This window comes from Quercus robur, chromosome 5 (genome assembly GCF_932294415.1).
Source record: "Quercus robur chromosome 5, dhQueRobu3.1, whole genome shotgun sequence".
In the NCBI taxonomy this organism is placed as follows: domain Eukaryota; kingdom Viridiplantae; phylum Streptophyta; class Magnoliopsida; order Fagales; family Fagaceae; genus Quercus; species Quercus robur.
Genome location: NC_065538.1, coordinates 62032629 through 62104717, shown reverse-complemented (window position 1 = coordinate 62104717; position 72089 = coordinate 62032629). Strand labels below are relative to the sequence as shown.

The following is a 72089-nucleotide window of genomic DNA, read 5'->3' as shown; positions in this document are numbered from 1 at the left end:
GATTTTATAAATGTCTCTAAGAGGAGACATGGTCACATTAATGCATGAAGCAAGAAATTCTTATCTTAATTACTACTTATATATGTGTGTCTGTTTCTACACAATGCTCAATTACAATGAGGAAGAAAGTGTGATCCGAAATTCATTTGCAACCTGTGTGTAGTACGTGGTATACATTTCTACATTTGTCCTTGACAAATTCAAAAAAGAAAAAAAAAAAATCGATAACTCTAGGAATTAATTGAATTTCCTGGCTTAAACTCTTTAGGTCTTGCACAATACTTTGAATTTCGACACGTAATAAACTGCATAGGATTTTTTTGTAGACTTTATTGGACTTATGAGATATAAGACATTTTAACCGTTCAACTAGTTTAATCCAAATGCAATACAAGAGATAGAAAGTGAGCAATTTAATTTAAGCACATGAAATCTTCAACTAAATGGCTAATAAAAATTGTCACAAGTTGGATTTGCCATTTTGGTAGAAGTGGGCTCATATCAATTATCATAATGGTGAACTTCAAATTCAAAGGTTGAACCAAACAAAAAATAATTTTCATTTTTTAAATTTGGAATTAGGTGCCAACTGACAAATAAGACATGAGAATATAATATTATTTATTATTTATATTATATAAGAGAATTGAGGGTAGCTTTTAACTTAGAGTATCTCAAATTTTTTATACAACCATCAGAAACTTTATCAATTGAGCTAACTGGAACCCACATGTATTTATTTATTCTTGAATCTTTATATTATCTGCAAATTTTTTGCACATACTCTAGCCTACCAAAAGAGAAATCTTAATTGGTTCCATTCCTAGCCCTCAGTGTGACAAGTTCATGGTTCCACAGTTCTACACCTGCTTTTAGCTAGGTTTAAAAAGCCACTGAAGCCTTTTATTAGGCCTGAAAAGTAAAAGCAAGATTGAGATCCAGCAATAGCAATACCGGGTGTGATAATGCCTCTCATCTCATCCTTCAATAAATAATTTTCACTTTCTAATTATTTACCGTTTTATCTTTTTTTCACTTTTTTTTTTAATAGAAGGGTTGAGATTAAAATTTATCTTTTAATATCAACCATCCAAAAATATTACACTCTATGTATTGCACGGAATCTTAATCCCATGAAAACAAATGGTGATCCTAGCACAAAATATTTTTCTTTTCATTTTGTTTTTTTTTTTAGAGAATTTCAATCTATGGCGTCCGCTTCTAATAATAGCTCTTTATTTTTCATTTTGTTTTACAATTGCTTAAATAGTACGTTATGAATCATAATGAGAGTAACACAATTTTTATTTGGGTACATCATTAATGCTGCTTTTATTATACACAAATCATATCGATAACCATAAGAAAATTTTTTAAACATATTGTGTCTACGGGCTCATATAAGAACAACTTTACAAAATATAGCATCCTCAGCTAGAAATGATAGTTGACAATGGAGTGGCCTTTATTCAAGGGCCTGTCTTGATCCAAAAAGGTAAAAACCACATTGCACTGAAAATCCTGGAACTATTAGATATTTTACTTTAACAGGTTTACAGTTGGACCTTAAAAAAATGGAAGGATCAGCTTTCAACGGGAATTACAAAACGTAATTTCTTGGGCCATTTGGGTAAACACTGTTAAAATGTTTTTTTTTTTTTTTTTTTTTTAAGTATTCTGGTACTTGATTATCGATTGGTTCATTTGTGATCCATGGAAAACCGAAATTGGTGTGATACGTGACCTACTTTTCCACGTAGGAATGGCTGATTGGCAAAAAGGCTTCAGTCATTTTAAGCAGAACATTAATCTTTAAAAAAAAAAATTCAGAATCATTCTTACTAGTTTATGCAAAAATCACCATTTATTTTAAAATTTAAAAAAAATACCTCTCTTTTTTTCTATTTTAGTTAACCATTTCTCAAAACAGTCATATGATCATCTATTACATAATCTGTTTCAATAATATATGAATTTTTTTAATTTTTTATATTGTCTTTTTTTGTAAATAATAACTGCTATCTACACTCTTCCTTTAGTCTCCACACACACACACCAAAAAAAAAAAATGAGGAAGCCATTTTGCATAAGTTACACGGACACACACACACACCAAAAAAAAAAAAAAAATGAGGAAGCCATTTTGCATAAGTTACGCGGACATGTATATTTGCTCAAACACCGTAGCAAAATCTCATTTTACACAACAAATACATAAACTAATGTGGGTTTTTTTTTTTTTTTTTTTTTTTTTTTTAAGAATGATTGTGCCAATTTTTAACCTTATGCTATCTTACGCAAATAATTGAAAATGCAGACGTTTTCGGTCCTCCAGGAAATGAAAATGCAGCCCAAAAAATCTGTCTCTTCTGGTCCTCCAAGAATCGAATGTACATTAACATTTTCGCCTTTTGGAAGACCCAAAAGTACAGAGTCTCAATTAAACTCACGTAGTAACTAATGGTAAGATCTGTTTCTTATCTCCCATGCAAGTTGAAAACTTTAGAATTTATTTTTGGGTTCTTGGAGGACTGAAAATGTACCCTTTTTTTTGTGTTCCAAACTTCCAAATACCATATATGACTGCAGCTTTTTGCTAATTACCATATTACTTCCTAGGTGGATTAATATGAAATTTATATTAATTTCACGTTCACAACCTCATTCCATGAGTTAGTGAAAAATGATTTACGTGGAAGACGTTATCAATTATCCAAAGCCGCTTATATAACACATCATACATTGATAACTCATTTGGGGAGGGCTAATTTTCATAATTAATGGTTTGAGTTCATAAATTGATCCACCTAGACAGATGATAATCAGCACTGGGGAGAAAAAATGAAAAATACAAACTGGGGGAGGGAAGAGTAAGATGAGTGTGACCTAAGCATTGTCATCTAAAGTTGCAGCATTGAGCCCGACCTCTCGCCAATTTGTCCCAAAGACAGATCATTTGCCTTGGGGATTGGTAATGTGCCGTGAAATAGTTTTCCATGCACCCATACTGACAAAATTTCCAGTTGTGTGAGTACTGGACCGCTCTCATGGAACTGTTAAACTGCTCAACCCACATTCCCATGCTCACATCCTCCATCTTGAAGAGCTGCAGCCAAAAAGAAACACTAGTTTTTAGTTACCAAATGCTGAAACGGGTTGTAGATTCCTATAAAGGAAGGCATAGTAGAGAAATAATATAACTAACCCTTAGCCTTCGATTGCCATGTCGCGAGATAACATAGTTAGCAATATCAATGGAAATTATATATCCAGGCCCATTGGCATATGGAGGATATGCTTCTTCTGGCCATTCCTGTTACATTACACAATTTCGTTAGATATAGGAACAATGCAAAGGGAATCAAACAGGTCTATCCAACCAAGAACACAAACTTCTTAACTTAGAAGAAAACAACAATAATAAGCTCAGGATAATATGAGAAGAAATTGTCTCTTCTTATTTCCAATCGTAGTTGCAAGCAAGCACAATGTATCAGATTTCCAGAAGTGTCTGATTGATGAAAGGAGCTCTCTAGTAGAAAAATCAAAAGCCCGAAAGGCAGAACTGAGTAGGGATAGATTTTTGATCCATAACAGGCAACAAGTCCAAATAACAAACATACCAGCCCACTAGCATACCTCATAGGTGACTGCCCATTTTCCATTTCTGAGAGGGCGATGCAAGAGATTGAGATTGCCCATATAAAGGGACTTATTCGGGGAGATGCCCTCAATTTCTTTTAGGACAGTGTCCACCCTAACAAACGTGTCATCATCACATTTCATGATGTACGCAGCTGTCAAATTCTGAACCTGCATGGAGAATGTTTGGGCTTTAAGGATATAACACAACTCAGCATGGGGAACACAACAGAAGCTCCAGGAAAGTGTTCAATGAAAGACAAACTAGATTATAATACAAAAACTCACCCCAAACTCACAGATAGCAATTGTTTTTAGAACAACAAGCTCATAACGATCCATAAAGGGCAAAATCACAATGTCGCCAAAGTAAGCAGCCTCCTTCTTCAGCACTGCATTCACCTCCTTCCTTGGATTCTTCATGTTGATTTTGTAAAGAGTAACAACACCAAATAAGCAAAAACCCAATCATAATACAATGGAAGACAATATTTTTCAAATGGAAAAATGAAAAAGAAACACATACATAAATAGCCAGTGAAGAATGTCCACAGGAATTAAAAATAGAAAGATAAAACAGACCCAGATATGCACAGCATATATCATATGAAACTTTGTTAGCTCATATGCATACATCATATATCAATGTATTAGTCCAAATCTCTGAATTCAAGAATCATAAGGACAAAAACAAACAAAACAAGCCCATCTATTGGATTGGAGTACATAAAACTTACATTGGTCCTCATATAATAACTAAACACATATCACAAGGAAATTGATTTCATGTCATATACTCATAGGGATGAAAAAGCGTCACATAATATCTCATAGTCATTAACCCAACCATTTAATTATTGCAACACAGTAACTGGGAATAACGTGATCCAAAGTTATTTGTACCAAGGTTGACAACACTGTCCTAAACACTACTGGCATCTCAGATGTCATCATCTTCAGTTGAAGTAAAAAATAAAAAATTAATAGCTTCTCTAGATACCATATAGCCTATTTAAGTCATTATGTTTAAAATTGACTCACAATAGCCTTGTATAAAAACTTGTGATACATGCAGAAGAATGTAAATATAGCTGAGCTAAAAATAGAGAGATAACCCTCTTTGGAAAGGAGATAAGATATTATATTTTATACCTGTATACAAGCAAAATATAATATTATATATACTCAAATCGAGCTCTATACTTACGAACTTGCTCACAAACACATAATTTTGTACATTCTTAAGACATTTAATAATCGCGTTTATACCTAAATTGAGCTTGGCTTGTTTGCTGAATAACATAACTAAACTTTTCCCAAGTCTAAACTGCTTATGGAAAGCTCAGGTCATTTACCACCCCAATATTGTATGCTTTTTCATTTTATTCTCTCTTTTTACCCCTCCCTCTTGGTTGTTTTGTAATACAACAGTGTTCACCATTCCATTGTAAATAAAATGGTAAAAAAATATTATAGGTAAGAAAATTTTCATTGAGAGAGACTACATGAAAATGTCACAAAGCAGCAGAAATAGAAAAAGAAAAATGAAGAAATACAAAATACTGTTCATAGAAACCTTGAGCACCATATATTTCTCGCTTTTCCTTCTTCCTTACAACCCAAGTCAAGCCCTTGCTCTTACCTATCAAAAATCCAACAACCTCAAGTATTTTATCAAATAGCCATCAAAATCTCATCAAACCCTATCCAATTTTAAGCCCTAACCCTTTATTCTACAAGTCTAAATCCTAGATCCAAAATCCTCTTGAGATATTAATCCACCACTAGCACACATAGATTCCCCAATTTATCTCAAATCTGGCATGTTCTTGATTGGTATCCTATATGTTCATCAACAGAACTTTTGCAACTAAAAACCACAAACAATTTACATAAGCATTCCACATTGTTCAACACTTTACTATGGACTTATGTTTCATTGAAAGTGTTATGGTTCGCTATTATCTATCATACTTTAATAGATAGCAACACTAGCATCAACATCTCTATGTTTCAAGCATTTCAATAATCAATATCACCATGTTCTATTCATTACACTCATGGATCCTGGAAAGTAATTCATCAGCCCAATTTCTTGACCCATAATTAAGGAGGGTAAAGATATATGCAGAAACCTTACCAATGCAACAAAGAATCGAACTACAACATTAGAAAACTTGATGGCAGAAGATTGCATCCACGTTTTTCTAACTGCCATGCGTTCTGCAAAGTGATTAGTAGCAGACAAAACTCCAATAAAGAGTTTAATCTTGCCCTCAGGTATAGGACGGGCTTTCCACTGATCCGACATTTCCAATACTCTTTGAGGTGAGAAACTCGGATGAGAAGTAGGGAGAGAAGTAACATAAATTGAGTGAACATCCATGTCTCCTTTAATTGCTAGTCCAGTTGCATCTTCAAGAGTAAACCCCTGAAGTTATAGCAAAACCATCAGCAAAGCATCTCCCACTGTGTCTTAATATCTTTAAATCAACAAGGCCAAAGAATACCCAGTGGAAATACAATCTTATAAAAAGTAAAAAACAACATCATAAATTAAATTGGAAAGGCCGACAAGGTAAAATGGAAGCCACTGTTAAAAATAAAATACATAGAAAGTGACTATAGAGCACAATGGCCCAAACTACACTGCAATATGACATACTCTAGATCTCAAAGGCAAGCATTCACCATTTCCATGGGACATGTACAAAACAGATATCATATGTAGTAAATGTCACAGGCTTTTCCACATTACTTACCGTCCTATACGGAAATGAAGTCACATGCCTACCCCCAACACTCATATGGTACCCATCAATGCCAGCACGCAGGGTCATTATAAACAGTTTGCCCTCCACAAAAGGAAATGGCCAGGTCACTTCAGGCTTCTGCTCACGTCCAATGAATCGCTTAAACCATGAAGTTGTCTTGGACTCTTTTGAGTCTACAATATCATTCCGCATCCATTTTTCACATCTCCCAAATCCATCAACTGCAAAATACATAGAAAAGAAAAACCTTACAGCTTAAATGGTACATAAAAAGTTGAGAGGATGGAGAGCAGAGAAAAGAAAACAAGTCATACCACATCATAAACAACTACATGCAAAATAAATAAATAAAAGTTTAGTTTCTTAGGAGCATAAAAATTCCCCATCCTTCACACAGTATGCATGTTATTGTTGCCCAGAACAATCAGGAAAGTTCGGGAGAGTTAAGGGGGAATTAGCAGCAGACAGGAATTTATTAAAATGAGAAAGACTCAAGGTGATGCAGTTCAATTATAGGGGCTAACAAAGGTTTTAAGCCTAGAATACCAAAGTTACAATCAAAACAGCAAGTTCGTGAGGCTGATTGCAATCGAGGCTAAAGAATCTCCTACATTGATTCAAAAAGTGAATATGTGGTTCTTAATAGAAACCTATATGTATATTATTGAATCATATTCACAAAAGCATGTCAACAAAGTTGATCAGCAATCAAAATACAGTGACTTCATATTTGAGCTGCTACAAAGCAAACTCAACATACTCAGCATAATAGGTGAACTTCAAACAAAGAAGGTCAGCTATAGCCTCAATTTTACGCACAAGCAAGAAACCAGATTAGCAAGACCATTTCAATGACACTGCCCAAATCAAGCTCTAACTATCCAAACTAGTACTTAAACCCATACACTAACACACACCAATACCTCTTTTTTTTATAGGTGGATAATAGGGAGGTGAAAGATGCCATTACCATTGGACTATCACTTAAACCCCCACTAACAGTCTAACACACAACAACACTATAGCTCTAGGTCAAGAATCTTATTAGCATAGAGGAAATTACAGCAGTTACTGATCTGGAATGTAAATACCAGAATTTGGCAGCTCAAGAGCCACTCAAATAAAGAAGAAAGTCTAACTAATATGCTAAGGTTTTTTGATAAGTAATAAGTTACACTAATATGCCAAAAAATCTATGCTCATGCTATGATTTAGTTGATAGTCTGGAGTCAAATTCTTCTAGATAAAGAGATAAGAAATAAATGCTATATTAGTTTCTCAATGTCTAATAATTTGAAAATTCAACCCTTAACAGATCAAAAAGATCATGAAGAATAGAGAGGTTCAGGGGAGAATGAAGCATTTAATTCTTATCTCTTTTTCTAGAAAGAAGTTGAAAATTCGACCCTTAACAATCAAATTCTTTTTCTTTTTCTTTTTTTTGATAAGTCCCGTAACAGTCAAATATAGAATCATATACATCACACTGCACAAGTTTATGTTTATGCATTTAAATATAGAACCATATACATCACGGTATTTCCAAAATGTGTTATGACATATTTTATCTCCACCTAAGAGAAAGGTCGAGAAAGTTAAAGCCTGATTTTCAGGAAACTTAATGATATGTTTGCATTACATAGTTCATGTTATAGATTATCTAACCAGATATGACCCTAATGCTAACCTATGCTACAGCCACAAAATGAAGTAACAGCCTAATGTCCATGAAGACCACAAAATTATGAAATATCAATATTTTTTCTGTTTTGCACATTTATTTGTTAATGGTCTAAGAATCAATAAGTTAAACATGTCATATGCTAAAACTTGAGAGGTCTACAATAAGTGTTTGGCCTTTTACCAGTACTGATAAATTGTTCAAGAAATTTTACAAACTTATCTTAAATGCTGCACACCTTGAGACATAAGGTATAAATTAAGTTGTGAAGAAAAGCATCTTAAAAATTAGAAAGAACTCTACATCAACACAAAAAAAAAAAACAAAAAAAAAAAGAGTAAGACTTTTCAAGGCATGAGTTTCAGATGAACTGAGCCTGATGGATGCGTCACAATTCTGTTCTCTTGAGCCTCACAACACAGTATGCCCAAGGCATGATCTCAAATTTTCTGAACCATTATTTTAAGAATGACTCAAACATCAAAGCATGAATATCTGCCAAAACTCAAGCCCTGTAGCTCAATTTATTGGCACTTCTTGGTGTTTCTAAATGCGACATGTTCAAATCCTCCCTCCCCCAATTATCAAATTATCAATAAATAAATCAAAGCATAAATATCAAGTCAAATGACCCACAACTCATTTCTCTTGAGCCTCTACTCACGGCAAAAAAAGTAGAGTTCTCATATTTTTGTCAGTCTTCATCCCTATTGTAGAATGGGAAGAGCTTATAAAAGAAAAATTAGAAGTCAAATCACTTTTGGGTTGAATCACACTTCCATCCCCAATAAGTATGGGGTCATGAATGAGATCTTGGGTTCAATGCCCACAGAGGTCACAAGTTACATACCAATTTTTTAAGAATAAGAATAAAATGAATATGTATTTAAAGCATAATAAATCTTACCAAGCATATCTTCATCATTCTGGGATGGTAAACCATCACATCTTTGAGCTTTTCCCCACTGCATTCTATAACAGGTGTTATGCTCAATGACTGGCCGCTTGCTCCAATCTCCTCTCAGTCGAGGATTCAAATGCAAAATCTTTGGTGGTTCCTCACCATCTACAGCCTTTAACCCCTGCAATTCAACCATGAACTGTGAAACCATAACCAAGGCATCACCTTTTCTCAACTTCGCAAGCTGGGGCACATACTCCTGATGTGCATAATGGGGAGTTCCCACCACCGTAATTGAAGAACCAGCAGCAAGCCCACAAGGTAGAAACATTAACCTGTCTCCCTTCAGCAAGTCTTCCCCACTCATTGATATCCATGAAGGACATGACTCGGGTTTCCCCTCAATTAAAGTGCTTTCTCCGGTCTCCTTGTCATCAACCTTATCCACTTCTTCCCATGCCTTTAAGCCTAACGTCCAAGCCTCATCCGCCATTCTCTCAAGCACTGATAAACCTGTAGTTCTATTCCTCCGCTTCATTATCTCACCCGTTATTCGACCATATCTGTGCTGCAGCGGCTTTATAGGTGGAGAACCATTTTTTCTCTCTTCCAATGGTTCCTTACTAGGCATCAAAGGGGCATCTTGGTTTCGGTTATCTTCTAATTTACGGTGAAATGCATCCTTAAAATAAATAGAGTTAAAGATTGGTTTGCTTAAATCTGCACCTTCGGACTCCTTTCCTATCGCCCCATCCATTCCAACATCAGTATCACCCCCACTCAACATTGCTGCAATCTCTAAAAACTCTGGAAACTTATAGGCTATAAAAACTAAGTATAAAACCCCTATTCCCAACAATAAATGGGACCATTTGAACTTTCTTGAACCAGGAGGCTCACTTTTCGGCCTCTTCATCTTTATTCAACCAAGAAATATATATATACACACACACCACAAAAAATACTTCACAATAACCAAAATTCTCTCAAACCCATTTCTCCAATTGACTAATGGAATCCAAAAACAAGCTCCAAACCCCACAAAAAGCACTCAAATTAGATAAACCAAAATCAACAAAATCTTCAACAAAAAAAAAAAAAAAAAAAAAAAAGCCCTTTTATCAAATGTACCAATACCGATCAATGAAATGCAATGTTGTGAAGCGAAACAGAGTGAGATTAAAGAACAAAAAAGCCTCAAACCTCCACGGATTTCAGAGTTCAACAAAGAAATCAGCCAATGTCAGAATTCAGCAGCAAATACCCACCAAGAAAGAAAGCAGCCTTCTTGAATTCCTCCACGTTCCAAAGAAACCAACCCAAGAAAATTGCAGAAGATCAAGTTGGTGAAAGATGTTGGGGACGGTGGAGAGGGACCCACTACCAAAAACCCTAATAAACACAGAGAGAGGAGAGAGAGAGAGAGAGAGAGAGAAATGGGAAAAGGGGAGAGAGAGCGTAGTGGGGGTAAGGTATGTGCACGCAACACCAAGTCCGCAAATCACAGTGTTGGAGAGGAGATGGAGGTAGGTAATAACTCCAAGAAATGTAAAAGCAGTTATTTTTTGGGGGATTTGAAATTCAATTTATATGATTTGGATTTACTTAAAAATAAAGCTAATAACTCACTAACTTGGTCTAATAATTCAATTTATATATGATTTGGCTTTGCTTAAAAATAAAATAAAAGCTAATAAATCACTAACTTGGTCTAATAATTAGGGTAAAGTTTAGTTCAATTTTAACCCCCTTTTTTGGGTGATAAATGATCATTGTTGATCAATTATTGATTGAATTTATTTGTATATCCCATCCAAAAAAAATGTATTGATTGTATTACCAAATAGCAAATATCAAGAAAATAAAATAAAATAAAAATTTTATTGTTAGAATCAATTTAGTCCCTTAGTAATAATTAGTCGCATCACACGCGTTTTGCACGTGCAATGAAATTTTTTTTTTTAAGTTTAATGTTATAATTTTCAATTTGAATTTGTCTATTGTTGGTAAGGTTACAAGAGAATGGATTTTTAAGAAACTAAAATTTTGAATTTTGAAAATGAGCAAATGTGTGTGAGATATATTTATATAGAGAGTGTGTACTAACTTTTAGAAAAAAAGTTTTTAGGGTAGTTTTTTGTTTTTAAATTTTGTTGAATTACAATTTTAACCCTATTTTTATTTTTTAGGAATAAAGATTATTTATTGATTGAATTACCAAATAGCAAATACCAAGAAAAAAAATAAAAAAAAATTATTCAACTTTCAAAATTAAGCTAATTCCTTTTTCTTTTCTTTTTTTACTAAATTAACCCAATTCCATATTTGAATCTAGACTCCATTTAAATTTGAATGAACTTAGTTAATGTGAGTCATGTGACAAATGGAGCACAAATTGAAAGGTTATTCTTTTTTCTTTCTTTCTTTTTGAGTAAGAATTGAAATTCTAAAAGAAAAAAAAAATGTAACAATCTCGAGCTCAAATTAATATGAACTATTATTTATATATGGCAAAAATATCACTTTGGAGTCACTGTCAATTTAGTCACTACTTTGAGTAATAGTCAATTCGGTCTATGTTATTCTCACATTATAGTCAACTTTCAATCAATTTTCGTTAGTAAGTTAACAATACGAACCAAATTGATTGCAAGTTGAAAAAATAACATGAACCAAATTAATTACTACAAAAATATAGGGAGAAAAAAGATATTTTTGCCTAAAAGTATTTGAATTTGAAAGTTTTTTTTTTCTTTTTTGAGTGAAAATTTGAATTTGAAACTTGAAAACTAAATTGAATCAATTAACAAACTGAATTACACTTTACCAAATAATTAGAATACCGAATTAATAATGACAATTATGGGTTTACATAACACATTCTCTTTTTTGTTTAAGAAACAAATACACACATAATGGAGAGAGAACGAGATTCTAACATAAAAGCACTTCTAAAACTTTACTCAAAAATTATGATAACTTTCAAGGAATAATGTGATAAGTTATACTATACATAACACATTCTCTTAAGCAATATGGGACAATTACTTTTATTTTTTATTTCTTTTATAGAAACAGTTAGGTGTTTACCTTTCCTAAATGTTATTTAATTTCTCAAAAATAAAGGCTATTTAAATTCATAAATACCTGTGTTAACCAACAAAAGAAAGGTGCTTCTCACCATACTAGTTACTAAAGCTTACTTAGCATCATTTCTATTTCTCCTCTTCTTTTTTTTTTTTTTTTTTTTTGGTTGGGTGCTTGAAAGCATCATTGCCATTAATTATATATTAAATTCCATCTTCATTCGTATTGGAAAAGTTTGTGACTTTAGTAAGTGGAGGGCTTGCTTATCATCTAATGTACTCTTTGAATACTAAAATAATAATAACAATAATTATAATGTAACCTTTGAATAAAAGTGTACTAAAATGATGTATATGATATGATTATTAAAGTTGGCTTTATTTTGTTCAAAGGATTTCTAAATTGCATAGAATATCATTTAAGTGTATTGCACATCTTATTTTAGTATAAAAATTTTCATTCACTAACAATCTTTTAACCTAATGATCAGTAATGACATCTTCCATTCTCTTCTATGGAGAGAGTTAGGTTGGAAACCTATACAACTCGTTAAAATATAACAAAGAGATTTGGATTGGAGATATATACCTCATACCCAAAAAATAGATATATTTCATTCTTTAAGTTTTTTTTTTTTCTTTTTTTTTTTTTTATGGGCCTCTGTGAGAGTGCCTTTTTCGGGATACTCAGGCCCAAGGATCCCGGGCCTGAATGAAAAGGAAAGGATTTGGTGGACCGGGCCTTGACTCACCGCAGCTAACGAGCTGTTTAAGAATCAAGTGAATGCAGAGAATACTCCTGACAATATACAGAAAAATGACAAACAAGGATATCGAAGAGTGCCAAAAATTAACAACGTAAGCTCAGAAGAAAAAAAAAAAAGATTAGCAAGACGATAAAAAAAAAAGTGCTGTGGGGATCCTGGGAATTATGAAACAGTATTTCATTAATACATTATCTGTTTGATTACAGAAAGCTCACTAGGACGTGATACAAGGTCCAATCAAGCTCAAAAATTGCAGTCTTGAATGGCTATTCCAGCCTTCAAAACTTGCAAAGTTTGATTCTCGTTGAATCCGAGTATGTGCAATAGTGGCCTTTACAGGATATCGGGAAGCAGTATTTGTTTTTCCCTTAGTATTTTCTTTCTGCACAGAATTTTCTGATAGTTTTTCCTAGAGAATTTCTTCTTTCTTGCGTTTCTTTCTTTTTTTCTCGCTGCTTTCTTCACAACCCATCCCCTCCTTTTATAATGGAGTTTTCTGGGCGTCCCGGGGAACCGTTGGTTCCCCTGTTTTGTTCTTTTGCAAACAGAGCATGTTCTGTCCCCATCGTCTCGGTAAGTCCTTTTTCCGTTTTCTCTCATTCTTTCCTTCTCTTGGTTCTGATTCCGTCGAAAGCTTCTGGTTGGTCATCTTCTTTGGGACGTGCTGAGGTATGCCCTTCTCGGCATCCCCATTTCTGGCGTCTTCCTCTTTTCCCTTTCTTTCTTATTTGGGCGGAATCCTGTTCTGCCATTTTTGAAAGTCATTTGTTACCATTCTTCTTCCCTGTCCTGGTTCCCCGAGGCCCTTTTTCTGTCTGTGCCATGAGAGGTCGCTCGCGTTTTTTGCTTTTATTTCTTGTTTTTTTCTTCTTCTGTCTTCTTTCTATCGATCTGTCCCAGTCTTCCTTTTTATTTGTGCTTGAAGGGATCTGCGTTTATTGAGGATCCTTGCTTCTTTATACTTTGCCGTGGTCTCTTTTTTGGATGCTTCTTTCTTTTCTGGGCTTCAGGATCCTCTGGGCCTTCCCATGGGTCATCCGTATCTATTGCTTTGGGCTTAGCCTGAATTTTTCCTTTTGGGCTTGACTTGTTCTTCTGTTTTGGGCTTATTTTATTATGACCCTTTTTTTTTTAGACCTCAACAGCCTCTAAGTAAATTATTGAATACTCACAAGTTTTTTTTTTTTTTTTTTGAGGGGAATACTCACAAGAGTTTGTTTTGAAAGAGATCTCATTATAGCATTTTTTTTCCCCTTTTTATTTATCTATCAAAACTTTGTCTATTTTTTTTTTTTTTTTGTTTGGGAAAATTATTGTTTAGTTAATTTATGATAAGTGGTTCGTTAGTCATGCAAACACAATTTATACCTACCATACTAAAATTTTGTCAATATATACATTAATTGCAATATGTTAGCATCAAATGTGGCAAATTTTTATTAGTATATGCATTAAGTGTAGTCCGCTTGCAGCATAGCACCACTAATATCACTTTATACCTTTAGCATTTTCCATCTTGATTTGGATTTTTTTCCCCTAGTAATGATAATCCCAAGACTTTAATGAGACATTTAAGCAATTAAGTGTAATTGATCAATTTCCATAAAAATAAATACAGATAAATAATTAAATATAAATACTGTACTTTTTTTTGTGCTCGAAGGAAAGATAAATACTGGACTTGAGTGAGTTCCCTTTAAAAGCAAAATGTTATGTACTATCGGATTCGGTGTGAGAGGGTACAGAGCTTTTTAAAATAATAATTTAAAGAAAAAAAAAAAAAAAAAAAAAGAGAGAAAGATTAGAAGCTACAGAGCACTTTAAGACTTTGTTTTTTGTTTCTTGTCTTTTTTGATAATGATTATGTTAAAGACTTTGTAAACTACTTACTCAAACCTGCCTTTATATTGGTTCATCAAAAACTTTATGGCTTTAGAGGCAAACAAATCAACATATTCTCATTCATTTTTAAAAAAAAGGAGAAGTAAACATTATCTCTCTCTTTTTAAAGTTTTTGCTACAATATAAAATCTAGAATAGCAGTGTGTGCTCTATTATATACAAAGTACACATAAACTTTATGGCTTTAGAGACAAACAAATCAACATATTCTCATTCATTTAATTTAATTTATTTTAAAGTAAACATTGTCTCTCTCTTTTTAAAGTTTTTGCTACAGTATAATTAAAAACATCTGATTCGTAATCTATAATTGACAGAAAAGTGAAAATCTGTTCCAATACTTTGTACTCTGACCTAGGATCACATATTTGGACCAAATGGGTTTGAGCTTTGAACTGAACCCTTCAGCAATTGCAAGAAGAAATTCCAAACGATGGGATTTTTTTTTTTTTAATAATTTTCTTAAAACTAAATCGATGTGAAGTTACAACTTGCAGCAGTTGAGAAAGAAATAAAACCCACGTATAAAAGAGGAATGATGCATTTTAGGCTAGTGGCTATTATTCACTTTTTGTTGCATAAGCAAGTAAGTTCTAATTAGCTCAATTGATAAAGTTTTTGATAATTAAATAAAGAGATCTCGGGTTCAATCTCTGTCTATATAAAAAATTGATTTGGTGTTTTGATCTAATAATAAAGAATAAAAATCACAGAATTTGTGTGTACTTTGTATGTAATAGAGCAGTGTGTAATAAAAACTGTTATTCTAGATCAATCAATAACAACCTACCACTTAATATTTATTGTGAAAATATTGTGTACATAGCATTTCTAATTTTGAAAGTCTAGCTTTCACTTACATGATTTTTATGCTAATGTCAAATTTCGTGTCAATCACAAGTCATTTTACTATTTAATTTATAAACTTATTTTTTATGTATAATTTTAAACTACAAAAACTTAAAATTTTAACATTTGATTGATATTATTGTTATTGACATTTGATCTTTTGGAAATCCCGCAAGCTTTTATAAGAAGAAAATGTAGTACAATAGTTGCTTTGTCAAAATTTACACTCAATAAAAATTATACCGAGTCAAGTTGTAGCAAAACTTTGTCCTACATATTATATATATACTCACCAAAGTATCAAGTTAGCTTAATTGCGAAAGCCTCTTATTGTCGAATAAGATATCTAAGGCTTGATCCCCACTTACACTAAAAATTAATTGGTAATGATAAAAACAATCATCATAGAGAAAACGTCATAAGTTTGAAATATTAATGTATCGTTCATCATAAAAAAAAATACTAATGTATCTAAACAGACACACACACACACACACACACATATATATATATATATATATATATATATATATATATATATATATCACTATCTAACCATGAGACACTTGAAAAATCTTATAAATCAATAGTATTATGGATGAAACTTGAAACTTTTAAATTTACGACACGTCCTTCAAGTTGATTAAGCCCACCATCCAGGTGTCCTTCGATGTAAGACAAATGACTTTACCTTGAGTTTCAATTATGACTTTATGATGGTGGATTGTTCATAAGGGTAAGTGTTTAACCATTTGATCAAATAAGTACACGAATAAATTCTTTTTGTTTAAAATAAAAGGAAGTAGTAGACATAACAAATAAAACAAAATATTTAGTATTCTCAAAAGAAAAAACAATATGTACGTTTTTAAACCCCTTAAAATATAAGTTGTTTAACTTAGTTATTTAGCCAAGTAATTACTTAGATAAATTATTCAGATCTAGGTTAACACAATCAAATCATATCATGTAAATAATGCGAAAATATAAAGAACACACGATATGATAACCTAAGAAAACCAAACCGATAAAAAACTTGGGGAGGATTTAACCTAGCCATCCTTAAGGTAAAACAGATCCAATATGAAAAAATTGAAGTTTTTACAATAGAACTTAGACCACTAACATCCTATTACTACCTCGTGTAAAAAACTTATTACCATGACCACGTGACAGCTCAGAGTCCACGGACTACTTTTTTCCTTGATCCACTGCAACCACAAGTACTCCCACTTGTGACTTTGAGAATCCACTTAAAGGTTTCAGATCTTCTTTAAATTATTTATGCAGCAACTGAAGCGATCACAAAGTTCTTGACATAATCTTGATCTTGATAACCCTAAGTGTGTATGAAGGTAAACACCTTTAAATCTCACAAGAGATTTAACACACAACACATCAACAACCACTAAAACGTAGCTATAGTTTTTCTTTTTATACTTGGAGTAAAATATAAAACCCTATACGTTAAACCGGGCTTAGGCTAAGTTGGAAATTCTAGAGAAAAAATAATCTGCACGAGGTTCGATTAATCGAGTCTAATTTTGGATCGATCAAGCCTTGCGGATTTAGACAAATAAATCCTGTAGTCACTCAATTCCAACTTTACAAATAAACACACTTTGAGCAACCTAAATCTAGACTCTAAATTTTGATCATGGTTTGCCAACACAATACAAATTGAAGTTCTAATACATTTAGTTCCTAAAGTCTTAACTCAATACATGCTATGGTGGAATTCTCTTAAGTAAGAGCGTATGTCTTAACTCAATACACCATACAAATCTTGGTCTAGTCGCTACTCAAGCGCCTAACTCGGGTCATTTATTCGCTTGGTACCTCAGGCGTCAAATTAAGGTCTCGCATCTAGCTAACCACAGGTTACATGGATCATGGACTATCCATGTATGGTCTAATTAAGATAAATATATTATAGACCACATCTTGGTTCCAACTAAGGCGAGATTTGTTTGTGTCAACCATCTATATATGCTACATAAGTATTAAATGATACAATGTTTCATCTCTGCTCACTACTCAAGTGCTAGAGGCAATCGCTCACGTGAGTGAGTCGGCTTAAGCCTGTCGACATACTTTTCATACCATAGAACTCATCATATGGTATATGTGTGTGTAAATATACATATTATTAACTAAATAACATCATATGCATCTAAAACAAAATATCCCAAAAGAGTACAATAAATGATAACTAAAAAACAATATATCATCATATTCTACGTAGCCCTAAACTCCTAACATGAGCCTGAAAAGCATCCCTTTCTATAGGCTTTGTTAGTGGATCAGCAATCATGAGGCTTGTAAGAATGTGTTTTAGAACCACTTTATTGTGAGCAACCATGTCTCGAATGTAATGATATCGTATGTCAATGTATTTGGTTTTACCATGATACTTAGAGTCTTTAGCATAAGCAAGTGCTGCCATGCTATCACAATGTACCGTAACAAGATATAAGGCATCCTTGGCAACCTTAAGATTCTGAAAGAACCTTCTTAACCAAACTGCTTCCTGAACAACTGCTGAACATGCTACATACTCAGCTTCCATAGTTGATAATGCTATACAAGGTTGTTTCTTGCTACTCCAAGTGATGGCGCCATTATTTAGCAAGAAAGCATATCCAGATGTAGATTTGCGTTCATCTAGGTCACTACCCCAATTAACATCACTATAGCCAATCGTACGTAAATCTGAACCCTGATAACAAATGATGTAGTCTACTGTCCCTTTAAGATGCCTTAATATCCTCTTGACAGCTTTCCAATGAGCAAATCCTGAATTAGACTGAAATCTATTGACTAATCTAATTGCATAACATATATCGGGCTAAGTACACATCATTGCATACATGAAGCTTCCAACTGCATTAGCATAAGAAACACGAGCTATCTTTTCTTTTTCATCTTGAGTCTTAGGACACATATCAAAGCTTAAGCTCTCATTTTTTGCAACAGGATTATCTATGGGTTTGCAATTATGCATTTGGAAACGCTCAAAAACTTTCTCAATGTAGGTTTGTTGTGATAAATCTAAAAGTTTCTTTGAGCGATCCCTAAGGATTTTAACCCCTAGAATATAATCTGCCTCACCCATGTCCTTCATCTTAAAGTTAGAGGACAGCCATCCTTTTGTGGCAATAATCATTTCCATGTCATTACAAGCCAATAATATGTCATTGACATACAATGATAAAATAATGAAACTTCCCTTAGATCGTTTTACATAGACACAGTGATCTTCTTCGATCATCGTAAACCTATTCGATAGAACGGCTCGATGAAATCTCAATTACCACTGTTTAGATGACTGCTTTAAACCATATATGGATCGCTTAAGTTTGCACACTTTGTGCTCTTGACCTTTGGTCACAAAGCCAATAGGTTGATCCATATATATTTCTTCATCTAGTTCTCCATTAAGAAAAGCTGTCTTAACGTCCATTTGGTATAATTCCAAATTCAAGTTTGCAACAATGGCCAGAATGAGCCAAACAAAGGCAAACCTCACAACCAGAGAAAAGGTTTCCTCGTAGTCAACACCTTTCTTTTGAGTGTATCATTTTGCCACTAATCGAGCTTTATACCTTTCTATTGACCCATCCGTTTTGCGTTTGATTTTAAGAACCCATTTGTTCCCAATTGCTTTTCATCCCAACGATAGGTCTACTAGATCCCAAACTTGACTAGTCCTCATAGACTCCATTTCATCATTCATTACTTTCATCCACTCATCACTAATAGAAGATGAGAGAGCCTTTTGCACAGTTTTTGGCTCATCATCATCCTGTGAAGCAATCATGAAAGCTTCCCCCTCAATCTCAAAACGACGACGAGGAACATTACTACGGTTACTTCTACGTGGTTGAGGTTGTTGTGGATCAACTTCTAATGGTGTGCTCCTACTAGGTCGTGAGTCGCTTCCACTATCTTTAGGAGTTTCAGGAATTTCTTCCTTGTCCTCTACTAGTCTACTTGGGGCGCCTACCTCTTGATCCATCATTTCATAAAGAGTTTCAACCTAACCTATGTTAGGGAATTCACTTTCAATGAAATCAACATCACGTGACTCCAATTCAGTCACACTTCCATCTGGTTGTTCACCTATCAACACATAGCCTTTGGAATGTTCAGAATATCTTATAAAGATACACTTCTTTTCTCTAGGTCCTAACTTTCCATATCTATAAGAAGTATTGTGAACACCTGTTAAACCTTATAGCCGTAAGTTATTCAAGTCAGGTTTCTTGCTAGTCCATAGTTCATAAGGTGTGGAAGATACTGATTTACAGGGCACTAGGTTAAGTATATAGGCTGCAATCAAAAGTGCATCCCCCTAATACGAAATTGGTAGGTTAGCTTGCGCCATCATTGACCTAACCATCTCTAGCAGTGTTCAATTTCTCCTTTCTGCCACACCATTTTGTTGCGGCATATAGGGCATCATTAACTGCCTTGCAAATCCTTTTTCATCACAGAGCTCCCTAAATTGTTCAAATAGATACTCACACCTATGATCAGTTCTAAAAGCCTTAATGCTCTTGTCTAATTGATTCTCAACCAATCTTATGTATCGTCTAAAGCAATCTAAAGCCTCAGACTTATGAGAAATCAAATAGACATGACCTTAACGTGTCTAGTCATCTATAAATGTGATGAAGTAGAAACCTCCATGCCTTGCCCTCACATTCATTGGACCACATATATCAGAGTGGATTAGTTGCAATGGAAAAGATGCCCTTGTGGCTTTTCCGAACGGTTTTCTTTTTGACTTTCCCACAAGACAATGTTCACATGTGGACAAAATGACCTTAGTGAGATTGCCCATAAGGCCTTCTCTAGCTAACCTAGTCATCCTTTCTTGCCCTATATGGCCAAGCCTAACATGCCATATAATCGAATTATCAAAAGCATTATCAGATGAAGTCAAAAAAACCGAACTATCATTATTATAATATTCAATATCCAAAATTAAAAAAACCATTTAAAATAAAACCACGACCATAATAAATTGTTCTCAAATGCAATAAAACATAATTATTCTAAAAAATAAATCGGAAACTAAGTTTTAACAAAGTAACTACGGAAAGTAAGTTCCTTCGGATCTCTGAAGCATACAATACGTCATGGCGTAATAGAGTGCGACCACCTCGCAACTCTAGCTTGTAGGTACCAATTCCAAGTACCTCCACGCTAGCTCCGTTTCCCACATTGATGTCTCTACTCCCAATAGGAATCCGATGATACTCCATAAATCCCACTCTATCTCTCGCTATATTTTCTATTGTTGTTGAGTCTACAGTCCACATAGGAGCAAAATTAGCAACAAGGACATGACTAGTTACAAAAACATGGTGAGATGTAGGATTAGGTGTTACCTTTTTTGGCTCAATGCAATCATAAGCAAAATGTCATTTCTTTCTACAATTATAACAAGTTAACTTAGACTTATCATTCTTTGCACGCTTTCCTCTAGTATTGCACTTAACAAACTTAGCCTTCTTAGGCGGTGGCCCATTAGGTCTCTCTTGTCTAGGAGCATATTCAGGTTGCTTGCATTTAGGCCTAGATGCCTTATGCGAGCTAGTCTCGACCATGTGCACAGAACTAATCGGCTTGGCTGCTTCAAGGCGCTAAGCTTCAAGTTCCAAGTGACAAGCCACATCATCAAATGTTTTGATGTTCTCATTATGTGTCAAGTTTTGACACATCGTCTCCCATGAGCTTGGTAGTGAACGAATCACTGTCTGGACTTATTGTTCTTTAGTAAGATTGTTTCCAGCTGATTTGAGCTCTCGAATCATGGAGGACATCACCCTGAGATGCTGCTTCATTGTGTGTTCAAAGCGCATCTTATATGAATCAAATTTCATTGTTAAGCCACGCAATCTAGTGGCTGATATCCCTCCATATCTTAGTTGTAGAGCTTTCCATATGTCTTGCGCAGTTGTATACTGCTCAAATTCACCAATCAAGTCATTGTGCATGCTGCTTAACATTGTAAAGCGCGCACACAAATCTTTCTTGCGCCAACTTTCATAGGCAGTAAGATCACGTTGGTGTTGCTCAGTGCTTCCCTCATCAGGTTTACTCAACGAATGAGTCAGAGTCTCTAGGACTTCTTGCTCATTCAGCACATACTGGATTTTGCAGTGCCAAATATTGTAATTTTCACCATCCAGTTTCTTTCCTTTATTGAGATCAACAACTATACCTTTGGAAGCCATTTCACTACAAAATTTCACAAATGGGACATTACACACACATTTCAAAAATTTTGACGTTCGATCTAAAATAAACTTAGATAATCAACACACGTTGCAAGATCGAAAATTCGCTAAGCTTCTTAATCATCTCTTGTGCCACTAGTATTTATTACTAAGCTTAATTTTAATCTATTCGTGCAAAATTATGTATGGGAGATAACACAACTCAACCATACTCCCACTATTTCATATTTGAATTCTAAACATTTACAAAATATATGTATTGAAAATAATTCATCAATATTATCAATTAACTATTAAGCCAAACATGTTGTTACAATTTAAACTCATGAGAACAATTCATATAGGCATCTCATTATTTCACTAAGAAATAATTATTTCTTTGTCGCGTTAAATATAATATTTAATGTTGTGTAAATATATATATATATATATATATATATATATTTAATACCATATATCACTAAGAAATAATAATGGAATTAAATAATTTACAAAATTAAATCAATTTCATATCATTGAAGCATATACCTTTTATGTTTCATGAGAAATAAATGCTAGGCTGAATAGTACGTTTCACCTAAAGAAACTCATTTATCAATAGGTTTAATATGCATAAAACAGAAAAATCTCACCAAAGACAAGGATCCCAAACGTGGCACATGAGCCTACTTTACAGTGCATGCTAATAGTAGTAGAGTAAATACATGTAATATAAACAACATATATTAATTTCAAGGCACGAAATGCTCAAAATCAAAACTTGCCATTGAAGGCCACGTAAGGTGCATAGATATTCATAACATATCTCAGAAGCATAAAACGCATTAAGAACTAATCATATATGTCTATGATATCGAGAACAACCTATAAAAGCTCAGATACCAATGTAAGAAACAGAGACTTGCAGCGGAATATAAACAATCGGTTTTTCGGCATACCTCTCTTGGCCTAAACTGACGATCACACAGGAGCTTCGAGATTGTTGTACGTTGTCTAGAGCCAACCTCCACACAGATCAGCTATTCAAACACGTTCTAAATTCCAGTTTGTATAACCCACGATAAAAAAAAAACGTTTCTTGATGGTGTTGCACACTACTAGAGTGATGCAAACATAACCCACAATCTAAGAGCCTCACAACACTTTGTAAACACTATGAAAAATGTAGAATTCGTTCACAATCACTCTTGGTGTTTATATACACATTACTCCATTAATATTGAGTGGGATAGTTGACTTAGTGGGGTAGAGTAATGGTCCAAACCATTACTCCATAACTCTTGGATGTTACAATTATCCTCAGGTATACAGGAGGACATGCCCACTTTGGGTGTCCATCCATATTTTTTTCAGTTTCTAACACCTGGGGAGGATTTAACCTAGCGATCCTCAAGGTAAAATAGATCCATTATGAAAGAATTGAAGTTTTTACAATAGAACTTAAACCACTAACATCCTATTACTACCTCGTATAGAAAACTTACTACCGCTACCTCGTGAAGAAAACTTACTATCACGACCACGTGACAGCTCCGAGTTCACGGACTACTTCTTTTCTTGATCCACTGCAACCACAATTACTCCTACTTGTGGCTTTGAGACTCCATTCAAAGGTTTTAGATCTTCTTTATATTCTTTATGCAGCAACTGAAGCGATCACGAAGTTATTGACATAATCTTGATCTTGATAACCCTAAGTATGTATGAAGGTAAACATTTCTAGATCTCACAAGAGATTTAACACACAGCACATCAACAACCACTAAAACGTAGATAGAGTTTTTCCTTTTATACTTGGAGTAAAATATAAAACCCTACACGTCAAACGGGGCTTGGACTGAGTTGGAAATTCTGCAGAAAAAATAATCTGCACGAGGTTCGATCGATCAAGTCTAATTTTCGATCTATCGAGCCTTGCAAATTTAGACATAAATTCTATAGTCACTCAATTCCAACTTTACAAATAAACACACTTTAAGTAGCCTAAATCTAGACTCTAAGTTTTTATCATGGTTTGCCAACACATTACAAATTGAAGTTCTAATACATTTAGTTTCTAAAGTCTTAGAACCTAAAATAGTAGATTAATCCCACATTATAAAATAAGTGTGAGTTAAAGAGGTTTAAAGTCTGTGCTGTGTATCCAAGAATTAGGTCATTTTAGATATACACTATAGTTAGTTTCTTTAAGACCTTCTTCCCTCTCCGCTGTATATTCGAGAGTTAAGACCTTTTGGATACACATCAATGTCAGTTTCTTTAAAATCTTCTTCCCTCTCCCTGTGTGTGTTAAAATAGTTAATATTTTTTTTTAAAAAAAATGGTCATCCACCTTCTTTTGTTATAGCTGATAGATACAATAGGCAATTTTGCAATTGAAAAGTTAAATTTTTATCTTTATAACAAGGCTCTTTATATATATGTTGGCTGGTTTTAAAATATATACCGAAGCAAGTGGAATGCAATTGGAGAATTGGTGTAACACTAAGAGCTGAAATCAACAAAGAAAATTGGTTTATCACCAAAAAAAAAAAAAAAAAAAAAAACTTTAATACATAATATCTTCAAAAAGGTGTTTTCAATAAAATCATTGCTAATTTTGGTATTGGAATACTCAGTGAACGTTTGGATAAAGCTAAATTTTTTTTTATTTGCATCCAGCGTTTGGCAATGGTCCGTGCACTATTCACGGGACCTACAAACCTCTTTTTTTAACAAAACTTTCATTAAAAATGAGTTTCACGACACTATTCACATATTTAAAAATTATTTTGTTATTGTGTTTTCAGTTTTCAATTTTCAGCAATAAGCGGTATCCAAACAGACCATTAGGTCAGCATCAAACTAATGTCACAAAAGCTGGAAACTTAAACCTTAGCTCTTCCTCCTTACATCCCATAAAAACTTTGTATCTGTGAAATAACTATTATGCTAAGGGTGCGCGGTTGTTTTGTATGTATTTTATTAACTTGTCGATCATTAAAAATATGGAAGAGTAAAAAAGTAATTTAAATTATGAATTCAAATTAAATCTAATAATAATTTATCATATATAATTTGTTGCGAAAGTGTTTAAACATATATGGGTAGACAAATAAGTAATTTAAGTTGTGAATTCAAATTACAACCAATAATAATTATAAAAATGTTATGAAAATGTGTAACTTGGCAACAGTCCCACTTTCAAAATTCCATTAGAGCATCCTTATCAGTTCATGTAAAATCCTCTAAAATACAAAAAGGTGCAAGATTTACACATTTTAGGCAAAAAAACACCCACATCAGTGGGTGTAAAGATGTGTAAAATATACACCCGGACGTGTATATGAACAGTAACCGTGTATATATACACGGTTACTGTTCAATGTGTAAATAATTTTTTATTCTTTTTTTCTCTCTCCTCCATCAAACTGCAACGAACTAACGCGACAAGGAAGAAGAATATCCCAGCGCCAGTGCCACCGCCACCACCAAACTACAACAAACCCAACCACCAAACCCAGCGCCACCACCAAACACCGCAACCAAGCACAGAAAAATATCCCAAAATCAATAGAAACTCAAAAATCAACCCAACCCAAAATCAACAAAAACCCAAAAATCAACCCAACTCAAAATCCATTAAAACTCACCGAGAAACCCAACCCAAAAACAATACACACCCACCGGAAAACCCAGCCCAACGGAGCCGGATCTGTCGCCCGAGTGAGCTGGATTGACTGGCGGCGAGCTGGGAGTAAGCTGGATCGACTGGGTAGGCGAGCTGAGAGTGGGTAAGGGAAAGAGAGAAACGGGCGAGCTGGGAGTGGAATCGACTGGTGGCTGAGGCAGCGACGGCGGCGAGCTGGATCGGCGAGCTGGGAGTGAGCTGGATCGACTGGGTAGGCGAGCTGGGAGTGGGTGAGGGAAAGAGAGAAACGGGCGAGCTGGGAGTGGAATTGACTGGTGGCTGAGGCAGCGACGGCGACGAGCTGGATCGGTTGGGTCGGCGAGCTGGGAGCAGGTGAGGGAAAGAGAGAAACGGGCGAGCAGAGAGAAACGGACGAGCTGAGTGGGTGAGGGAAAGAGAGAATGGGTGAGGAAAAGAGAGAAAAACGGTTTTAATACCTAATAATAATAAAATAATAAATAATATTATTTAATTAGAATAGATTTGTAAAATAGAAGAACTGATGTGGGTGTTTTAGAAATGTGATAATGTAAAATAGAAAAAAGTAACTTTTTTCGTGTAAAATAGATGATAAATTTGCATGAGCTTGTGTAGATGCTCTTAGATAAACCCCTAGACTTTTCTCAAAAAAAGAAAAATGAAAAAAAAGATAAACCCCAAGAAAGCTCAAAACCCAGTTCCAGCTTAAACCCCTGAAATCCCAAAATTCGGTTAAAAATCTTATCGTTAAGTTATAACCAAACTCACACATTCTCAGAAGCACAACTCTTAACGGCTCAACCATATAAACCCCTTTTTTCCTCCTTCACTTTCAACTCTGGAGCACTGCAAATCTTTCACCAAACAAACGGTGCTTTCCATGTCTCAACCCTTACTTGGTTTCATTCTCCTTTCTTTTCTTTTTTTTTTTTTTTCTTTTCTTTTTTGACTTAATGAAACCTTAAGAGTGATAAGAAAAAAAAGTAACAAAATTTAATGAAACTTTGTTGCATACAAAATTCACTTTGTGTGTGCGTGTTGTGGAATGGGGTTCTGTGATTTGTGAAAAAAGCTGATTGATTTGTTTGAATTTGGTCATTTCTACAGATACCCATGTGTTAAATTAGAAAGAATGGCATCTGTTTCTGCATTTTGGTTCTATCAAGGTTTGTTTTTTATTTTTCTTGTTACATACATGAATTTCTTATTTTTTTTTTTTATTATCTTAATTCTTAATTTAAATTTGAAAATGTTAATTCTGTTTATTTTATTTGGGTGTATGGTAGACAGAGGATTTCGAGGCGTAGCTTCTGCAGATGGCTTTGGGAAGCCATATTCGAATTATTTGAAGGTTTGTTTATCCATACCTTTTTTTTATGTGGGTGGATTTAGATTTTATGCTTGCAAATTTTGTGAGAATTATTGTTTTTTTTTTTTTTTTGATAAGTAAGATTTAAAAAAAAAATAATAATAAAAAAGTACTAGCTCAATTGAAAAGGATGAAGTAGCCTAAAAAAAAAAAAGGGTCCAAGATATCAACAAATTGTGAAATTTAATCGTTGGAAGAAATTAAAACATAACTCTTGCCATCGATTTTATTTATCACCCATTAAATAAAAAGGATAAAATAAAAAACAACTACTAGCATGTCTGATGTGATGCAGTTATCAGGTCTTTGTTTGATTGGTCTCGGGCTTGGGGTTTACGCGTTGTACTTTGATTTTTGATTTTCAGTCTTAAGTTAACCTTTCTAATTGATTTGGTTGATTTCTTTTTATGTACTTTGTGTTCATCATCGTGAACTTAAGAGTACTCTTTTTCCTCTATTAATAAAATCATTATTACTTAAAAAAAAAACTACTAATTAATAGTTAAATATACTCTGTCTGGCCACATTATGTTTCCTAATGGAGACATACTTTACAAATTGTACATAGTTCCTAGGGTTGCACCCCTTGTTGTGCTTTTTAATGAATTGGTTCACTTGAATATGATAAGTGACAACTATAAGGTTTGGAATTTGGCTAGATAGCTTGAAAACCACAAATTCAACAACGTCTTTCTTAATTCCTTGTGACTTATTGGTCCACAAATATAAACAAAAGTTGAATTGTAAATTGAACTATAACATGTTTCTTCTACTAATCACAATTCAAAATAAATAAAGCACAATTAAATCCAAAGCACGATTTGGGACAGACATTATATGCCGGACCGTTTCTTTATGGCCTATATCAGTCTTCATTAATATGTCAATTTTTTCTATCGATCAGACCTATGCAAAACAAATACATATCTTTATCTAATCTTAATGTGGAGCTGTATTCATCATTCCATTCCATAAGGAAGGGAGTCTAGCTTGGGATTTGATTTTCTCTATTTTGGGCAAAAAGTCTGCTTTCCAAGTGTTTCCTTCTTTCCTTTTTCCAAGATTTTTCTGTGTTTAAGAATTGCTGATAGAACAATAGTTAGAAATTCAGAATCACGCTTACTCAATATTATACTCTGCCTCTAAATAGCATTGAGAATCAAGACATGGGGTACTTGTAAAATATAGACATGGCAGGGAGTTGACGATAAACAAAAATGTAATTGGAAAAAGATATTGAAGAAACATCATGTTTTAGTTAATTCATCTAGAATAATATGCTCAAGAGTTATTATAATTGGTGTGAAGCAAACCACATGTGAAGATGTAAGAAATTTATCAAGTTTGTTTAGGGCTTCTATGGCTCTCTCTCTCTCTCTGTCTAGCCTAGTTTAAATCTTTCTATAATATTATATTGTTTTACTTATAGAAATTATAGTTTTGAAAAAGGGCCATATCTGACCCATATTATAGTTCCTGTATGTGTCCATTTTCTTTTTCAGAATTTGTTTATGAGTTATAGGATTTGTTCAGCGTGTATACATTGTATACTGGATCATATTCAATGAGTATGTATCAAAGGGTAGATGCCAAACTACAAAATATGTTTGTTTTATTTTGAAGATGCTTCATCCTCAAATCACTTAGCCTCATTTTAGTTTTTTCCTTTTGTCTTCTTTTATTGTTGTTGTTGGCACTAACTTGTTTAATGTTCTGTGAACTATCTAGTCATCATTTATAGGTTCATTTCCAGCAGGAACATTGAAAGTTAGACATTGCTTGAATAATTCACAGAGGACTCTTCAACGTCCTTGTATAAAGTGTGAGCAGAAAGATGAACCCTACAAAGAAGTATCTGTTGAGCGTCCACCCTACTATAGCTACTTGGACTCGACATCTGGGAAGATGGAACCAGCCTCTGGTGCTCGTGCAAGTATTCTAGGGGAGGAGTATTGGCCAGAAGGCACAGTTAGTCGAGTTAGGGCTGCCAGGGCTCCTGAACCAACTGGTGAATCATTAGGATCTCCATCTTATGGAAAAAATCCTGGCAGTAGGAGAAAAAAGTACAAAACATCGGTTGCTTCTTCTGAATCTTCCAGTGTGATTTTAGAATCAAGTAATCCACTGGAACATGAAAGTTCAGTGGACACAACAGAAGAGCCTAAAGATTCCTTGTCTGATTATGTTGTTTATGACACTAAACCTGTGCAAGAAGAAACTGGATTTGATCTAGACAAAAAACTTGGACGTCCTCATCCCTTTGTTGATCCAAAAGTGAAGAAGCCTATAGAGGATCCGCTTACTGGCGAAGAACTATGGTGGAACTGGAGAAAGCCAGAGAAAGAGCAATGGTCCAGGTGGCAAAGGAGGAGACCTGATTCTGAGACGGTTAGTGCAAACATTTTTAAAAAAAAATGATGCAACCTAAGTGCAATGCTTGATGTTGATTGTGATTGCATTGTCATGGGTCAAAAATTTAATAGAGAGAGAGAGAGAGAGAGACAGAGGGTTAGTGCAAGCATATCTAAATGACATGTGCTTTTGATATATACCCCAATGCTAGCTGGTGTGTATTTAATGAGATCAATATTTGGTTCTAAAGTATCTTGTACGTCATCTTCGAATGTTTTCTCATCATATGTTTTCTTAAAAACGTGTTTGATTGAGTATACTTAATAGAACCCTAGGAATGTTATCTTGTATCAATAATATGTGCTTGTTAAACTATGCTTAAATTAACCCTAGAGATCTTGTCATCTCAACTTATTTTTCTCAATGTTTTCATAATGTGTGCCTTAAGGGTGTACTTAACGTGACCAAAGGTCAGATGGCACTAAATTATGTAATGCATGTATACGCCCACATGTCATACATGTGAGATTTACCACCATGAGGGATCTATAGGTCAAACCAAAGAGTCAGAATGGCTAGACCATTTTTGAGCTTTGTGATTTAACGGTGTTTTATTAACTCTAATGTTAAAATCCATCCGTTGAATTGGTTTTCAAATTAGATAATCCCTTTTCTGGTACCCTTTCATTAGTGGGTTCTGCACTTTTATGCATTAGTTGCATGATGGATTATGTTCACATCAGCATTGTGCATTACTTGGTTGAAATGTGTCTGTCACACTTTATACAAAATCCAAGACATCCCTAGGACACAATAAGTGGCCTTTTATCTTGATTTAGACCTATAATAATTTTTGCAGGTTTTTCTCAAAGCAATGGCTGAGACTGGGCAAATAAAACTTTACGGTGAACATCCAACATTAACTGAGACTTCTCTTTATAGAGCTAGACGCCATCTTTTCAAGGAAGAAAGGTAAATCTGATCATTATTTAATTTTTTATACTTGAATTATTTTTTTTTCCATTTGCATCACCCCCCCCCCCCCCCCCCAAAAAAAAAAAAACACACACACACACACAATTCTCTATCGTTTCTATTCAAAGAGAGAGAATATGTACTATAATTCCTATCAAGCCAGGAACTAATTAAGGACGTATACTAATTGTGATCTCCAATTGTCTTTTTATTTAGAGATTAGGGTGTCCTAAAATCTATATGAATGGGCTAAAAGGCTCTAGATATTAGGATTTAATGATTAAGAAAGCTTGTTTGGGGATTATGGAGGGTTTGGAGTTAAAAAAACACAGGAAAAATAAGAACCAAAGGTGCCATCTAGGGGCTATCAGCTATATCCATGACTGTACCAACTGTTATGAGGTGGGAAGTAATGTGTTCTGGAAATTAAGTAAAAAGGGTGCTTTAGTGTTCGCTTGTACTATAGGGTGCTAAGAGGGTTTGACTCAGTAGAATTTCCATGGAAAGCAACATGGCATATGAAAGTTCCTTTGGGAATAGCTTTCTTTGTGTTCTATATCATGGGGCAAGATAATCACTAAAGACAATCTTATTAAATGGTGTAGGTCTCTAGGAAATTGTTGGTGTATGTGTGAGACATGGTGAGTATGTTGATCATTTGTTGTTATGTTGCTCGATAGCAAGGGAACTATTTGATGCAGGGCATTTCAAGAGCCTTTTTACATTTGCAGCCTTGACACAACCTGTAGCGACAGTAGCTAAGTCAGCAGCTAAGTTTCAGCTGCAGTAAGCTATTTCACTGCAGTAGCCACCCTAATCCTCTTGTAACTAATTAGTTAGTTAGTTGGATGATTCTTTAAGCATTGGACAATAGGATATAGAAACTGGTCAATCATCTAGAAGGCTGCCAATGCCAAACAACTGGTATAAGTACCAGAAAGGAAGCACTTTGTAAATCAGTTTTGGATATTGATTGAAATTAAGCCTTGAGAGCTTTTCTTTGAGAACTGTGTGGTCTTTGTAGAGGTGCCTAACCACCTATCAATTTTTCTAAGCATCTCACTTTCCATCTAGTTCTAAATCATATCAGCCCATCATTCTTCCCTGCATCACTATCAGTGTTTATATTAATAGTTTTTGGGGTGAGATGGGTGATTCCAAAGAAAGTACGTAAAGTGCTTCATTGCTAGCGTTGTGGTCCTAAAACTTTTAGGAATAGAATATGGAATGTGGTGTCATTGTGCTTGATATGGCATATCTGGAGAGACAAGAAGAGGAGGATATTTTAAGGCTAGCTATATTGATAAATTACCACTTGTCCCAAATGTTTAAATTGATAGAACATGGGGAATTTAATCATTTAACCATAATTGTAACACTCCCTTTCATGTTTGGAAACAAAGTTCAATATATGGAAAATTGAAGTTTTTTAAGTGGAAGGTAGAATGGAAACAAGGTTCAAACTCAAGACTATCTGCTATGATACCATGATAAATTACCACTTGTTCCAAAAACTTAAGCTAATAGAATGTAGATTTAATCATTTCACCGTTATTGTAATATACCTTATGGTACATAGTGGGCAATTGGTAAACATGTTTGAAAAACATTTGTGACTAAAGTGAGGATATTTACTTGGATGGTTGGCAAGACAAGGCAAATAGAACGAGTCATGAGAAGGTAGAGACAGACCTGCTTGAGGATAAGAAACATTCAAGTAGGACGGCTTGCCTGTGCACGATGAAGATCCATATATGTAGTTATATTAATTTATTACTTATTATTGTTGATCAATTGGCATAGAGGTTGGTATATCTATGATCAATTTGTAAAGTTTCCATGGAAGAGTATTAGGCAACCCAGAGTTCCTCAAAAGTTGCCTTCTTTGTTTGAACTGCATCCTTGGGGAGATTTAAGTTTTTAACAGCAGATAATTTGAGGATGGATGATATAATTTTGGTGAGTTGGTTTTGGGGCTATTTGGTGTTCATTGGGTGCTTCCTAGGGATGTTGTAGATTTATTAGCATGTTGGCAAGGCCGAGTTGGAAGACATAGAAACAACACAATTTGGAAGGCTATCCCTCACTGCTTGATGTGGTGCATATGGCATGAAAGAAATGCTAGAATTTTAAGGGGTGTTCACAGTCTATCTTAGAAGTAAAAATGCAGTTCTTCCAAACACTATTGGAGTGGATGATGGCAATAGGAGCATATCCTTTTGATAACTTATTAGAATTCAAGGGTCATTGTAATCTTAGAACTTAATGCATTATTCATCTCATATACCCCCTATATACTTGATGGATTTTTTTCAAATCAATAAAATTTATTACATTTAAAAACGTAATACATGCATCCAGTGGCTCCCATGACCTCACCTCCACCTTGTGCTCACAAGTGGAGGAGTCATTTGAGCTACAGCTCATGGGCATTTTGCACTACATACTTTTAGCAATAAAATGTTCTATTTCAAAACAATTGGACCCTTAAGAATAGAATGTTATGAAGCTTGCTTTCTTTACTTAAAATAAATGTTTTCTTTGTCCACTTCAAGATAAAAACCTTTTTAATTCGAAGTGCTTGAGGGCTTATTTTGAGTTGAGTTGTAAAATATGAAAGATTAGGGTTTAGAGAGAACAAAGAAGAGAAGAATGGAGAGAGAGAGAGAGAGAGAGAGAGTTAGTGTAAGGCTTAATCAATTAGTCCCTCACCTGAGCATATATTTATTTTAGAGTGATATAGCAAGATTTCAAGAATAGCCCTACACTTATAAAATAACAAACTAATATAAAAATAATAAGAGCAATTCTCACACCTTGCTTGCTCACCAGCAATGTGCCATACCGTTAACTAATGCTAACTTTCTTGTTATAATGTAAAAGAATCTAGCAAGTTTGGAATCTTTCTTTGCTTTTCTTTATTTTTCTAAGGTGGATAGGAATGAGGAAGATAAAGTTGTATGGGTAGCTACCTGGAGTGGTTCTTTTGAAGTGAAGCCATTCTATTCAATCTTATCTGATACAGGTAATCACCCCATCCCTTGGAAAAGTATTTGGAAGGTGAAAGCTCCTACTAAGGTAGCTTTTTTCATTTGGACAGCGGCGAAGGGGAGGATTCTAACTTCGGTTAATTTAAGGGAGAAATATTTGTGTTGTTAACAGGTGTTGTATTTGTAAAAATGATTGGGAATCAGTGGACCACCTGCTTATTCATTGTCCTTTTGCCTCTGATTTATGGTCCTTTGTATTTAGCTTGTTTGGTATTTCCTGGATTATGCCTAAACAAGTCGTTGAGTTGCTTGCTTGTTGGTTTAGAGGTGCTGGGCGACATAGGTCGGCATCTGTTTGGGATGTTATTCCACAGTTTATTATGTGGAACATATGGCGAGAATGAAACAACAGAATCTTCGAAGGGGAGGATTGTTCTATCATCGAGTTGAAGTGCATTTTCCTTCTGTCTTTGTTTGAATGGAGGACTGCTATGAGTGGTCTTGACATACCTGCTATTTTAGATTTTGTAGATTTATGTAATTTTGGGTAGACATTTGCTTTCCTTGTACACATCCTGTGTGCCAAGGAATTTGCTTCTTCTCTTGTTTTCTCATTTTTTCAATAAAGTTTTTATTTACTGATAAATAAATAAAAACACAATATACAACACACAATTTTCTTCTACCATAGGGGTATTTTCCCCCCCATTTCTACCTTCCTCTACATCATTAGTTAATCTCCTAGGCAGCAAATCTGTGATGTACTTGGGTTTGTTTTGGTTTTTAATAAAATTTTCTTTACTTATATTAAAAAAAAAAAAAAAAAAACTTATGCTCTCTTTCCTTCTCTCCATTTGTTGTACACATTAGAATTCGGGCAAGAGATGTATGTCAACTGAAATCGTAGTTCATACTCTTTCAACATGCCTGCTAAATGAACCCTGGTTTGAATGATACTTTAGGAGATGTAAGCATGGAAGTTCAACAAACCTAATTGCTGATGTATGAAGCTTAGTTATCTCTTAAAGTAAAAGGACATGTTTAACTTCTTATGTTTATATGTTAAATATTTGTGCAAAAATTTATGCAAGTATCTGTGCATTGGTATGATGCTTGATATAAAGAGTGATAAAAAGAAATGAATCCATTTCTACTTGCCCTCCTTTCTCTTTTTCGTTAATTTACAATTCCTGACTGCTTGGCCACCTGAAAGTTTTTGATCACAAACAATTGCAGTTGTATTGTAGTGTTATGAACAAAGATACTTTCTTGGTTTTGTAGGCTTCGAGCTGAACAAGAGAGACTAGACAGAATAGGTCCAATAGCATACTACTCTGAATGGGTAAAAGCATGGAAAAGGGACACATCACTTGAAGCTGTTCAGAAACATTTCGAAGAGACTGGTGAAGATGAAAACACCCAACTGATTGAGATGTTTTGCCATCAAACAGATCGAGAGTATCGCATAATGATGGGGACTGATGTGCGTATTCGTAGGGATCCTCTAGCAATGCGAATGCGGGAGGATCAAATAAAGCAAAGTATCTACTCCAAAGCTAATACTTTTGTGCGTTATTTCTATGTTTTCATTGTTTAATCAAATTGCTTGATCATCTTAATTTCCATATGAATAAGTACAAGTTCTACGATTTTGTGATTGGGTTTATTGTTATAATAAACATCTGTTTGCATGGATTCTTCTGTCTTTTTTTTCATTTTTAATCTCTTCTATATTGGTCGTGTAATTGACCTACAAATTTCATGTTCGTGCTTTTATCATGGTGCCTTATACAATGACAGTCACCATTGCCTATGCATATTTTGTGCCATTAACCATTCAAAACTGTCAGATTTGATTTTTAGTTACAATTATTCTGTTAAAGCAACAAAGCTGGAAATTTTCAATCCATTACTCTCTTGCCATATTTGTTTTATTATGTTCTGGTAATTGAGAACTCTGTTGGGGTTGCAGTATGGGGAGGAGATCCTGTCTACCCAACTGTGAACTACATTCAAGATCCTGATGAAGTGATTGATTTCAGAGGTCCAGATTTTCATGAACCCACGCCCAATATGCTGGATCACCTGAAGGAGGTAAACACTCGAAGTTCAAATTCACTCTCTCTCTCTCTCTCTCTCTCTCTCTAACACTACAGAGAGGCTTATTGTCAGGCAGCAAGTCATAATATTTCATCAATCTTGATGACATTCTAATCATACTCTTAATAAAATAAATTTTCAGTTGCTGAACTGGAAGGGAATAATTTTTTGTCTTCTTTGGGTGACAATGACACAGCTCAATGTTGGAGCATTCACCAGATAACTGGAATTTGTAATATATTGACCAGTCTATGGCTTACAGAGGGTCATGGATAGATTGATAGGTCCATGGACTAAACTTGACAAATTACTGACAACTTTAACTTTCTACCATCCAGTTACTTGATGGGTCCTGGTACTAAATTGATGGGATGCTTTCTTTTTGGGCTGTCCCAAAATAAATGATTGTTTACAAAAATGAAAGCATTAATCCATTTACTTGCTATATCATCCTTACATTTGAACCCACCTTTCTTGGTCCACCAAAGGCATTTTAGGAGATTTTTATGTTTATTTTGTTTCATTAAAATGTGTGCCATTTGCACAGTCTGTCTATTTTCAGACAGAGTGAGGATTAATTTTACTTTTCTTATTTCTGCCTTGAAGAAGTCAATGGGTAAAATAATTCTTTTCATCTGGTTATTATGTCTTTGGGCTTGAATCGCTTACTTGGGCTTAGATACTTACAATAATTACTTCTGCATTTGGGCAAATTATATGGGAAGTAAAGCTGAGATTTTCTAGCATGTACCACCTTCATTATATCCAAGTACCAAGTCAAAGCATAAGTGTGATGTAGTTTAAGAAATATCTGATGTTCCCTTAGATAATTAGAATGATAGAGAAAGATCAAAAAAATGGGATGGAGGGAATAAATGAAAACATAGGTGGCATTTTTTGTTTTTTGTTTTTTGTTTTTAAATAGAGTTTCCATCAAGGCCTTATTACTTATCAAAAAAAAAAAAAAAGAGTTTCCATCAAGGCCTGATATGGTTGTTCGATCGAGAGAGAGAGAGTATGTGTGTGTGTGTGTGTCAATAAATATAATATTTAAATATTTTCTACGGCACCTGTAGTTATTTGTCTTATTTTAAGTTCTAACGTTTTTCCTTCAATTTTACTAGCACGGCAAAATCATATCAAGGGAGGAGCTTGAAAAGATTTTAGCAAAAGAGAAGACTGAAGATCTCGAGGTTTGAAGCAATACATATGAACTTTACTTGTGTGTTGATTTTTGTTTTGTATTTCAAATTGGGTAGACTATATTTTCACTAAGATCAAAACTGTGAATATATATGTAGTATCTAGTGACATGTAATTTTATCGTTGTCCTTCAATTTGTTCTTTGCTTGTTTAGGCCTTGCTTTGTTCTGCTTTAAAATGAGCATTGGGAAGAAAAGTACATGTTCCATTTCTTTTCTATGTTAAGTTGTGTCATAAAATTGGCTAGTTAGAGGTTGACGTTGGAGAATGACTGATCATCACTGATGCAGGGAGCATAAATACATATTTATTTAAATTTAGGTTTTTTTTTTTTTTTTTTTAAAAAAAAAAAAAAAAAAAATTAGTAAGTCAATTGTATTTTTACTGTTGGTCCATTAGATTTTATTATAGGTTTTATTAGCTAATTAGGTTATTAGCGTTTTATTTAATTTCCTAGAGTCAAAGTTAATTTCATAATTTAATAATTGGGCATTTATCCAAGTCAACTAGGATTAGGTATTAGTCTTGGAAGTTGATGTACGTGTGCTATTGTACTCCAATGGGAATAGCCTGATTTGGTTAATGGAATTTCTCCAATGGCTTGATGTTGATTCTAATCAACCCAAGGTGCTGATTCCTAGGTTTTCTATCTCACTTGGTTGTAATTTTGTGTTGCTTCCCGTCCAACCAGCAACCACCATTGCAGGTCTGTCAGATTCTATTTCTCTCATTGAACTCATGTTTCAGGCCCCATCCATTGTCTCTCTCTACACAAAGGCAGTTCTCTATTTTTTTATTTTATAGATAACGTAATTTATTGAAGAATAAAAACAATGTATACAGGATATATACTAGAGACCACCATAATCATGGGGTAGAGAAGAAAAAGAAAAAGAACCCAATGAAGGCAGCCATGAAAACAGAGAATTAAGAAAAAAACATCTTCAGTTCTGGAATAGTTCTTTCTCTGTCCTAAAAATTGTTGCATTTCGTTTGCGACAAAGGCACCACATAAGGCAGTGAGGGACCGCTTCCCATATTCTTCTATTTTGATGAAGCCCAAAACAACCTCGCCAAGAAGAGAACATATCCAAAACTCTTAGCGGCATAACCCACTGAACCCCAAACATGCTGAAAACCATACTCCACAATTCTGTAGCTATAGGGCAGTGAAGCAGAAGGTGATCCAGACTCCCCAGAGTTCTTACACATAGCACCATTCTGTTACAATAATTTGTCTTTTCTGTAAATTATCCACAGTTCTCTATTTTTTTAAGGAACTCTCGAGTCACATGAAATCACATATCTAATCTGGAATTCAAGGAACTTAAAATTTTCTCAATTAATTGCTACTGTTCTCTATTCCAGCTTTTTTGTGGATGTAGTTCCTGGAATATGTGGTTCGTTTGCTATTTTCATTTTAAATCTCTTCAAGCTTCTTATGGTATTAACTATATGGGAGGAAGAGAGGTTGAGTAATATTCTTGATACGTTTAATGGAAATAGGATCTAGTAGTAGTCTAGTGCTTAGTTAACTTGTGTTTGTGTCCATTGTTGATAGTTTTTGAGGGTACATAGGATCCAATTTCTTAATCATTTGGTTTTCTAATTTGGCCGGTGAATTGATCTAGTGAGGGTGGTATTGTCTTTTTGATGAGAAAGACAAACAACAGAAAAAGGATGAGATATTAAAATGTAAGCCCCTAATTCTGATTACATTTTAAATTATTTTATGTTGAAACGAAGCCCTGGCACAACAGTTCTCTCTGTATCAGTCCTTTTCTTTTTCTTCCATTTTAGATATTGCATTGGGGAATTTCACTCACCCATGCGTACATTTTGGCAACCTAGTAGGGTAATGTTGCTACTTGACAGACAATCTGATTAAACCTGTTGTGTATCAAACTCTTTTTTAATTATATAGCGTAACCTTGTACTAATAAAAGTGTAATATGTTTAGGTGCATTTTTAAAGTCCATTTGGATTTTCACAATAATATAATGAGTTGTGGCCTTTAAAAAACCATCTAACATGGTCTTTGATCTAGTTGATTTTTACCTAAATAAATATATCATAAAGAAGGGTAGGCTTTTCTGGGAATTTTATTTTTATGGGGTGGGTGGGGTCGGGTGGGGGTGTCAACCACATTTACGAAATGGCCCAATGAGTGGACCATCCATACTAGTTATCTATGCTGTCAATTCCTCTTTACCATCTAGCACTTTTACCTTTTATCCCTCTTTTCATTTTGAAGAACATCTATAATGTGAAATTTCTTGCCTAACTTCAAAGTTGATACAATCATATATGAAATTGTTTTCTATTGATAAAGTTATCTATCCAAGAATCATTTGACCTGTGATGGATTTTGATACTTGAAATATTATATAAATTGTTTAAGTATGTTAATTATCAAAAAATTAAGAAATCTCACTATAAGGAAAAAATTTTGAACTTTATATAGCTTCTGACCTTAAATTGTTAATTGTTTGACTCTTGAATATTTGCAATACACACAGGTAACAGTTATGGATGACGCTATGGCACAAGCTGTTGACATTGGTGAAGATGATGTAAGTTTCATTTCTTCATCTTTTCTGATCCTTCTCATCCATCTTCAATTCATGCTGACGCCCTTGGTTTTGATCAGAATTCTAAGCCACTAATGGTTGTTCTTTAAGTAATGTCATTCCCTTTTGACTTATTTGCAATAGGATGGAGAGGATAGTGAAGTTGAGGTTGAGGTTGAGGAAGAAGGGGAGGAGAAAATTACACGCAATTGGAGTGTCTTGAAAAATACTCCTGAGCTGCGCAAAACCAAGGTGATTTTTTTTGAATTTCTGTCCATCCTTCATTCGATCCTGTTTCTGTTGCAGGCTTCCATAATTTATGGTTGATTTTCTGAGATAAATATTAATTCACAAATTTCATATATCTCGTTTTGGAAAAAGAAAAGGTACAGAAATATAATGAAGCTACAATTGCAAGAATGGAAAGGTGGGATCTCATATGCAGCAAGGAAAATATATCAGTTAAAATGAATGTGCATCTTCCCTAATACTTGCATGAACATGGTTAAATGTTATGTTGGATCCCTTATTGATAAAAAAGGTGTCAATAATTTTTATTTTTTGAACTAATACTATCCACCAGATAGCAGCAACAAGTTCTCTAAGAGAAAGGACGTAGAAATTGAAATTTTAGAGCACTAACTTGTGGAAGATACTCCGCCACTCATATTGCTCTTTGTTTAACAATTCTCTTTCATTTCAAGCTGTATAATCTGGTCTGTTTTTTTCCTTAAAACTTGAAGCACAAACCTAAGGAGGAACCCTTGTCTCTGGAAGAAGCCATAGATGATTCCGAAAACTTGACTGATTTTCTACTGGACTTTGAAGAAGACAACTGATTTTCTCAAGTCTCAGAAATAGAGAGTGAGGTTGAAAAGTACTCCAGAGCTTCACAAATTCAAGGTGATTTCTGAAATTTACAAGAAGTTGAATTTCTCTCAATAAAATTTTTTCTTTTTTATTTATTATTAAAAACAGAGAAAAACAATTTACTAATAATATTTTACGAATTATTCTACTGCTACATTTCACCAAATATATGCTTAGAGTGTTCAGTATTTCTCTTTGAGTAAGGTTGATGACTTGTTCTAAAGTCGTTATTGAGAATAAGGTTGATGAAAGACTTTAAAAAGGTAGTACTCAATGCACAATGCTATTTCTGCAGGATTTGGGAGAGTTTAATGAAAAGATTTTATTCAGATAATTTAAAATAACTTGATTGCAACCCCTTAAACATTATGAACCAAATAGAAACTTATTGTTTCAAAAACCAAGATAGCTGTCTGTCCTCAGAAATAAGAATTGTTTGTCCACGTGTATAGTAAAATATAACATAATATAATTTTCAAAAAAAAAAACCACTAGATAAGATCATTACTGATTATCCTTATGATCCCACTTAGTCCTAAAAAAACCGTTAATTATTATAGATTAATAATTTGCTCATTATGTCAAAATCATATTACCTTTTTATGTCACTGTCTTTGGATTCAAATGCCCCCGCCCACCCCCCCCCCCCCCCCCCCCCAACCACCACAAACACACACACACACACACACAGAATGAAAGAACTTTGAAGGTAGAACATGGGATTGGTTCGACCAACTTGGTCTTGAGTATTAAAATAAGCTTAGGGTGAGGGGCCTAGGACATTGCTTCAAGCTTCTCTAACTATTTCTACTTTTTTATGTTCTTTGGTTTTTATTTTCTCACAGCCAAGAGCAAGCTGCAAAGGTTTTCTTCTTTTGGACGAATGAAGTCTCAAGGGAAAGGAGAGGGGGATTGTAATCAATGACCTCCATTAGAATATGGGTTCAGCCGGTCAAGTCTGGGCTGTGATTTGTATTGTAGTAGCTCATGTCCTAGAAGTTTGTTAAAAAATGGTTAATGTCTTAATGGTATGCATGCAACCAATTTGGATGTACATACTCTTTTATGCTCATGGCTTGTACTAGTATACAGTACTTATAGTTTATGTTGGTTGTTTTTGGGGGTTTTAGAATAGCATATATCTATGTTACTATGTGTTAGGTTGATTAGAAGTTTGTTGAGTTCATAACTAGAGTGAAAGAGATGAGTACTCTGTCCCCACTTTTATATCATTTCAATCGTTTATGAAAGTGAAATTTGGTTCCAAATATTTGATACGATGCTGGGAGAACTTGTGAGGTCCTTTTTCTTAATGTTGTCACGGGTCAAGTGGTTGTTCAATGGTCTTTGAACTCAGATTCTTTTAGGAGTGAAGCCTAAAACTCTTGCCAATAGATCTCATGTTAGCTACTACTTGTGCACTTCGAGCCCAACATACACCAAGACACAGGAAGAAGTGATGGGAGTACACTGACTTGCTTTTAGCAAGGTCAAACAACTGTGAACCACAAGGCTTAATTAACATATTTGGCAAAACCAAATTAACATCTGTTGCAAGCCCAAACTAATAACATATTCAAAATTTTCAAATTAATGTGTCTAGCAATAAGTTGGAGTTAGTAAATTGAAATTAAGAAATGAGGCACAAGAGAGAGTGAGTTAGGAAGGGACAAGAAATTGCTGCAAATACTTTCTTGATGTATGTATGTCCCATCCTTATCCAAGGTTTTTTAAAACTTTGGTAATAGATTTTCACTTAAATTAATAATTTGAATGCACTTATGATGAGTTAAATTATGAAATTATGTCATAAAACCTGTAATACTTACGATAAGTCACATAGTGTAAGCACGTCGTGTATGACTTAGCTTTTATTCTTAATACAAAAAAATTATGGTAAACTATTAAAAAAAATGAAAATTCTTTTACATTTCTAAACACTTTTGGTAGTAGAATTTTAATTGAAGTAAAATTTTTCAAACTTTTTGGAACTTTGGCAATAGAGTTTCACTCAAAGAAACTATAGCCTAAGCCTAATTGAACTTTGCACTATAGTTGGAGGACCATATTAGTAACTTAATGCATTTATAGCATCACATGACATTAAGAAGGAAAAAAAAAATTGAACAAATTGATATTTAAAAAAATAAATAAAATAAAATAAACTAAAAGGGAGATGGCTTCCATTTTGTTCAACTACAACATATATGATAACTCTATTATGTAGTATAAAATTTAAATTCCGAGCATGGGCTTTATAAATGGACTATATCTGAAATTAAGCATTTGGTGTATTGATTTCTGAATAGGGTGGCCTTATGGTTATGGAAGCCCCATCTTATTCATTGTTTGGGTTAGGTTTATGGGCCTTTTCGGTATTTGTGTAGTAAGTTGGACCCGTGTCTGGCCTGGTTCTATCTGTTGTAGATTCAGGCTTTGAAGCCCAATATATAATATCCGAAAAAAGCCTTGAACAATGATAAACAACAGTATTATATAACTGCATATGAGATGAGATGGGCTCGGGAGTAATTCTGAGACCACAACATTTACCACACTCTTTTCTACAATGATCTCATGGAGTAGATTATGACAGACTGTTTGTTATTTTCACATAAATTCATTACTTTTTCTTTTTTTTTTCATCATTTACAATATGCCGCGTTGAAGTTGTGACAAAACGTGCCACAAAAGAGTGATTTTTTGTGTGGCCAATATGCAAGGCAGCTAGTGTGAGTGCCTAACAGATAGGCAAAACCGCAAAAGTACGTGGGAAACGATGACTTCTTGCAAGCTTAAATGAGACTCAAGAAAGTAGTGGGCTATAAATACTAGCTTTTTAAGTTCTTCATTTAAGATGCATGTGGGCACTTTCATAAATACTTAAAGTAGGTTAAAAATTTAGGAACTCGTTGAACTTCAATGCTCAACACTAGTAACTCTTTGAATTCATCTTGATCACCGACAACTTGTACTACTCTGTGATAATTTGGTCAAGTTTTGTGTCTCTGTAAAGTGACAGAGATTGTTTAGTTACTTGCAATTTGCAACAGCCCAATGGTGTCTTGATGGCTCCATTCAATTTATTTGAGCATTTTGCAATCATTTTAGTCACACTAAAGTTACGAAATTTAAGGCAATATCTCATATAGATTGTTTGCATAGTATATCCATGTCATAAATTTTAGCAGATTATTTGAAAAGAAAAAGTTTAAGAATTTCTTCTTCTTTTTTTGGAAACTTATTCAGATCATAACCACATGTTTGAAATTAATTTCTTAATTTTAATCCTTCACAGTTTATTCACAAATGACGATTTAATTACCTTGACAAAAGGAACTAAAAGTTTCAAATATACATAGTGGAGTTTGTAGCTTCAAAGTTGTGATTTAATTTGCCTACAAAATGTTGGATATCTTATCCTCGTAATAATTTTCAGTAACTATGGAGCAAGAGCTGTAATTTTGTTTTATTTTATATTTCTACAAGATTAAAGAAGTCTACGTTGACTGTAAGTGAATAATCTCTCTCTCATTATTACACGGTAAACTGAAGTTTAACTTTAAAGGCAGACCAATAAAAAAGTAATTTTCTTTTTAAAAATCAATTATTAGGAGTTTTGATTTTGATACCTTGAAATTTCGCAGCAAAAGTCTTAAAGAATCGTATATAAGAATTAAATTAGAGCAAGATTTTGGCGTTAAGTAGGATTTTCCTTATCTTAGCAGATTTTGCCTTTTTGAAAATTATAGCCCAGATTTTCTTTTTGGCCCTCAGTGACTTCCGGACCATATTAAATACTATAATATAACAAAGTAGTCCGGAGGTATTTCTTCCTCTCTCCCGTCTACCTTAATTTATTCCCCTCTGGCCTACACTATCTAAGTGATGCCTTTGCAAGATCATAAAAGCCGCTAGCTCTTTATACCATCTAGAGGCGTGATCTAGTTGTAAGAGTTTTTATATCGCTTTATATAATACTTGATTGAAGTTAAGTGGTTTGAGTAATAGTGCTTCAATGAATGTGTTGCGTACACGATTATAGCTAGCCCCATCAAGATCCCAATAATAAACGTGATATTATCCATTGACGTCACATAACGTGTGATTGATGAGCCTACATTGAAAATTTTATTATTTTTATTCAGCAAAAAAAACAAAGCTAGCTGTTTATATAAATAAATAAATATATATATATATATATATATATACACATATGTAAACATTATCCTATTTGTAAAATATTAAAATTATATAATAAATTTTCAATGCTCATTATTCCCTATAGAAGAATAAAAAATATGATAACAAAAAATAAATGCCTAAGATTATTAAAATATATCTACAGTTGTAGACCTATATTGACGTGCTTTGGAAGTGGACCCAACTCTCGATCATAATGCATAGATAGATTCTTTCTTGAACTTCAAATATTCTAATATATCATTGGGAAATCTACCTAAATTTTAATGGAACTTGCATCAGTTGCATGCAGAAATCAATTATCCCCAGAAGTATGGGTTTATCAGATCATTTTTGGGCCATCAATCTTGGTTCGAGTAGTGATTACTTTTAACTTGTTTTTTGTTTTTTGGGTCGTTCTTTTCAATGTATAATATACTTTATAGTCATGCGCAATGGTAGTTGATTATGGTTGAAGTTTACCTAATCATGTACCATTTTTACAGGTAAATTGAACCTATATGTATATACAATTGCCTAGCCTATTGGGGTTTCTCACATTGTCAATTAAAATTACCCTGAATCTTGCAATGCCCATGGACCACATGAGAGAGAGAGAGAGAGAGAGTTGAAAAGGAATTGGGTTAAGGACATTATGGTAGAGATTTGACAAGGAACATAATATGGTTAGTGGAGTTTTGTAGGTTCTTTTTCACTAACCCAGATGATATACAAATGATTAGAGAGGGTGGTCAGGAAGCAAACATAACAACTAAAAATTAGTAAAAAAATGAACTTTTGCAAACTATGTTGGTGTGGGTTTTTCTTTTTTTCTTTATTTTTTTTGGTTGGAAACTCTATATATGTACATATGTCACCCAGAACATGACCAAGGACAAGATCTAAGCACTGCTGGCTTGCTTTCTTGCTTTGCAATGCCCCCAACAAATACCTTTGAAAAATAGGGCAAAGCAAAAGGGAAAAACAGAAACATCTGGTCAACTTGTTTGATTCTATGTCTGTGTGTGTGTCTCTCTCTCTAACATTGTATGCTCTCTCAAGGTGTACCTGTTTGAGAAGGGACATTGTTAATGACTAAAACCCCTTTTTATATTGCTAATAATGATGATTAGTGGCCCTCCTTTCAACCTATCTTTGTCATTAATTATTCATGTTTATACACTGCTTACTAACATGATTAACAAATGGGCTCCACACAGTACTGATCCAAACTTCTATTACTGATTTTGTGTTGTTTTGTTCTTTAAAATCCATGTTGTTCCACTTTTGAATACAAAGGCAAATCTTGGTTTTTAGCTTCTTCTTGATCTTATATATAGAATTAGGATTATTTATCTGCACATATAACACATAAGTTCGACTGTGGCTTTGAAATTGTTCATAAAATAAACTATAAGTATTGTAGATTATGAATTTATTATTATGCGCCGCAAAACTCGACTAATTTGGATCACATCTAATTTGAGACGTGCACGCATTAGCACATGGTTTTGGATTTGTGAAAACCTGCTCATTTTTTCCATATTTCTAAACTTAAAGGTGTCAATTCTCACTAGCTTCCAATTTTGTATGCGCTCAAGTACGTAGTATCCAAACATTTTTTGAAACATTTTGACCAAAATTAAGTCCTCTATTTTATCATGCATGTTTAATAATTAATATAGTGATTTGAAATTTGTAATAATATAGTGGTTGATCGATCAGCTCCGATAAAAAATCCCTACATAGTGATGTGATATGCTCTAAATCACCTAACTTTATTGAATTTTGTATTTGTTCACAACCACAAAAGTATTGAAATAATCGGGCTGGATATTGATCTTCTAATATAAAAGAAATGACCAATATTGAGTCGGGTAAATTTGAGAATTCAATAATTTAGTGTGGGAATAAAGCAGTTTTAAACTTTAGAAAAACTTAGAACATCATATTTAACCAAACTTTTTCTGTTTTTTTTTTTTTGTTTTTTTGGCTTGACTAACCTAGCTAGGGTTTCTATAAACCATTTTATTTTAGACTCATCCCTATCGATGTTTTCTGAATAAATGGATACACACATATATTGTACTATAGTACAAAATAAAAAAAAATTAGGTCACTAAGAAAGATTTTGGAAAGTTAAATAATGGTAATAACGCGCACCCAACTTTTCTTCTGACTCCTAATTAACATTGTCAAGGAAATTAAGCTGAGTGAATTAGTGAAAAGCTAATTTGATATGCTCCTAGGGAGCCTGCATGCAGCTAGCTTAATTTGATACATAATTATGCTTTTCACTTTTTATGGTTGGCTGCTCTTAATTAGGATGTTTTCTTAAAGCATGGGATTAGGCACACTAATAGCAAAAAACATGCAATAATTAAAGCTTGCTTTAACCTGTTTAACTAAAAATATAGAAGAAAAAAAAAAAGATTCCCTACGTAATAATGGTATGAATGTCAATATATGTATTGTGCATTTTGTTCTCGTGAGTGAGTGTTTGTGTATTTTGCTTAATTCTATAGTGTAATTTGTTGACTTGGTTCAATTGTTCTATTTGTGATTGGAGAGAATATGGGTGCGGTGTGTGTGTTGAGATAACCATGCTGACAAAGCATGCAATAAAACAACTAGTTGGGTTTTTGGCTATGTTTGAATTTTCTCAAAAGCTTTTATTTTTAGTTTGAGCATGAGATAATGTCTAAATGTCTAGCTCAGCATGTATAACCCTACCCAATTAGACCGATGCTGCATGTGCACAGTTAGAAAAGGACCAAGTGTTCATGTTTTGAATCTCCAAATTTGGAATAAATAGATCATGATCATCCTAGTTAAGATTAGAACTTTTCAAGTTCGGTATATATGCTTAGTTTAATCAAATCCTTTTAGTAAGGACTCAAGACATGCCCACCCTATGCCCCTATATCTTATTAAAATATATATAACCTAATAGGTATGTCTGTTTTTTCATTTAAATTTGAATGGAATGCTAAAGAGTTTCTTTTCAACATGAACATGATATGTGTACAAAATTGGCCACATATGAGTCTTTGTACTCGGTGATGATATTGTTGTTGCAAGTGCTCGATTGCCATTGAATAATAGGTACCCCATCCCATGTGTATTTTGTCCATGGAGTGAGGCAAATAGATGCATTGCCCAACAAAAACTGTTTGCAAAACTAAAACTTTACTAGTCAAAAAGGATAAACAAATTAAGTGACCACTTATTGATCAAGCAAAGCTATTATATTAAGAGGAATTTTGTTAATTGTTTAAATCTTGAAATCTAACAATGTTTATATTCATTTTGAAACCCAAAATTTTGAATTTTGCATATGATACAGATTTTTTTTTTTTGGATAATACAATAGTTGGGAGGACGTTCTTTGACACTCGATATAAGTTATTTCGGTGATTTCAAATGGAAAATGAAAAGTCCTAGTAGATAGGATACAATACAAGGTAACAAAGAGAACGCAAAAAAATTATATATACTGAAAATAGAAGACAATTTCGTTAACCCACAATATTAGTAAGTACCTCATTTTTATTACTAACTGGATTAAATTCACTGCCAGTTTCTTGATCTATTGGAGAAGCAAAATTATTATAAAATGTACACTATGGATTCAAATTCTATAACCAGAAGAAATGGAGAACAAAAAGGTACAAATTAAACCTTTTATTGGGATAAGCATCTCCTTAATTCTGAAGACTACCCGAACAAAAGCTCAATCAAATATAGCTAGATCCACAACATCTCACATCTCTTTTTTTGCGTGAGCTTAGGACTTACGCCAATAAGAGCATCTCCAATCATCCACCCAAAATTGTAGTCAAATTTTAGTGTTTTTTTTAATTTTAATTTTCTATTTTAGTCCACTTTTTAATGAATTTAATTCAATTTGTTAAGGTGAATTTCTGTTATGATACTAACTTTATTAAGAACCAAAATTCTTTGTTCCACTTTGGGTATTTATCTTTTTACTTTATCAATCGGGTTTTTGCGCATTTTTCCCTTATAAAGTAGCCAACATTTAAAGTGAAAAAAAAAAGTTTCAAATGCATGAAATATTGTATAAATCCTTGGAATTTCATACCCTTGCATTGATGCATTAAATCTTATACCTCCTGTTTCTCAATAAATTAAAAAAAAAAAAAAAAAAAAATCTTATACCTCTTTTTTACAAAGAAGATGAGTATTGTTAACGCTAGCTGTTGGATATATATTCGAACTTGAAATTTCAGAATTGACATCATAGAATGTAAGAATAAAATTTTAAAATGACTTAGTTATTTATTATTGATATTTTAAAATTATTTCTGGTGTAACCAACTTTAATGAAGTTTTGATCGATTTTCTTATCGATTTAATGTAAATATCAAGATGAAAAACAATTGATTGTCATTTTCTTCTACTTGGTAAAAAGGGAGATTTACAAAATTTTAAAATGACTCAGTAGTTTATATTATTGGAATTCTTAAATGATTGTTGGTTTAACCAACTTTAATAAAGTTTTAACTAATTCACTTTCTTATTCTGTTTAATATAAATATCAAGATGAAAAAAAAAAAAAAAAAATTTTGATTCACAATTTTGTTAGGTCTACCATTGATTTTGTATGGTTCTTCTATAGCAATCAATCTATTGATGATAGTTTTAGTCATTATCTTACAACTATTTTTAAGTTACTAATGCAACTACTTTTAATTTATAGATGCAATACCGTCGGCGCCATGCATCCTTTCCTTGGTAGTTAGTATTCTCTTGACCTTCTCTCCCTCAATACAGCCGACCTATGTCCCCTAGATTTGCAATATGTTAAGTAGCTTGTTTGATTCAACTTTCTTCAATGCAAGTTCAGGAAACTGAAACTCTAGTCAAAGTTCTTGTTGTAAAATAATTAACTCACCCTTCTCTCTAGGATTAGTGCAACACTTTAGAGACATCGATGCCTTTTACTCCATGACATCCCTGCTTCTGTCCCGTGCAGGACGTACGGTAAGAGTTGGCCTCCTTGAAAGTCCTAGATCATTTGGTATTTGGGTTCTCGCTTGTTTGGAACTAAGGAATTTTGTGCCCAACCTCAATTTCACCCCAAACTTTTAAGGAAAATGACACTTCACTCTTTTGAGATTTGAGAATATCAACATATTAGTGATTCTGTTGATAACAATAACATAATATTCTAAATTTTGAAAAGATTTTCTTGAACAAAACCCTAACCACAGTTTGGTGACAGATTAATAATATTTATATAAAAAAATAAACTTCCACCAACAATAGTTAGAGTTTAGTCAAGAATTTTTTTTTTTTTTTTTTTTAAATTTAGAATATCCCGTCACTTTTATTAATATAGAGACTGATATGCTGATTTCCTCAAACATCAATGGAAGAAAGTGTTATTTTCCTTAAAATTTAGAATAGTGCATCATTTCCCCAAACCATAAGAAAAAGAAATTTAATTTACCAAAAAATAAAAAAGACTAAAATACAAAACTCACTCTCTAAGTTTCTTCAGAATTCATTTCAGCCTTCTAATTTTGTTTTTGTTCATTTAAGTTCTCTAAGTTTTAGATTTATTTAATTAAGATCTTTCTATTAATTTTTGTTAAAAAATTTTGAAAAAAGAAATTAAAAAATATTTTTTAATCATTAATTGAACTATTTTTAATTTGAAAAAAAATTTAAAAATTTGAAAAATTAACCACAATATATAACATAATTAAAAAATAAACTTAAAAATTACAGTATTAAAATAAATTTTGATAAAATATTAAAAAGTGAATTTTGCATTTTAGCAAACCAGTCGACCTCTCAAAAAAAAAAAAAAAAATGATATTTGGCGCCGGATTTATGGAACGCGCCTCTGAAAAGCTGATGACATGGGGGGCTCCATCCATAGCACAAGATAGATATCGGCTGGCTCGAAAGGGTATACGATCTGACGCCACTACCCCCACCTGTCCCGTCAAAAAGGGGACGACGAAATCTAGATTGAGAAATTGCATAGGTCCCACAAATCCAAGCAATGAGCTGTTGCTTTTTTGACATATTTTGCTTTTTTTTCACTGTCACACTCTCTCTCTCTCTCTCTCTGTGATAGAAAGAGAAAGAGAGAGAAAAAAAATAAAGTGAGCAAAGAGAAAATATGGGTGAAAGAGAGAGAAAAGAGAAGAGAGAATGTACGAAAACGAAAGCCTAGCTAGCTAGCTGTTGATGATTCATGCAAATACTTAAATTAAAAGTGCGTCTATATGGAGGTGTGACATTATCTTCCACCCACCTTTTTTTTTTTTTTTTTTTTTTTTGTTTTCATTCTAAATAATTAGACACACATATTGTTCAATGTAAAGCTTTTTGCCCCGTCCATTTTTGTGTATTACGTGGTTGCCATGGTCGGTGATAATTCTTCAATGGAGATTGATATATATATCTTCACCAAACCCCAGCTCTTGTTTTTGTTCGACTTGCCGACTCTCCCTTCTAATAATAATAATTCATTTTTATATATAAGAAAGGAAAATTTTAAACCAATTAATATGTGTTTGTGTGTGTTTTCTATTATTAAAGCTTTATTTGGTAGAAACTATATAGAGGGTAAAAAAATAGAGGAAAAAGAGACAAGTTTTAAGTTATATGGTAGGGAAGATGATTACATGGGTACGAGTTGAAAAGGTTAAAACATTCCAAAAAATAGAGTTGAAAAAGTGTTAAACATTCTTGTATCAAATGGATAATTATTCTTTCTTATACTTTGTGTTTAATTGCTTGCTTTCAATAATTTAGAGAGAGTGTTACAGTTGTTAAAGTGTGCATGGCATTATTTAATTATCTCGTCTTTTTCCTCCAAATGTAGAAACATTGTCTGTCCCTTTTTTGGGAATGCATCATTAGCATTAGGGCAATTGACAAGCATATTGACTTTCTTTTTGGGTGGTAAGTACTCTTAAAATAGTTGATATACTGAAGAAACAAATTGATAACCCTAGCAGATATGAGTCTAATGGACATTAAAAATTCAGTACGATTTGTTTGATATTGAAATTTTTAATTTTATTGAAGTTCTTAGTATAGATAATGTTAATAATCTTATAAATCAATGAAATAATTTGGTATTTCCAATTAAAACATCTGGAATTTGAATCTTCCATCTCTCATCTAAAAATTTATTTATATCGAAGTTATAATTAGTATATATAGATATAGATGAAGTTTGCTTTTCAATTTATATATAACATTACCAAATAACACAGTTAACTACTTGTTCAATTAGTATATATAGATATAGATGAAGTTTGCTTTTCAATTTATATATAACATTACCAAATAACACAGTTAACTACTTGTTCATTGGCTCTATTTTTAGATAGTTATAATATGTTACTAATAATCCCGCAACTCAAATCATTTTTCCTTCTAAACTCCTAAATATATTATGCATAGATAGGTGCAAATTAACTGCTAGCTCATTGACTTAGAGTTCAACAACAAATTTAATATTTTTTCAAAAAGAAACATACTCATAGAGCTACAAATGCACCTATAATCAGACAGAAAGTTCCTATGCCTGTAATGAACACATGCAGAGATTCAATGCTGTAGTTAATCCATGATTAAAAATTTAAAAAGTCTCAATGTAAAGGTACTTGGCTTTTTAAGCGTTCTTGTTCTTCATCTCTTCTTCTCTCTCTCTTATTATTTTGCTAATTCAAAATTTCAAACTCTCTTATTTATTATTAGTATAGGAAGATCAAATAATTCCATGAGTACACAAGGCTTCTGTTTAAGATATTTTGAGAGGAAACTCATCCTCATTTTCCTACTATTATCTAGGATTTTGTTCTTTATAATAAAAAATAAAAAATAAAAAATAGATGGATTTATTATAACCCCAGAAAATTAGATTGATGCTATAATTATATCATCAATCATTATGGTAAGGACCCACTATTTGTTAGGTTCTGTTCGACTTGTAGGACACCTTCCTTGAATTTGTGACATTGGCCCATACAAGAAACAGGTCATCTGGAAAACTCATGGGACCTACTAAAACTCCATATCCAGTTGTTTTGTTTTATATTTTTTGAAAGACTTTTATTTGATTCAAAAGAGAACTGAAAAATAACTTAAATACTTCAGATTATGATCCAGTTGGTGTAGCTGAATGGGTCGGTGATCTTATATAATTGTTGTACGTAATATAAAATCTTTGATAAGATTTTTCTCGTACCGACGTGATTGTTAGAACATGGTTAAGCATGAAGCAGATATATCATATATAATTATGGCTACTATATAATTAAATTTCTGATGCTGATTGACTACTAAACTTGTTTCCAAGTATATGTTTTATATAGCTTTAAGCAACCATGAAACAAGTAGACCACAGATTTTATTTATTTATTTATTTTTAAATTTAGTGTTAGAATCACTCTAATTATATTAAATTTTAATTATTATAAATTTATGGGTTTGTACTCAAACTGATCACTATAGTCAAATTTTTCCAAAATTTGTGCCTGAATATTGTGGAGGAAGGCTGATTAGTCAAAATAAACAAACTTAATATGTATGATATATCACATTTGGTTCTATTTGATGTAGGCACCTAATTAATAAGGTAAGAAAACTTTTGACTACTGCAATAGTATAGTTGAATTCTTAATTAACAAGCTCATTCTCTACAAGACAGAGGTCCTTTTTTATTTGCTCGATCCCAACAAATAATAAATAAAATAAAAGGGACAAGAACAACAAAAAAGGAAAACTTGTGTGAATAACTTACATTGGTTTCATTGGATATTAAAAGCTAAACATGCTTTCATTAATATAATGATTAGGGCTTGAAAGAGACATTATTATCCTCCACTTTAACTTTTGGTCTTCGGCTACAATCTTAACCATTGGTTTTAAATGATAGTGATCCGGTCTAAAGGTTTTGCATTTTTAGTCTATTGGTGTATATTGTCTCCCATTAGAGTTCTTTCTGGTTTTATTTATATACACAAGTTAATTAATGTGCTAGCTACATATATTCTTAGAAATCATATCATCATCAAGTTGGAGTATCAGCTGTCTATGTTAAACATTTACGTTTTTTATCTATAAAATGCTCTCGGAGTGAATGCTATCTTTTGTAAGGTTATTGGTGGGTCAGAATTTTGATCCAAAGAATCCTACCCTACAGGAAGTCACTAAAGAAAGATTTGGTTGCGGAATTCCATGAAGTTTGATCAATTTGAATTATCATGAGGAAAAAAAAATTTTACTTTTTTTTTTAGATATGGAAAAAAATTCATATAATTGGACTTTTGAGATTTGGATGTTCTATAATGAGAATCTTGCACTTTTATTAAGAAAAAGATAAAAACAAGAAAAAAAAAGTTTGGCTATAATTATAGCCAATGACTACAACTTCACTAAATATATTTTTATTGAATATGAATTTTGATAAATCCACCATTGGATAACATTTTCTTTTTGTATCCTCCATGCTTGCAAAATTTCTAGAAGATCAAAGATTAATAATTATAACATCAATTAAATGTTTAAATTTGAAGTTTTTATAGTCTAAAATTACGGATAAAAAATAAATTTTTGGATCGAATAGTAAATAATATCTGATTAGCACAAAATTTGACATGCATGTTAAGAACATAAAGAACATGTAATCCAACAATTAAATTTTCAAAATATATAGTCATGTTAAATTTTTCAATAGGAGTTCTAGCCACTAGCTACAACCAAGTTTGTAGTCAAACTTTATCTTAAAAACAATACATCTTGAGTAATAGCTAACTCAATCATAATTGAAAGTAAATTATAAAATAATTTATGGTAACATAAAAATTGCACAACAAAGTATATAATTTTTTTGGGGGTATCAAATTTATAATAATAAAGCAAAATCCAAGTTATCTCATAGGTAGCCATTGTCATAGCTCGATTTTCAACTTCTGCTGATGATCTTGAGACTGTGGGTTGTTTCTTGGACTTCCAAAAGACCAATGACTCTCCCAAGCAAATGCAATAGCTTATAGTTGATCTTATTGAATCAACACAAGTTGCCCAATCTGCATCTGTAAAACCTTTTCTATGCAAATCTGAATTTGATAAGAAGAAAATTCTATGTCATGGACATGCCTTTATATATTGCAATACCCTATGATATGTGAAGAAGTGTGAATTCGTCAATTGAGCTCTTCGTCAAATGCAGATGGGCAACTAGGAATCAGTAGCTATGGAGTCCCGCAAAAAGAATAAACAGACTTCGAATACATCGGTGCAGTGTGTGCCAAGGAGTCTCCAATGGGCTAGTTAGAAAGATGAAAGCTCAATCATACAAAGAGTCACTATTTGGCTCAAAAGTGTTTGTGTATATCTTGCGTACTTTTATGTGATTCTTTGTGCCTTTTTATAGGTCTCTACCCCTTAGGATAGGAGTAATTGCAAATCTTTATGATTTTAGATCCGTTGGTAATGAATGCTGGGGCATTATAGACTTCAATGATCTTTTGCCCATTGGTCTACCGGTTATGCTTTTGCTTATCTAGCATGTAAATTGTTACTCGTGTCATTTATGGAAAAGTCATTTAATTTCTGTTGTAGTCGTCCATTACATGGATGATTGTGGCTTTTCTCCTCTTCATTATGCATCCAAGTGAGGTTTCCTTGGTTTTGCCATGAATTGGCTTAGTTTATGGACAAGAAAGGTTACATATGGCCTTGTAATAGTCAAATATTACAGTCTTCCCACCAATCTTCTGTAAATGGTTGGCTCAACTAAGAACTCACGTTGATCCTTGTTGAATTTAACAACCATTGTAACCTGCATCCCCTAATATTTCTAAGGCATACTTCCTTCGACAAAGAGTAATGTCTTTAGCAGACCTTGCTATATCAAGCCCAATGAAGTACTTTAAGCTTCCTAAATTTGAGCTTGAATCTCTAGTCTAGGAACTTTTTTAATTCTTGAACCCCTTGCTCATCATTATTTGCTATAAGAATCTCATCCCATTGAGTAATTGATCCCAAAGTACTTGCAAATCAGTGGAAAAAAATTAGTTGCTGAGGAATCCCCTAAGAAACACTTAAGATTTCCTTTTGCAATTAAGAAATCCTTATTCCATTGGCTTGTGAAAACCTTTCCTTAAGGACCTTCCACACTTCGAAGGTTGTGTTTCGATAGATTACACTTGCTGTAATCTGAGGAGAAACACAGTTCAAGATCCATGAAGAAATTGTGTTATTACACTTGGACCAAGCTTGTTTCAAAGTTGCCTCGGTTGCCAATGAGATTTTAATGGTGCCATCGACTAACCCTAACTTGTTCTTAGCCTTCAATGCCATTTTCATTAATCTAGTCCAAGTAGGATAATTTTCCCCAATTAAGGGTCAAGAAACAAGAATTTCTTTAGGATTAGAGGGATCCTTTATAGGATTCACTGCAATATTTAAGGTTATGTTTGTGGTTGACATTAATGGGGGTTGAGACATTGATACAAGCTTTGATACCATATCAAATTTATAAAAATATGAGAAAATTTCCTCTAATTGATTGAATTAAAATTGTACTTACATCTATGTTTATATACAAAAAAGAACAGAGTCTCTCTCTGTTACAAGCAACTAACTAACTAATCAACAATATATATGTATTTCTCTGTCACATGCTCATCACATGTCATACTTTAGAGGATGCCATAGTATTAATCGAATGGCCAATCGAACATAAATGGAAACCGTTTGTAACTTTGTATCTTATATTCAGTTTGATTAATACGTATTCTTAAGATATTTATTAATAGGCTATTTTTAAAAAAAATTATATTTTGTGAGAAATATAAAAAATTATTAAAAAATAAATTACTTGTTTTATAACTAAATTTCTAAAAAATTTTGTTAAACCGATACATTTAGGACCTGTATTAAATTTTTTAATATATTTTAGGACATTTTGAAATTTACATCATCCATCAGTTTCAGTCGACAACTCAACGTGATTGAGACTGAGTAATTGTAACGGTACTTCCAGAGTTTAAAAAATTAAAAAAGAAAAAAGGCCTACTCAATTGTACTTTTATTTATTTATTTTGATGAATACTCAACTGCACATTTGCACCCTAATGACACAAATGCCATCAATTTCAGGGCCATTCTTATCTGATTGCATTATAGAAAGTACAGTACTAACAAAAAGTGTATGAATTTTCAGATTTCAGCTACTTAAAAAATGTATGAATTTATAGTTATAGATGCTTCATTCATTCACACAATGGCGGATACTATGAAAGCCCTGCCCTTGTCCAAACGACCTACTTCACAGGTCATATAAAACAGGATACAAGTTGGGTTTGGATAATGTATGCATTTAGAGTACACATTAATCATTATTTATATGGGAATGATTGTTGATGTGGTTATTCCTGACCAATGAGATAATATTATCTATACAAATGCATGTGTGAGCTTCCTAATCAGTATAATAAAAAATAAAAATTATTATATGATGTCACATTTGCATAAATAATAGCATTTTATTGGTTGGAAGGTTAGAGATGACCATGTCAGCAACTCTCCTGATGGACCTAATAATTTCTTCAAAAAGTTGTCAAAAAAGTGAGTAATTTTTTCATATTTTCATGATAAGTTTCTTAAAACGATTTACTATTGTATACCCTAAAGGCACGCATTAGTAAAATCCTCTCTCTTTCTCTTTCCTAGGCGTCACAGGCATGCAAACACTAAACCTTTTTTTTTTTTTTTTGATAAAGAACACTGAACCTTGTTTGAAACTTCTTGATGCGGGGGTCAGTGGACAGGTAAATAAATTAAAGGCCAAAATATTATTTTGGTTTATATATTTTGTGGTCACTGTCAGTCTGTTCAATATATTTTGGTAACAGTTAATTTAGTCTATATTATTTTAACTTGTAGTAATTTGGTTCACATCAACAACTCATTAACGAAAATTGACTGCAAATTGAAAATAACTTGGATTAAATTAACTACTACCAAAATTATTATAGGGACCAAATTGATAGTGATAGCAAAATGTAAAAACCAAAATAATATTTTAGTCTAAATTAAACAAGTTAATTACAAAATTCACCTTAATTTATAATATTTTCATTTTGTACCTAATATTATGAAATCTTTCAATTATCATTCCAATTGTAATAAATCTTGTAAACAACACCAGACCGTCTATTTTATGGTTACTTGTGGAGACGGGAGGGTTTGGGAAAATTGGAGAGGAGGATGTGGACATTGGAGATGAAATTCAGATTTGAAACTTCCCTCCTATGGTGATTGAGAAAGACATTGACATTGAGGGGAGGGTTTGGGGTGACCGATGGATTGGTGGAGAGAGAAAGAGAGGGATTTGACTGGGTGGGTGCTAGGTGTGTACTAACCCTACTAGGTGGGTGCTAGGCGAAGAGAGAGAGAGAGAGAGAGTGTGTGTGTGTGTGTACAAATGGCAATCTATGTGGCATGAAAATTATATTTTAGGCGAAAAGTACCTTTTAGTCCCTACATTTTCAGGAGATTCCCATTTTAGTCCCTACATTTTATTTTTACCGCTTTTAGTCCCTATCCTGAAAAACGCTTTCCGTTTTGGTCTCTACCGTTACATCAGAAATAGAGAAAGCTGACGTGGCAAATGGCAGGAATAAATAATACTAAATTAATATTCATGTGGCCTAAATTAATAATAAAAAATGTTTTTTTTACATTAAAAAATGCCACGTTAGCACCTAAATTAAAAAAAAAATATTTATTAATTTTAACTAAATATAAAAAATTAAAAACAGAATTAAAAACTAAAAATCATATGAATTGAGATCTAAGTGTGTCTTGAACAAGAACAACAACAACACAAACCCAGAAATTAAAAAAAATAAAAATAAAAATCTAGTTGGGTCTAAGATGTGAAAGAACAAGTGGAGCTCCCCTTAAAAAAAAAAAAAAAAGAACCTTTCCTCTCCCCAGTCATTTCGGGTTAAGAAGATGTGAAAGCGCCTCTCTCTCTATAAGAACGGTACATTCCGAGGCGTGAAGTGGGAGAGAAGGGGTTTCATAATTGAGGTTTTGAATAAGACGACCTTTTCATTTTTTTTTCTTTTTCATATTGAAAAGTAATAAGAATGAGAGGTGTTAAGCTTTTTATCATCCTGGCGTTGAGCTATTTTTCCGCAGGACCTCCCCTACAGTATCATCACCACAGTAGAGTTTAACCACCAAGTTCGGGATGAATTGGTGTGGTTCCTCTACGCCTAGGACACCAGAATATCGAACCATGAACGAATAAAGGGATGAGAGAAAAGCATATTGGATAAATCAAGGTAGAAAGACCGTGAATCAAGGTCACAGGGGAGCCATCAAATCAATAACAACAGCTAGCAACCATCAAACATGGAGGATAAGAACAAAAATAAGAATAAAGAGGACATCAACTGGGTAAACCTTAAACCTATCTTCCATTTTTCTATCTTCAATCTCTGTGATGTTTGCATTTTCACTTAGTTCACGGTCAATCCGTGATTTACTTAGCCTCCACACCGTCGACCAATTGTTCACGCGCCACTTAGGACCTCCTAAGAACCAGATCGAAGTTGGAGGTTGATGAGAATGCAAATTGTCATATTTTTCTCCCTTAATATTTAGTATTTTATATTTATTTGGTGCCTAAATGTACTAATTATTCTTATATTTTGATTTAGGATGCAAATGGAGGCGTTAAGTGCAAAACGTAGCTAATTGGGTGATTCTGGACAGCTTTGACATCGCTTCGTAATTTGGGCCTAATTCTCTCATCCAAGCTCCAATTAAGATGATTCAAGATGCTATGGAACGCCAAGACAAAGCTCTACAACTTTCATGTTTTGATTTTTGAGAGATACGGGCTGCATCAAGGTCGAAATCGAGCTTGAAGTTGCTGCACCTGCACTGCTGACGTTCTAGAATGTTCCTTTACCTGCAATTCTAATATGCAGATCTGATGGGTTTATTTTCAGAAGCTTCTAGATTTGGTGTACGAAATTTCCAACTGAAAAATACCACTTTCCTAGTTATATTAGGACTTTTTTAATACCACTTTTTTATATTAGTTAGATTTGGATATTATTATTGAAAATATTTTTAGGAGATTTTGTAGGCTTAGGAAAGGGGGAATTAACGTGTAAAAGGGGGAGGAGAAATCAGAATTGGACACACATGCCTCTCTCTCCCCTCTTCTCTGATTTTTTTCCTTTGAGTTTTCATCATGACCCTACTTGGCTAAACTTTTATACTTGGTCGAAGGAAATTGAAGCCTCGGAATCAATAAAACTGTGAGATCTAATTTGTTTTTATTGTTCAATTTATGCTTTGAATATCAGATGTTCTTCTGTGTCTATTTTCATGATTGTCTCGTTTAATTACTAGGAGGCCTGCTAGTTTATTATTCGTTGCAATCTACTGCTAGGTTAGATATCAAATCCGTAATTATTTGATCTCTCTAACTTGTGAAGCAACCAAGATTTAATGATTTACTGCGTCAGAAATTATTAGATCTCAGGAAGAATGCTCGACTGAATTAAATGCAACTGTTTGTGTTTGTGTTGTTTAGTTTCATTGATCTTTCTAATTCTTAAGGCTGCTACTAGATTAAACTTTTAGCGCTTGTCTTGGGTTGTTTAGTAGTTAGAGTTTATTAGATCGCTTGTTTTCTAATTAACTACGACTAAGGAGAGATAGGAAAATAGTTCTAACGGTGAATATTCAAAGTGTGAATTGATATATACTTGCATCGATAATCAGTTGTAAAATTCCAATGGTGGATGTTGACTTAAACCAAGATTTGTTCTTTTGATTAATTTCGACACTTTAATTTGAATTGTTCCCTAGTTGTTTTTTTTTTTTTCTTAAAATTGTTTTCATTATACTCCACCCCCCCCCCTCCTTGTTCACGTAGCATAAAATTAGGCTAGATACTCTCCGTGGGAACGATCCTTACTCGCACTACTACATATATTTTTAGGAGTATAGGTTTTATTTTTGGTTATCTGCGACAGCACACCAGAGATTTAAGAGAGATTCATTTTGAGAGATGGGTCTTGGATTTTCGGGTTTAGGCCGAGAGAGAGAGAGAGATTGAGATCGAGGATGGAGAAGAGAAGTTGAGGCTATCACCAAGATGGTGGTGGCTAGCGTTGAGCGGTGAGGACCATTGAGGTTCGATCGGGCACTGGTTCCAAGAGCGTGAGATTTAGAGTGAGAAATAGATTTAGAGAGTTGTTGGTGATGATCGGAGGGAAGAGTTTGAGTGGCTCCGGCCATGGGGTTTCAAAATGAAGGCTTGGGTTTTGGGATTGAGAACTAAGAGGTAGAGAAATGGGAAGGGATAGCTTCGGTGAGAAAGAGAAGTAGGGTCTGAGATGTGAAGTTTACAATTTGTTAACACTGTTTTTTTTTTTTTTTTTATAATTTCTGGGTTTGTGTTCTTGTTCAAAACACACTTAGATCTCAATTCATATGATTTTTAGTTTTTCATTCTTTTTATTTAGTTAAAATTAATAAATTTTTTTTTTTTTAATTTAGATTCTGACGTGGCATTTTTTATTGCCAAAAAACATTATTTATTATCAATTTAAGCCACGTGGACATTAATTTAGTATTATTTATTCCTGCTGTTTGTCACGTCAGCTTTTTTTGTTTCTAATGTAACGGCAGGGACCAAAACGGGAAGCGTTTTTCAGGATAGGGACTAAAAGCGGTAAAAATAAAATGTAAGGACTAAAATGAGAATTGCCTGAAAATGTAAGGACTAAAAGGTGTTTTTCGCCTATATTTTATTTTGATTGTTAGTCATGTTTTCCTTTCATTATTTAATGACATTGACTTTTGTGACACAATACCAAAAAGTTAGGAACTAAGCTAACATATTGATAATGTTGAAGACAAATTGACACGCAATCTAAGATGGAAACCAAATAGTTAATTTACCCAAAATTTAATAATAGTTGACATTTTTATTTCAAGTCTGGAAATATTATTCCCTATAAAATAATTTCAAAGAGAATGTTTGAATTTAATTTCTAAGTTTGATTTGGTAAATAGATTAGCATTAGTGATGGTAAAAAAATTAATTAAATCTTCCCAATATGTTCAAATTTGCATTCGAGGTCAAACAGGGCAAAGTAATTAAAGCAAGAAACAATTTTGGTTATGTGATTGAATGTTTGCTTAATTTATTTTCGCATGCCCTCACATGCTTGAATTCACATAATATTTGTTTTTCTTTCTTGCTTTCTTCTAAATTATACATATTTTACATGCTTTGATGACTTATTTTTCCTTTCATAGTTAGAGTTTTTGAGTTATCTTACCATAGTTAGAGTTTTAGGGTTTTTAGGGTTAGGATTTGTGTGATTAGTTAAGCTTCGCTAGTGACGCTCATTTAGCTATAATCCAATATTACAAGTGAAGGTTGGATAGTCCTAGATGCCTAACATCTTCTTAAGAACATACCTTAGTTTTGGACTTAGTCCATGTAGTTCCCTTGCACATGGGGTTAAGTGATTCCTATATCTATAACTAGGTGGCGACTCCTTTCTCTACCTTTACCTATGAGACTCGCAACATATTCCCAAGCCCATGACTAGGATGGGTCCATACCGAACAACTTGACCTCTCTTCACAATTATCTATAAATGGAAACTCTTATTGAAACCAATGGAGACTTGAGCCGGGCCACTTATTGTCTCCAAGCCATATATTAAACATTCAAGTCACAAATTTTAAAGTGTTAACCTCATTCATTAAGGGGAATTCTAGGTCCAAACGTGCAAGTGAGCATTAGAAAATTGATTGAGTAATTGAATTCGTCATTTTTCATCCACTTAAAGTTTCGAGAGAAGTGATAGTTTATTACTTTATCTTGTAATCAAATTGACACATGCTGCAAATACGTGAAGCGATCGAACCATAACATGATGGAGCCATATACTAAATTTATTCCACCAAAGAAATAATGAATTGATTGTGTAATTTGGTATGTGTTGCAACTTTCAACCCTTGAAAAAGACACAAAAATCCTCCAAGGGTCATGATTTTCAATGTAAAGATACATGCACATCTATAAATCCGAAGGGGGGGGGGGGGGGGGATTATTTAGGTCATTCAAATTATGCCTTCCTCTAAAACAATAGTATCGCATGTGATCATTAATTACCTCAATAGGGCTACCATCCCTCTCTAAGACTAGCACATGGAACTTTCATTGACATTTTCATTCCTGCAATTAAAGTGAAACAATGGGGCATGAGCACATTGAATAATTGAAAAGACTAAGATCCCTCAATTAAAATTGAAGAAGACAGGCCATGTACCCCTACCCCATAGAAAATGTGTCGCGCAACAAAAAGATTTACCAACAGTATTACCATAATTTCATGAGACATAAGCTTTGGCTTTTAACCAAAATTGGAATGATGTTTGCTTGATTTGAAATTTGAAGATGAGAGACTTTAAATGCATCAATCTTTCAACCAGGAAATGCTTACATGTGCTTTGCCAACTTCCAAAACAATCGGGAGTTTCTTTGGACATGGATGTTTCAACTTGTGGTTATTAACTTATTATCATTCACATGGAACGTGATGATGAGTGGAATGTTTGCGGTTGATTGCAAATTGTCTGTTAAGTTTTGACAAGGTGAGCCGTGTTCATTTCTCCATTGTTCTCTTTCTCAAATGTTATTTACTCTTATCTAAAAACTGTTCATGTTTTCAGAAAATCGAGTTCCAATTTATAGAAGGAACTAGAATAAATTTTTGTTCCCTAATATGAAAAATAAAAATATGTGTATATATCCGTACACACACATACATACATGCCTACTCCTATGTACATTTTGCAAATTCAAATTTTAAGTACAAAAAAATATATATTTCATTCTATAATATATTTATATTTTAACTTACCCATAATTAAAACCACATCTCCAGCATCCTTGATATTGTAATTAAATAGCGAGATCCAAGCTAGTTTGTATCACCCTCAAAAAAAAAAAAAAGCCAGTTTGTATGATTATGTATTAAGAACAGGCTTTAATTATATTCAACCTTAAAATAAACTACCTAATTTGCACTTAAAAAACTGGGGAAACAAAACCCTATTTTTTAACCTCGCAAGAAGAATAGAGTTGGAGAGTTTTGTAACCCTATTATGTATTTTTCTTTGTTGCAAAATTTTCAGGAGAGTTTACCTAAAAATTCATAGGTTATCCATAAGGATCTTCAACTTGGAATATAAATATTTACCCATAAACATAATAAACAAATTCATAATTATTCTAACAATTTTGAGAAAAAAAGTTATAATCTCTTAGGTCAAAGCAATAAAGTTCGCCAATTTTATTCATCACCTAACTTGTAGCACTCAAAATATAGGATTGCAATTTTATTAATTTTCGAAATGAAAAATTGCAAATAATTTTGTAACTTGATGATACTTCTAAGAAAAAAGGATCTCTAGAATTAAAACGAAAATAATACAAGAAGAAGAGGAAAAAAACATGAAGGGTACGAATTGAGGATTGAAGGAGATAGTGACATAATATCTACTTTTTTGTATATATATAAATTCTGAACCTCGTTTTGTAATGCAGTGGACTTATAGTGTATAGACACGTGGGGCGGTGGGAAAATATATATATTGCGTATGCAGTGTTGTTTTTACACCGTACCACTGAGAGCGTCTGAGAGTGATTAAATATTGGAGGAAGCAGTAGTTCACGTCAAGTCCCATCTACCAGTTAGTGGGACCTACCCTCTTCTTTTGTTGCCCAATGGATTCGTCCTTTTGCCCTCTCCCTCCAGTACACATCGTCTACTCTCCGTATAGGATCTCATTTCTCCAGATTTGCTCCTTCACCTCGTTCCAATACAATTTCTTTGCCCCTCCTTCACTCCTTATTTACATTCACCTCTTTCTTCATTTTTTTTTTTTTTTTTTAATTATAAAATTTAGATACAATGTTCTACGCCTCGTTTGTTTTACTTCTAATATTTCAGTAAAATATTTTACAAAAATTGACAATGACTTCTACTTCCCTTATCTAGTGGCTAGGTCACTTATCCACCTGGTTGGATAGCTAGTGTTTGTTGACCGGTTGTTAGAGACCACTTCGACAACCATTGTCGGTGGGTTGGTGGTCGAATATGGCGACCGATATCTGAAGACATTGTTTTGACCGTGATTACTGGTGGTCAAATTTGCCATTCTATCGACCGATGTTGGTAGTTCGATAACTAGACCTCTAGTACCATTAACTTGGGTGGCTGAACCATCAGTTTTTGTGGTTTGCTTGAAAAGTTCAACATATCATTTCGAATATGTGAAAATATTTTACTTTAAAACAAACGGAGTGTTAAATGCACTCCTTAATCGGATCCAAATACAAATGGTGTTTTCTTTTCCCATAAAGTGAGAATTTTGGTAGTCACCACGAGATAATAAACCATATTATGCAAGCATTAGGGACTAGTTTTGGCTTAGGGGAGATTTAGGTGATTACAGAAACCTCTAATGAAAGGCTGAAGTAGAAAGCATAGGCTGGCCTATAAGGCCACCTCTTAAAAACGTACATCCCTATGGCCTATGGGCAAACAATGCTCGGATGGACAAGGTCGCTTAACTTCATAAATTTAGGTATTTAATGCCTTCAACGAATACGAGACAGATTGTAAGGTTTCAAGATAGATAAGATGGACTCAACTAGGAAAGGTTCGTCCTATGTAGGAGGAATGATTGATTGACCTAAGTATTGGAGAAGCTTAGGTTAGTATCACTCTAGGGCCACCTGTGTTTTTGAATCCATTTTTTTAGAGTTTTTAGTTTAAGTATTGTCAGAATACACTTATTTCTGCAACTTTTATTAACTTATTTCTGCAAAAATAGTTGTAACAAGTATTGTCAGAATACATTCATCTGAAAAAGAATATAACGTTTTTATATAATCAATAATCGTTATGTTTCAAGCTTAAATATCATTATAATTATTTTCATTTTGATATTATTTTCATTGTATTATGTTATCCTTCAAATTCCTTTTTGATGAATTCTCATTGATTTATGAGATATTCATATAAATTGTATGTTATATTTTTATATTCCCTATAACATATTTAATAGAAGATCTTATGTGAGACTCAATTTCTTTTTCTTTTTCCTTTTCTTTTATTCTTCTATGAATTTATTAAATTATTCAAATTCAGATTGACATTCTCTAGTAGACATTTCTAATTAAAAAATATTGTTAAAAAAAACACTACCTGCAACATAAAAATATGATAGGATAAGAATAAAATTAATTTTAAAAGTTAGAATAATACAATGTAATTGTCAAATGTACTATTAAAACTTCACTTAATAACATAATTACCTAGTAGTCTTAATTCACCAAAGCATAAACTGAACCAAATATCATGGTTCATGTATGAAATTTAACAAAAAAGAGATGAAAATGTATTTTTTTTAAATGAGTTTTATTTTGCCTTAAGTAAATTGATACATGGTTAAAGAAAGTCGAAATCTAATTTTCAAACTTGATTTTGGAGAGAGAGAGAGAAAGATTGTTTGGGTCGTTGTCAATGAAAGATTATCTGATTTTGATGATTCAATATGCATATAATTTTTTTTTTTGTAAAACAATTTGGGATTTTGATTGATTTGAAATTTTTTCTCTAAAAAAAATTAATTTGGATTTCTATTCTTCCACAATTTTGGAAGCCCTTTTGGAGCAAGAAATCTTTCTCTTATGCTTTTTTTTTTTTCTTTCCTTAATAAAACTAATGGTTAATTCAAAAAATATGAGGCTTTTTTTTTTCTTTTCTTTTTAGAGTCCTAGGCAATGACTTAAGTGGTTTTCCTCACTCCCAAGTCCTAACTTGGGTTTTTGTTGATGTTGATGAACTAGTTCCCTAATAAAATTACTTGTATTTACCCAAAATAAAATAAAATACAGCATGATTAAATGGAAAAAACGTAGACTTTTATGGAGAGGTGGAGAAGGCCATTGGACACTTTATTTTTTTGATAGAATTTGGGACACTTTTAACCTTTAAATTTTTTTCACCATCTTCATAATTCAATCATAATGAAACGTGTCTGCATCTGATTATGTCCTATTAACCAGACACAAGCAGTGTCCAAGCTAAATGAGTGGTCATTATTAGATCTCCATTCTCCTACATTTTTCAAAGTTTCCGCGCACTGGCATCATTAATTGAGAGCCCTACCTGTGGCAGAGGATTCAGGTTTTTCCTTTTTTTTTTTCAGTACAAAATTAAATGAGTCACCATCCAACACAATATTTAGTGACAGTGAGTACTCCACGTATAGTAAGTAGAATATCCTCCAAAGTCTAACATTATGCTTTTTCTTCACTTCACTATTTTGCATGGGCCAAGTTTTGTGTCTATGTGCAACGAATTTCTAGATGGAAGGAAAATCATAGCATGATTTCAAAGTACAATATGAAACTAATTATTTGGGAATGATTTATAGTTTAAATTTATAAACGATTGAAACTTGTAAGAGAGGAGGGTGGCAATCTCTACACGACTAGAGCAGCACAGAGAAAACGGAGCACTAACGTGCTCACTAGTAGGGGTTAAGAAGACTCAAAGACTTGGCCGCTAAACCATCCGGGGCATTGGTAGTGTTAGTTGGGGCAGGGGCACTTAGGCCCTCAAAATATTTTCTTCAAAGCTGCTTGGATTGGACTTGGGATAAGTTAGCTAACCATCAAATCATTTGCAAATGATTGTAAAAGCACTAGGAATATGTTACTGTGCATCTATGTGCATGACATTATAATAAGATAGGCACAAAGTCACCTAGCATAAGTTTAGCTTGTCCTATTATGATATTAGCATAAAGAAAAAAAAGAAGCTAAATTGAATAAATAAATGAAAAACAAAGATGAAATAATTTTTTTTTTAACCATAATTTTCAAAGAATACTTTGCAGGCAAAAAGAGATCTAGATGTTTTTGAGAGCGTGGAATGTCTCTTAAAGAGCAAGAAGGATTTTGGGTCAACCTCCACAAATAATTGCAGGTGTTTTAATTGTTAAAAAAAGTACACAATTAGTACAATATGGATGTTGAAACTGATCATTAAATAGTGAAATTACACCTGATAGAGAGAGAGATCTAGGACCCGTAAATTAATTCAAAGCTCCTCTCTTTTAAAAAAGATTGTCACTTGTTTGTTAAAAGTTTCCCTTAATTGTCATTATTGCTTACACATGCATCATCTGCTTGCTTTATTTTTTTTACTCAACTGTGCGATAGGCCAGAATGGCTGTGTTAGAGGACTAAAAGTTACTGTTTAAGCTAACACAACACTTCTCATGTCACAAGTTAGAAGATATATTAACATCCTAATTTGTGGGTGAACTTAACACCAACCCTTGTCCTGCGTGTATTAGCCCAAAAGGTCCTACCTTTAGGATAACCTGTCCCAAGTAATTTTGCATCATGATTGTTTGTGTTTGACATTATTTGAACTTGTTTATGATTGTTTGGACTCTTATGTGTTTAAAATAAACCCAAGATCATTACTTAAATTACAAAATCAAAAATCATAAAGATAAATATAAAAGATACAAAAACATGATAATAAAAAACACAATAAAATGTAACCAAATAAATAAATAAATGAAGAGTTTAAAAGGTCCAATACGAACTTGGTCAAGAGATGAAAAGGAAAGATTGTAGAAAGTTTCTACACTGTCGTCAAATTTTTGGGATCCACAAGAAGAGAGCCAACATTTTGAAATTTCAAGTATAGTCTGGGATCATACCAAGGATCCAACCAAGAAATACACTATCACTTAGTAAACACCTTGGTCAAGCCACATTTTGAACTTAGTTGCAGAAATATCAATCTTGATCAAACCATGTAGTAAACACCAGGAAATCCACTATCACTTTCAACAGAAAATGTCGATCCCTATTGTACCTACCTATTCAAGGAATTTACAACATTCACATAATTAGCTAGTGCAAAAATTCATGTCTATTTTAGCATAAGAGCTTACTTTTTTCTATTTTAGCATAAGAGCTTACTTTTTTCTATTTTAACATACTCACTTTTTAAAATACATCTTATCAAATTATTTATTTTACACTACATTTCATTAAAATATTAATTTTTCTTGATTTTTATTTTTTTTTCACACACAACAATCATCATTCACTCTCTTTCTTCATTGCTGTGATATGTAAAGAAAGATTAAAAATCTAAATGCAAAATAAATAGTGTTAGTGTAAATTTACACGGTTACAACATCAACTATGTATTTTTACACAAATTTGCATAGCCTGATGTGGATGAATTTTGGGCTAGGTTGGTTAAGATGTGGTCATTTTCTCTTCCTATTATACAAGCACCAATGCGAGTGCTCATAGGGCTTGCTCTATGCCATAATGGGTCTAAGGACTCGATACTCAATGCAAAATGAATAGTGTCAGTGTAAATTTATACAGTTACCATAGCAACTATGTATTTTTATACAATTTTGCATGGCTTGATGTGAGTGAATTTTAGACTAAGTTGGCTAAAATGTGGTCATTTTTTTCTATTATACAAGCACGGATGTGAGTGCTTTCTAGGCTTTCTCTATGCCATAATGGGTTTAGGAGCTTGACACAATCAATTGATAGAGCACAAAAAGGTACAAGGTTGGAAACAAAAGACCTAAAAGCGGAGAAAATTTGTCTAATTAGAGATAAAGAAAATAAAAATTTTATAGACACAAAATATTTGACAAAACTTATTGTCAATGTGACAAATTGTTAGTGATAAGTAAAAAAGTTACGTAAGTAGAGAGATCAAATTAGAAATATTAGAAGCTTGCCAACTTAACTGTTGTGAAAAATGTAAATCTTTTTATGTATATTACATTGCTCATCTAATTAAAGTAGTAGCAACAACCACTTCTATATATTTCATGCCATCCTTAGGGTTTATAAAAGTTACATGTAACAAGATTGGTTCATTATTCAAAACTTTTGGTGGGGCAAATCAAATGATAGAAGGGCTCTTCACCTTAGAAAGTTAGTTTAACTCAAATTCCAATTTGGACTTAGTTGTGTTTTTTAATTATTCCTGATTAGGAAGCAAATTTATTCTCTATTAAAGAAGTAATTTCTTATCCATCAAGGAAAGCATTCCTTGTCTAAAAATGAATATTTATTGAAGTTTTATATATAAACAATGTTATAAAGAGTTTGGTAGCTTTAGTCTAAGGGTTCTCCCATAAAGGGAGAGGAGAAGACTCTAATTAAGAAGAATGTGAATGCATTTCTTCAAAAATATGGGGAGGAAAGATACTCATGTTTATGCATTGACATATTGCTATTATTTATGTGAGAGGGTTATTGGGTGTATTAGGGTTTTGGGGATTGAGTTTGTGTGTGTGAGGTTTGTGAAATTTGATTGATAGTGGATGTAATCCTTATTGTTGAAAGTGGATTTTAGTTGAATTGCCTGTGAATAGAGGCTTGGAGTTGGCCTAACCACGTTAAATATTATTGTGTATTGTATAAATTTGCATTCCTTATTCATGTGATTGTGCTTATGCTAACTCTAAATTCTAACAAAGAATAATAAGGTTAAATTCATCACAGCTCTTCAAAAATTTAGAGATACTATTCTTAATTTAGAGAGATAAATGTGTCTCCAAACAAAGCTAGAAACTTATCACTAATCACATTAGTCTTCTGTGATATGATATGGATGCTTATAAACTAGCAGTCGAGGGAGCACTCTAGCTAAGATAGAGCCCATGCAGGTAGCTCGCAATATCAATTCAACTTATCAAGCAGATCTCCAAGATTGAAAAATAGCCCCACTTTGTTAAGATTAATTTTGATGCAACACTTAAAGTTAAAGATAACCAGGTGGAAATGGCAATCATGAGAAATCACAAGGTAGAAGTGCTAATAATGAACCGCCAGTAGTAGAAGGTAATGCAACTTTCTTTTTTTAATGTTGTCATTGAGGTGGCATTTGATTTGCTTGATGCTACAGCATATCATATACTATATAATAAAAGTTGAGCTTAAAACTTTTTGGCTATACCAAATTGCAGTAATTTTTTTAGATAGAAACAACACAACCTAATTATTCTTATCAACTTTTGCTTTATTGTTTTATTAATTTTTTAGATAAATACAAAAACTTAATTGGGGATATCAAAATTTTTTCCCTCTTTTCACGTGTGTATATATATGGTTCAATTTTTTATGGGATAGCTTTGTAACTATCCTAAACTACATAAAAAATAAATAAATAAATAAATAAATAATCCTAAAAAAAACTACATTAAAAAAATTAAATTAAACGCACAATTTGAGAGGGAATGCATAAATTTGGGTTTAAATTAAATTTTTTAAATAGAAACAACACAACCTAATTATTCTTATTAATTTTTTTCTTTATTGCTTTATTAATTTTTTTTAGATAAATACAAAAACTTAATTGTGGATATCAAATTTTTTTCCCTCTTTTCACGTATATATAGCTTTGTATCTATCCTAAACAACATTAAAAAAAAATCCACTAAAAAAAATTAAATTAAATGTACAATATGAGAGAGAAAGTATAAGTTTGGGTTTAAGTTAAACTCTATCAACTAAAAAATTGCAGTAGTTTTTTTAAATAGAAACAATACAACCTAATTATTCTTATCAACTTTTTCTCTATTGTTTTATTAATTTTTTAGATAAATACAAAAGCTTAACTGTGGATACTAAATATTTTTCCCTCTTTTCACGTGTGCTCGTGTGTGTATGTATATATAGTTCAGTTTTTTATGCGGTAGCTTTGTAACTATCCTAAACCACATTTAAAAAAAAAAAAAAATCCCCTAAAAAAAACTACATTAAAAATAATAAAAAATTATGGGTCACAATTTTTTTTAATTTTTTTATAAAATATATGTGTGACAATTAATAATAGGTGGTTATATTTTCTTAATCTTAATTGTCATGGGAATAAAAAAAATTATAGAAATGATGTCATCAAAATTTTATTTAAAAAAAAGGGAAAAATTATAACAATAATTAAGTTTTTGTGTCTATCCTAAAAATTGCTAAAGCATCAACTTCTTCTTCTTTTTTCTTTGGATAAAGTAACCCTCTATGTTTTGTGAGTGTTTTTTTTTTCCTTTGTTTCTTTTTTTTTTTTTTTTTGGGATAAACATGCATCCTAATTTTTAACTTTTTAAAAGTTAATTGTGACAATTTTTTCCTAATAATTCTCATTCTCTTATAATTCCTAGATTTATTTCACTCTCTCACACTTGAAGATTCTCTCTCTCTCTCTCTCTCTCTCTCTCTCTCTCTCTATATATATATGGGTTTTTAGTATATTCTTATATATTCCTACGCATAACTTATATATTCTTCTTTTTATGGCTAATTCTTTCTGTTTAAATATAAATATAAATATATATATATATATATATATATATTTGGATAGAAACATTACTTATTGTTCTAATATCAATTTTTTCTCTCTCCCATTATCAATAATTCTCATTCTCTTATAATTTCTATGTTGATTATAAATCTAACATGCTTATTGTTTTGTTTTGTTTTTTTCTTATTATTTAGGCAATTCGATGTTTGTGAAATCCATAGTAGAATACTTTATTAAACTTACCATCCACACTATTATAGGTATGTATTTCTCTTCTTTGTTTTTGCCTTTTTTTATAATTTTTTTTAAGGTTTCAACTTTTTTTATTTATGGGTTGCATTTGTTTTATGTTTATATGTGTGTTATTAGATTAAATTAATTTTCTTGAATAATAAAATTTTTATGTCATTATTTCTCAGTTCTATTTTTGTTGTTAGTAATATTATATGTGTGTGGAGGGTTTGTCTAACATTATGATCATGTAACTTTTTTTAAAA

At 33.0% G+C, this 72089-nt stretch overlaps 2 protein-coding genes across 4 annotated transcripts; one reads left to right on the top strand and one right to left on the bottom strand.

The window, feature by feature from the left end:
• Positions 1–2742: 2742 nt before the first annotated feature.
• Positions 2743–10554, bottom strand: LOC126726592 (hydroxyproline O-galactosyltransferase GALT2). 2 transcript variants are annotated; one of them, XM_050431876.1, is made up of 7 exons: positions 9005–10552; positions 6405–6637; positions 5783–6073; positions 3931–4059; positions 3640–3813; positions 3206–3313; positions 2743–3106 (listed from the first exon to the last, which is right to left on the bottom strand). In XM_050431876.1, the coding sequence occupies exons 1-7, from the start codon at positions 9912–9914 to the stop codon at positions 2897–2899; spliced, it is 2055 nt and encodes a 684-aa protein (XP_050287833.1). In that variant the 5' UTR covers positions 9915–10552; the 3' UTR covers positions 2743–2896. The 2 variants fall into 2 exon arrangements, with proteins under 2 accessions (XP_050287833.1, XP_050287834.1); XM_050431877.1 differs by lacking the exon at positions 5783–6073 and having other exon boundaries at positions 9005–10554.
• A 15580-nt stretch (positions 10555–26134) lies between these two features.
• On the top strand, positions 26135–41205 carry LOC126726591 (protein PLASTID TRANSCRIPTIONALLY ACTIVE 12, chloroplastic). 2 transcript variants are annotated; one of them, XM_050431874.1, is made up of 12 exons: positions 26135–26370; positions 26607–26665; positions 26786–26850; positions 28597–29256; positions 30080–30192; positions 34467–34726; positions 35158–35279; positions 36410–36478; positions 39008–39061; positions 39203–39310; positions 39802–39961; positions 40774–41205. In XM_050431874.1, exons 2-11 carry the CDS (start codon positions 26632–26634, stop codon positions 39895–39897), a joined length of 1581 nt encoding a protein of 526 aa, XP_050287831.1. In that variant the 5' UTR covers positions 26135–26370; positions 26607–26631; the 3' UTR covers positions 39898–39961; positions 40774–41205. The 2 variants fall into 2 exon arrangements, with proteins under 2 accessions (XP_050287831.1, XP_050287832.1); XM_050431875.1 differs by having other exon boundaries at positions 26135–26398.
• Positions 41206–72089: the final 30884 nt, after the last annotated feature.

What these genes read in the sequence shown, in the direction of transcription:
- LOC126726592 (XM_050431876.1), bottom strand. Translation starts at nt 9,914, where the DNA reads ATGAAGAGGCCGAAAAGTGAGCCTCCTGGTTCAAGAAAGTTCAAATGG. An exon ending in CTTCATTTCCGTATAGGACG is followed by an intron (nt 6,074 to 6,404) that starts GTAAGTAATGTG and finishes CTATAACTTCAG; the next exon opens with GGGTTTACTCTTGAAGATGC. An exon ending in TTGCTATCTGTGAGTTTGGG is followed by an intron (nt 3,814 to 3,930) that starts GTGAGTTTTTGT and finishes TTCTCCATGCAG; the next exon opens with GTTCAGAATTTGACAGCTGC.
- LOC126726591 (XM_050431874.1), top strand. Translation starts at nt 26,632, where the DNA reads ATGGCATCTGTTTCTGCATTTTGGTTCTATCAAG. An exon ending in GGAGGATCAAATAAAGCAAA is followed by an intron (nt 34,727 to 35,157) that starts GTATCTACTCCA and finishes TTGGGGTTGCAG; the next exon opens with TATGGGGAGGAGATCCTGTC. An exon ending in TGCTGGATCACCTGAAGGAG is followed by an intron (nt 35,280 to 36,409) that starts GTAAACACTCGA and finishes CAATTTTACTAG; the next exon opens with CACGGCAAAATCATATCAAG.